At 45.2% G+C, this 72089-nt stretch overlaps 1 protein-coding gene across 1 annotated transcript; it reads left to right on the forward strand.

The window, feature by feature from the left end:
• The first annotated feature begins 25952 nt into the window (after positions 1-25952).
• UBE2S (ubiquitin conjugating enzyme E2 S) lies at positions 25953-54562 on the forward strand. Its single transcript, XM_078654923.1, has 4 exons — positions 25953-26118; positions 36293-36440; positions 41345-41535; positions 54060-54562. Exons 1-4 carry the CDS (start codon positions 26116-26118, stop codon positions 54345-54347), a joined length of 630 nt encoding a protein of 209 aa, XP_078511049.1. The 5' UTR covers positions 25953-26115; the 3' UTR covers positions 54348-54562.
• The last annotated feature ends 17527 nt before the right edge of the window (positions 54563-72089 follow it).

The following is a 72089-nucleotide window of genomic DNA, read 5'->3' on the forward strand; positions in this document are numbered from 1 at the left end:
AAGAATACAAACCGCGCTGCAGGGAAAGGGACATACTGACGCAAAGAGCCACGGGAAGATACAACAAGCGCCCATGAGAGTGGGATCCGGCACCTCACGCGACAAAAGTGCCAATCGTACAGCGACTGGGACTCCAGGCACTGTTAGCAGCACCACCATGGGCAGAACGGATAATCGCCAATCGAAGCTCACCTTTGAGTCCACGTCTGCTAAAAAAGGGCTGAAAACCACGTCAGAAACTGGAGGACCCAGTAGTTCGGTGGTGACAGGAGCTGGAACGAGTCCCTCAGTCATGGATATACAGCAGATAGTACAAGAAATGAGGCAAGGATTTGCCACTGTAGTGGACAAGGTAGACCGTATGTCCTCCAGAATGGACGCCATCGCACATAAACTAGACCTACATGATGAAAGAATCAAGGAGACAGAGAGACGGATCTCGGACAATGATGACACTACAACTTCTCATACGGCACAACTCGCGCGGATGGACAATATTCTTAGAGTGATCGCAACGAAGAACGAAGACTTGGAAGCCCGTAGTCGGCGCAACAACATTCGCGTGAAAGGCGTGCCGGAGTCCACGAACACGGGACGCATGGAGGACTACATAGAAAAACTACTCCTGTCTGCAATTGAGTCGGATGCATTTTCCAAGCAATTCATTGTTGAAAGAGCTCACCGTTCACTGGGACCGAGGCCAAAACCTGGAGCCCCGCCAAGACTCATCATTGGGCGGCTGCTCAACTATCCTGACCGTGATGTGGCTCTGCGAGCTGCACGCAATACGCAAAATCTGTCGTACGAAGGTGTGGCCTTTTCGATCTACCCCGACTTCACACCGATGGTGCAAGAAGAAAGACGTAGGTTTATAGAAGTGAAGAAAAAACTACGAGCAGCACAAATTGATTATGCATTACTATACCCCGCCAGATTGCGAGTAACACACCAGGGGAAACAACGCTTCTTCACGAATCCGCAACAGGTGGACGACTATCTGAAGTCTTTGCGACGAGCACAACGTGGAAATGGCGGCCGAGATGCGGAACAGCAGGAGTAAGAACGAGCAACAGATGAAGAATTATGAACTGTATAACTGGGTGGTAGGGCGCCACTCGCAACATGAGACACTGCATATACGGAACTTAAGGTGATATATACCGAGGCTGGGGACACTACGGGATCGAGATACCATGGACGGGTATAGGACTGTTGGTGGCAACGTATTCCAGGCACCACTTCCCTCCCTTGATTTAAGCCCCAGGGTCGAACAGGTCGAAGGGCTAAAGGTGACGGGAGTGGCTATGTCTATACCTTAGCTATCCCCCTACGGGAGTTCCCCATTGTTGAAGTTTGAGACCATGAGGTTAACGGGGAGATTAACAAATGTTGTGGGAGGGGGGTGGGAGGGATATTCTGGCAAGTTGGGGATGCTTCAGTGGGAGGAGGGTGGAAGAGGGGAAATATGGAGAAGGAGCCTACTGCATAAAGTTGGAGAAAGTTATGAAACTGTCTCAACGGACGACTATGTCCGTAACTACGATGGTCAAGAGTTAGATAGACTGGTTACGAAGAAGGGGTGGGACCTGGTAGGGCATTGCGGTTCAGAGACACACAGTGGAATGGTTCAAATTATAATACTGGCATTAAAGCACAGATGGAATGGCAGGACACGGTACACTTGCTCATGCAGTGTACGGCCCTAATACAAGTAGGGGGAAAAGGTCAAATTCTGAATCCATTCCCTTATGGGCAAGGCATTTGCTGTACCAAATATGTACAATGGCACTGAATAACCTGAATGTTATCACATGGAATGTTAGGGGGTTGGGCGATCCACATAAGAAACGTCAGTTATTGGCTTATCTCGACAGGCACAATATACACGTAGCCCTTCTACAAGAAACCCATATTAATACGCACACTAATAACACATTCGCCTGTAGATGGGCGGAGCGTACGACCTTCTCTTCATACTCTGCCTATGCCAGAGGTGCCACGATATTGATAAAGAAAGGTACGCGATTCAGTGTAATTGGGGCGAAGAGCGTTACACAAGGCAGATATTGTGTGACATGGGGGCGAATGGGGCACGTATCGCTTACTTTGATCTGTTGTTACGGCCCGAATACGGACGACCCACGTTTTTTACCGAACTTTGGGCCACTATTGTGGATATAGGATCAGACCATATCATATGGGGCGGTGACTTTAATGTATCACGTGACCCGACGGTAGACAGATCGCACCCTGCCCCACATCATTATACTCACGCACGCGCCGAGTTACACACAATATTGCAGGAAAATACTTTGATGGATGCCTGGAGACACCTACATCCCAATACACGAGAGGGTACACATTTCACGGCTCATGCTTCGTCGTGGCCCAGTCTGGATTACATATTCTTGTCGGCCGGGCTGTGCCCAGCACTCACAGAAGTCAAACACTCAGCCAGAACATACTCGGATCACGCACCGGTACAGCTCACACTAGCAAGTGATGATGTAGGTCCTCAGAGAGTGAGCTGGAGATTACAACCCACCATGTTGCTAGATACAGTCTTTCAAGAAGAACTAAGGGAGGAAGTGCTAGACTTCTTCGAAAGAAATAAGGGTACCGTAGACAGTGTAGAGACTATATGGGAGGCCTTCAAGGTCACACTGCGAGGGATATGCATAGCAAAAGGATCCGGGGTACTAAAAAGCATCCTACGCACGTTGAATAGATTTGAACAAGAGCTGAAAGCGTTAGAGAACTCCCTGATTGACAGGCCAGTGGGGACGACTCATTCAAAAATAAGAGAGAAAATCACGGAGTACAAAAAAGAGGCGGACAGGGAATCCAAATTCAGAGGGAAGTACTGGATAGCGCCAAGGTATGGAGAAGGTGAAAGGCCTGGGAAGGCACTTGCGGCATCGGTTAGACTAGCACGGTCTACAAATGTGGTGTTGGAAATTGAGGATTGTGAAGGGAGGGTGTACAAAGACACGACACAGATACTAAACGCATTCGCGAAACACTACACTGCCCTCTACACAACTACGAGGACGAACACACCGGACTTCTATGACTACCTGGATGATGTGACGCTGGGATGGTTGAGTGATACCCAGCAGCGATTCTTAAGTGCGCTGTTTGAATTAGACGAAGTGAGAGATGCAATAATGCATATGCAGTCGGGCAAGGCCACTAGCTCAGACGGGATACCGGTTGAATTCTATAAATCCTATATTGAATTTATGGTCCCAATATTACAAGCAGTGTACGAGGATACACTTGAAGTAGGACATCTCCCCCCTTCTATGTGGATGGCCCTCATCACATCGCTGCTGAAACCAGGTAAACCACCACGGAGCTGTGACTCTAACAGACCACTGTCTTTACTTAATTGCGATGTAAAGATATTGGCTAAACTTATAGCGACACGTCTCAATCTCCTTATGGAAAATGTAATACTACCGGGCCAGTCAGGGTTCGTACCTGGTAGGGCAACATCTCATAACTTAAGAACGTTCTTTACGGTACTGAATAATGTCTCTGACGAGTTACCAATGGCGGCCATCTTCCTGGATGCTACGAAAGCATTTGACTCTTTGGAGTGGGACTATTTGCTTGCAGTAATGACACGCATGGGGTTCCCCCCCATTTTCCTGTCCTGGATTAGTTTATTATATGACTCACCCATGGCTAAAGTGGTCCTAAACGGGAAACTGTCCCAGGAAATACCCATCTCGAGAGGCACACGACAAGGCTGCCCGCTTTCACCCCTGCTTTTCGCAATCGCAGTGGAGCCGCTAGCGGCGAAACTGAGGCAACACCATAATGATAAAGTGCTTCAGTGCAACCTGCGACAAATACTAATATCGCTATATGCAGATGACATTACACTTTACATTCGAGACCCCCGGCAAAATCTTAATCCCATACTGAGGGAATTCATAAAATTTGGTAGAATGTCTGGTGTCCAGATAAATTGGGGAAAGTCGTGTTGTTTCCCGCTCACAGTGGCGACGACTACATTCCACATGGACTACCCCATACCCTGGTGTGATTATAATTTCAAATACCTGGGAATTCGCATATCGAAAGACAGGGACGAGTTGATGAGACTAAACTATGGGACAACCATGACCCGGATTTCCGACAAAATCTCACGCTGGATTACGCTACCATTGTCAATGGCAGGGAGGGCATCCCTAATCAAAATGGTTATTCTTTTTTTTATTTTTTATTTTTATTTTATTAAGAGATAAGGCAGTTATTCTTAAAGAAAAACAAAAAAAAAACAATACATATCCAGAAAAAATATTAATACAACATTCATAATATGCAATAAATTAATTATCATTATTCATAGATAATACCATACATATTTAGAAATATAAATATAGAAATTCATAATATGCAATAAAATCAATCAGAGCTGTACAAAAGTTAATAACATACGATCATGGTTTATAAAAATTTCATCCCAGCATGGCTCATGAATCTAAATTCCTCCAGTTCTTCACTGGTGCCCATATATTCCTACCAAACTCCTGCTTCTTTCTTCCCTTAAATTCATATAGGCAGGCTTCCAGATTATGAATACCCAACAACCTAGACAGCCACATCTGAAACGTGGGGACATTAGGATCTTTCCACCCAGCAGATATCAGCATTCGAAGTACTGCAACGGCAATAAATAACAATGCTTGTGTGTGTTTTCCAACCTTAAGTTTAGCGTCCGTCCCTAAAAGGACCAGGGTGGGGGCTAGGTTGATATTATTGCCTAGCAGCCTCCTCAAAAACATTGTTATATCACTACAAATTAGGGCCAGACTGGGACAACCATGAAACATATACACCAAGTCTGCTGGACCTGTGTTACATCTTGGGCACTTATCATCTTCCCTTAACCCCCACCCATACAGTTTCGCGGGTGTATAATAAAGGTTAAACACCGTCTTGTAGTGTTGGGCCCTCAAATTTGAAGCTCGAAATACTTTATTACTTAAGAGTAGGGCAAGGTCTATGTCTACATCCGGGTCCCCCAACTTATGCGACCACGCCATCTCAGTTTTATCTAAATCATCTAGGAGCCCAGACACCAGAAAGTTATAAGCAGTACCGATCTTCCTTCCCCCTCTTTTTAAATAATCAATCAGTTGACTATCTGGTGTCAGCACTAATTTTGGTCTTATTGCAGATATAGTTTGAGCGAGTTGCCAATATAACAGCCAATGATTTCCAGGGATCCCAAACCTCCGCTGTAGTTCGCTGAAGCTGATTATATCCTCGCCAAACATGATATCACCCAAACATCTTATCCCCTGTTCCCTCCATATAGAACAATACTCATTCTGGCCTAGGTGAGCAAATAAGCTCGATTTCCACAGGCTAGTATTAGCATTTATTTTAGGGATTCCCAAGGTTTTGCAAATGGTTTTCCACTTCCCCCAAACCCCTTCAATAATCTTATATCTTGTCCTACTATAGAATCTCCGTTCCACTTCGCACTGCAATAATCCAAATGCCTTTCTACCCAACACTAGCTTGAAAATGGAAGGGGGATCTTCATTCTCATTAGATCCTACCGCTGGCAGGGATTCGGACTGGAACAATATATTCATTTGTGTAAGAAGGCATGCCAGATGGTAACATTGTAGGTTCGGCAGCGACAGACCGCCTCTATCTGCCGGTAGTGATAGATAGTTAATAGAGCGCCTAATTTTACCATACTGCCACACGAACCTAACAAATGTGGATTCTATTTTCTTGATCATTGTTTCCCCTAAAAATAGGGAATAGCCCTGAAAAGATATATTTTGGGAAACATGGTCATTTTTAGGGCATTCACCCTACCTATCAGGGATAAATGCAGCACATCTATTCTTCTTAGCTCTGTTTCGATTGAACCCAGCAGTGGAAGATAATTCTCTTCAACCATCTTCTCGACGTATGAATTAATTTTGACCCCGAGATATAGGGCACACTCTACAAACCTATGATCACTCTTCCTGATGTTTTTTGTACAAATGATCTGGGTTTTCCCCTCATTCAGCTTATACCCGGAGCAGCTGCCAAATTCATTAGCCAATTGTACTATCTCCGACATTGCTTGATGGGGGTCCACAGTTGTTATTGCCAGATCGTCTGCGTAGGCTAACAGTTTAGTGGTGAATCCATTGACCACCACCGGGCTTATTTGTCGTGAGGCCAGGATTCTTTGTATAAAGGGGTCAATGTACATGGAGATCAGAATCGGGGAGCAGGGGCACCCCTGGCGTGTCCCTCTCTTAATTGTTATTTTGTCAGATTGATGCCCCATAACTGAAACTTTAGCCACCGGATTAAGGTACATAGATTTAATTGCCCTCAGAAAATTGCTGCCAAACCCTCTGCCTACCAAAATGCCCCAGAGATAGTCCCAGACCACACGGTCAAAGGCTTTCTCCGCGTCGAGGAGGATCATAGCCATCCCCTCCCCGCGGCACCCTGAGCATCGAACAATGCTGTTGCCCTTCTAATATGGTCCGTGGTGCCCCTCCCTGGCACGAACCCATGCTGCCACAGGGATACGAGCTGGCCAATGATCCCCCCCAACCTACTCGCCCATATCTTTGAATATAGCTTTGTATCTGCATTAATGAGTGATATGGGACGGTATGATCCTGGTAGTTCCTTGGGTTTCCCCTTCTTATGGTAGATAATGATTTTCGTCTCTTTCCAAGATTCTGGTACACTCCCTGTGTGTAGAATCCCGTTAAATAGATCAAGCAAAATAGGGGCAATCTGTTTTTCTAAACACACATATACCTCAAGGGGTATCCCATCGGGACCTGCAGCCTTACCCGCAGCTAACTCATGAAGGGCCTTTGTTACCTCTGTAATCTGTAGATCTTTTTCCAATTCTTCCCGATCCTGCACATTTAATCTAGGACCGCTGTCCGCATAACCCGAGCTTTGCTCGCCGGTCCGCTCCTCTTCGTCGTATAGTTTTTGATAGAAATCATGAAATACTCTCAATATCTCTTTGGGCTCTGTAAACTCGATACCTTCTTCCTGTATGCACGAGATTAGGTTTTTTGTCCTTTCCTGTCTCATCTGCAGGGCCAAGGCTCTTCCTGCCTGCTCCCCTGTTTCGTAACGTCTAGCCCTTGATACCTGATAGCTTCTAGCCTCCTTCTCCATAACTATTTTCTTGAGGTTAGCTTTGATATTTGTAATTCTTGTAAGGCTTCCATGACCCTCCTGCCCTAGACTGATTTCCCTAAAATGCTGTTTTTCTGCCATAGCAAGCCCATCCATCAACTTCTCGACCTCTCTCCTATCCTCCCTCCTAAGCCTAGCTGAGCAACTAATTGTTTCTCCCCTCAGCGAGGCCTTGAAGGCCTCCCACACCAAATTCCTAGATGAGCTATACCGGTTGGCATCATAAAACTCCTCTGCCCATTTTCTGAGGTGTTCTACAAATCTGGTATCTAACAATAACTTGCGCTCAAAAGACCAGCTGGTTTGTTTCCTCTCTATACTGGGTATTTTACAAGTCATAATCAAAGGATTGTGGTCTGAGATTGACTTAGGGAGTTTCCTGATGCCAACCTTATTTGTTTCCGCAGAGGAGATCAAAAAGTAATCTAGCTTGGTGTATCTCACATTAGGGGAAGAAAAATAGGTGTAACCTGGGTCAAGAGGCTCAATATCCCCCCAGACGTCCCTAAGCCCATGGGAATTCCTAAGGGAGTCGAGGGCTCGGAACACCCTTGGTTTCCGCCCAGAGTAGCCCGCCGGATCGTTCCAATCCACCGATACATTTAAGTCCCCACAGACTATTATGGGTGTTGGCCAGTTAGCTAGCTCTCCCTCCAGAAAATCAAAAACTTCTGGGTTGTCTTGGTTTGACCCATAGACCACACAAAGAGTGTACCCTAGGTTGAGTTCTGCTATCGCCCATCTACCGGAACTATCGGCTTTATGTCTTTTAGCCCCCCCAGATAAGGTTTAGCCAATATGGCGACCCCTTTTATGTTTGACGTTTGTGTGGAGCAAGATAGAATTTCTACCCCCTCATTTTCATCATATTTCGTTTAGCCCAAGGGAGATGGGTCTCCTGCATACAGAGGATATCAATGTTATTATACTTTACAAAATACTCCACATTATGTCGATTTCTCAAATCATTCAGGCCGCCTACATTAGCTGTGCAAATATTAATGCTTGCCATGCTTGCTATGTTTACCATGCTTTTGATCTAGTTCTCCCTGTAGAGCCTGGGTTGTGATTATCTTCTGCGAAAAACTACTAGCTCTGATACTTTCTTCTTCAAAACTCCTTATCTCCATTTTTTTTTGCTTTCTCCCCTACCATCCCTCCCCCTCCCCCCCTACCACTTCCCCCCACCCCGACACTCCCCCACCCTTACTCGTGAGGCGCTCAGACCGAGTCTGTGCCTGTGATGGATACCGTGAGAACCGTGAAGCCCTTCCAAAACAATCCTTTGCCAATCATAGCTCCCCTTACCACCCTCTACATTGCTATACCCTACCAACCAGTGACCCTTTGCTTGTACTTATACTTCAAAACTACTACAGTGACCAACCGGCCTTCTTAAGACCCCGAGTCTGCTACTTTACTTCCCGTGAGAGTCCAGAAACTCTTTAGCTTTAATTTCGGATGAGAAATAAATCGTTCTCCCCTCATTGATAATTTTTAGTTGCGCCGGGTTTATCAGGTAGGCCTGCATCTTCTTCTCAATGAACGGTTTAATCAATTGACTAAGTCGCCAGCGTCTCTCCACTGTGGCGTGGCAAAAGTCCGGACGAACAAAGAAACATACCCCGTCCACATTCCTCTTGGCGTCTGGTCTTGCCTTCTCCGAAATTGCCTGCCTAAGCAAAAAGTTATTTACAACAAGGGGTGGTGAGGGACAGAGTCTCTGAATTAAGCAGAATACTCTCACCCAGTCAAGAGATCAGGGCTAGATCCAACACCGTTTTTTAGCTCAATGCACCATCCCAGTTTCAGAACCTGGCTGTATGCAAATTAGTCTGTTCCTGTCCCAGTGCATGATGGGAACAGGGCAAACCAAACTACAAAAGCCAATTCTTACACTGGGAAGGAAACAAGCTTCCGGGGACCGGTTTCTGGCATTACAGCCGTCTTCGGCCCGGCTTGCTTGAATCCTGATGGTGCAATGAGCAAGGGACTCATGTCTGAGTATACCCTTCCACGCTTAGGGTGGACAAAAATATTTACAACAAGGGGTGGTGAGGGACAGAGTCTCTGAATTAAGCAGAATACTGTCACCCAGTCAAGAGATCAGGGCTAGATCCAACACCGTTTTTTAGCTCAATGCACCATCCCAGTTTCAGAACCTGGCTGTATGCAAATTAGTCTGTTCCTGTCCCAGTGCATGATGGGAACAGGGCAAACCAAACTACAAAAGCCAATTCTTACACTGGGAAGGAAACAAGCTTCTGGGGACCGGTTTCTGGCATTACAGCCGTCTTCGGCCCGGCTTGCTTGAATCCTGATGGTGCAATGAGCAAGGGACTCAGTTCTGAGTATACCCTTCCACGCTTAGGGTGGACAAAAATATTTACAACAAGGGGTGGTGAGGGACAAAGTCTCTGAATTAAGCAGAATACTCTCACCCAGTCAAGAGATCAGGGCTAGATCCAACACCGTTTTTTAGCTCAATGCACCATCCCAGTTTCAGAACCTGGCTGTATGCAAATTAGTCTGTTCCTGTCCCAGTGCATGATGGGAACAAGGCAAACCAAACTACAAAAGCCAATTCTTACACTGGGAAGGAAACAAGCTTCCGGGGACCGGTTTCTGGCATTACAGCCGTCTTCGGCCTGGCTTGCTTGAATCCTGATGGTGCAATGAGCAAGGGACTCATGTCTGAGTATACCCTTCCACGCTTAGGGTGGACAAAAATATTTACAACAAGGGGTGGTGAGGGACAGAGTCTCTGAATTAAGCAGAATACTCTCACCCAGTCAAGAGATCAGGGCTAGATCCAACACCGTTTTTTAGCTCAATGCACCATCCCAGTTTCAGAACCTGGCTGTATGCAAATTAGTCTGTTCCTGTCCCAGTGCATGATGGGAACAGGGCAAACCAAACTACAAAAGCCAATTCTTACACTGGGAAGGAAACAAGCTTCCGGGGACCGGTTTCTGGCATTACAGCCGTCTTCGGCCCGGCTTGCTTGAATCCTGATGGTGCAATGAGCAAGGGACTCATGTCTGAGTATACCCTTCCACGCTTAGGGTGGACAAAAATATTTACAACAAGGGGTGGTGAGGGACAGAGTCTCTGAATTAAGCAGAATACTCTCACCCAGTCAAGAGATCAGGGCTAGATCCAACACCGTTTTTTAGCTCAATGCACCATCCCAGTTTCAGAACCTGGCTGTATGCAAATTAGTCTGTTCCTGTCCCAGTGCATGATGGGAACAGGGCAAACCAAACTACAAAAGCCAATTCTTACACTGGGAAGGAAACAAGCTTCCGGGGACCGGTTTCTGGCATTACAGCCGTCTTCGGCCCGGCTTGCTTGAATCCTGATGGTGCAATGACCAAGGGACTCATGTCTGAGTATACCCTTCCACGCTTAGGGTGGACAAAAATATTTACAACAAGGGGTGGTGAGGGACAGAGTCTCTAAATTAAGCAGAATACTCTCACCCAGTCAAGAGATCAGGGCTAGATCCAACACCGTTTTTTAGCTCAATGCACCATCCCAGTTTCAGAACCTGGCTGTATGCAAATTAGTCTGTTCCTGTCCCAGTGCATGATGGGAACAGGGCAAACCAAACTACAAAAGCCAATTCTTACACTGGGAAGGAAACAAGCTTCCGGGGACCGGTTTCTGGCATTACAGCCGTCTTCGGCCCGGCTTGCTTGAATCCTGATGGTGCAATGAGCAAGGGACTCATGTCTGAGTATACCCTTCCACGCTTAGGGTGGACAAAAATATTTACAACAAGGGGTGGTGAGGGACAGAGTCTCTGAATTAAGCAGAATACTCTCACCCAGTCAAGAGATCAGGGCTAGATCCAACACCGTTTTTTAGCTCAATGCACCATCCCAGTTTCAGAACCTGGCTGTATGCAAATTAGTCTGTTCCTGTCCCAGTGCATGATGGGAACAGGGCAAACCAAACTACAAAAGCCAATTCTTACACTGGGAAGGAAACAAGCTTCCGGGGACCGGTTTCTGGCATTACAGCCGTCTTCGGCCCGGCTTACTGAACAAAAATATTTACAACAAGGGCTTGTTTCCTTCCCAGTGTAAGAATTGGCTTTTGTAGTCTGGTCTGCCCTGTTCCCATGATGCACTGGGCCAGGGACAGACTAATTTGCATACAGCCAGGTTCTGAAACTGGGATGGTGCAATGAGCTAAAAAACGGTGTTGGATCTAGCCCTGATCTCTTGACTGAGTGAGAGTACTCTGCTTAATTCAGAGACTCTGTCCATCACCACCCCTTGTTGTAAATAATTTTGTCCAACCTAAGCGTGGAAGGGTATACTCAGATGTGAGTCCCTTGCTCATTGCACCATCAGGATTCAAGCAAGCCGGGCCGAAGACGGCTGTAATGCCAGAAACCGGTCCCCGGAAGCTTGTTTCCTTCCCAGTGTAAGAATTGGCTTTTGTAGTTTGGTCTGCCCTGTTCCCATGATGCACTGGGCCAGGGACAGACTAATTTGCATACAGCCAGGTTCTGAAACTGGGATGGTGCAATGAGCTAAAAAACGTTGTTGGATCTAGCCCTGATCTCTTGACTGGGTGAGAGTACTCTGCTTAATTCAGAGACTCTGTCCATCACCACCCCTTGTTGTAAATAATTTTGTCCACCCTAAGCGTGGAAGGGTATACTCAGATGTGAGTCCCTTGCTCATTGCACCATCAGGATTCAAGCAAGCCGGGCCGAAGACGGCTGTAATGCCAGAAACCGGTCCCCGGAAGCTTGTTTCCTTCCCAGTGTAAGAATTGGCTTTTGTAGTCTGGTCTGCCCTGTTCCCATGATGCACTGGGCCAGGGACAGACTAATTTGCATACAGCCAGGTTCTGAAACTGGCATGGTGCAATGAGCTAAAAAACGGTGTTGGATCTAGCCCTGATCTCTTGACTGGGTGAGAGTACTCTGCTTAATTCAGAGACTCTGTCCATCACCACCCCTTGTTGTAAATAATTTTGTCCACCCTAAGCGTGGAAGGGTATACTCAGATGTGAGTCCCTTGCTCATTGCACCATCAGGATTCAAGCAAGCCGGGCCGAAGACGGCTGTAATGCCAGAAACCGGTCCCCGGAAGCTTGTTTCCTTCCCAGTGTAAGAATTGGCTTTTGTAGTCTGGTCTGCTCTGTTCCCATGATGCACTGGGCCAGGGACAGACTAATTTGCATACAGCCAGGTTCTGAAACTGGGATGGTGCAATGAGCTAAAAAACGGTGTTGGATCTAGCCCCAATCTCTTGACTGGGTGAGAGTACTCTGCTTAATTCAGAGACTCTGTCCATCACCACCCCTTGTTGTAAATAAGCAAAAGGTTACTCACAAAAATAACAATTGCTCTGGGGTTATCATCCCCCTTTGCCCCCCTTTAGATTTTGAACGGGAAGCGGTGTGCTCGTTGAATTTCTGCGGCCCAATCCCAGCTCGAGAGCTCGGGGAATGCCTGCCCGAATAGTTTAATGACATAGGCCCTTGTATCGGACCCTTCCATTACCTCGGGTATCCCAAGAATCCGGAGGTTATTTCGCCTGAGCCGATTTTCCATGTCCTCCAGCTTCCACTGGATGTCTGTTATTTGGGAGCTTTGAGCTTCGACTTTATTGGTTGCCGCTGCAGCCTCCACCTCTGTCGAGACCACTCTGTCTTCGAGATTAGTCACTCGATCCCCCAAGTTGATGCAGACCTTGGATAGCTTCCTTACTACACCCTGCATTTTCCTTACTGCCGCTCTAGACTTTCGACTGTCCTGCCGGGCTTCCTCCCTGTGGGCCAGGATCTCTTTATGGATAGTCTCCAGAAGCGACATCTGGGCCGCCGCTCCCCCGGACTACCCTGCAGGGGCATAGCCGACGAATGGTCCCAGCTTAGCTCGCCTTGAGAGTGCTCTCGAACTTTGTGTGATTTTACTGTCGTCACCGGTAAGTCCAACTCATGATCGCTTTCTGAGTCCAGATCTGATCCCAGGTTGGAGCTGTCCTCCTCTGACCATTCGCCCCCCTCCGACACTGAGAAGAAGCATTCACTCTGGACTTTTTCGTTCTCTTTGCATTTTTTTTCAACTTCAGGGTGACCTCCCGGATGCCCCTGGCATACTTTTGGCGCCTCGGCAGACTCTTGCTCGGCCTGAGCATCTGCTGTGCGCTCAGCCTCGTCCTTATCAGCCCGATTCACTTGACTTATATTGCCTTCTTTGGGGTTTCCTGTATCTGGCCTATCCTGGTCAATTGTGTGACTAAAGCACTGAGGTCCAGCGTTTATATCTGCTACCTCACCTTCAATCATTTCAATCGTTTGTTACTGTTCGTGGCATCACTCTCTGCGCTCTCAAAAACGTTAGACTTTAATGCCTTGGTACTTATTACTTCCCCAGGTTTCACTTGTTCTAGTCTGCCTTGGAGCACAGGGGCCACATCCTGATCGCTTGGTATTAGCGCGGCTACATTCTCAGCTATCGATATGTCATTCCCCCCTCCTTCCATTGCTGACGGTGTATTTTTTACTCCCTTTTCCTTAACCACCTTTGAGAAAAAGTCAGCAATAGGGGCCGTAGGGGCTGCAGCCATGGCTTGTCTTGTCCTAGACGCAATTTGCTTCTTTACCTGAGGGGACTGTGTTTTCGGCTCTGCTTCTGCTGGTGTTGATGCCGTCTCACCCCCTGTCTTCTTTTTCTTTTCTGTGGCAGTTTTGCTTGCAGTGTTCGCTTTAGGTGCCATTGCTTTGGGTTTGCTGTCAGCCCCGTTTTAATATTCTCTGTTACTTCCCCGCTTGCGTTCTGCTCCACTCCCGACTCTCCCGACTCTGCCGATTCTGAGTCAGCTCCTGAGCTAGCCTCTGACTTCCCTCTCGCCGATCTGCTACGCGGAGTTTTACCCTTGCCCCGCCTCCTCCTCCTCCACTGCTGATGCCGGGACACAGCGAGAACCGACCGCGTCGGTCCCAGAGATCTCCTTCCAGTCTGCCCCGGGTCAGCTTTACCGACACTCCGCTTCGCCTCCGACTCCGTACAGCTCCGCAAAACCTCACCGGCAACCTGCTCACAGGCACAGGCACAAACCGCGATTGGGAATCTGATCAGCTCGCGGATCAGCTGCCGCGCCGTGCCGCAGGTAAGCAGGAGTATCATCAGTTTCTCCCAGCCATTCGAGCCGTAGATTATATTTCTCCCGCTATCACCGTTTACTTTCTGCTTATTTTCTGTCTTTCCACCGTCATAGCTACGCCATGAGGAGTTTTAGCAGGGTTCTTCAAGGGCTTCACTGCTCAGCTGCTTTCGCCCTCAACTAAGCGGCCGCCATCTTGCGCCACCTCGTCAAAATGGTTATTCTGCCGCAATTATTATATCTATTCCTGAACATACCCTTTTACCCGGGGAGGTATTTTTTTTCAGCTCTTGAAGTCCGAACTGACCCGTTTAGTATGGGGAGGCAAATGCCCACGGCTTGCGTGGGAAGTACTAACCCGACCGTACAGTCAAGGAGGGTTCCGGATTCCTGACTTTGAAACGTACTATTATAGTGCACAAGCACACTACGCATTTTTCTGGGTGCAACAACCCCGAAACATGCCTCAAGTAGCGGCAGAACACTGGCTGGCATTACCTGTCCCCATAGAAGGTGCGCTATATACTCCAATAATGGGCAGAGATAAGACACCATCCACAGTCTTGAGCACGGTGCATGCATGGTCCCAATTGGGGAAAATGCTGGACACCACTATGCTATATTCCCCACTTTTGCCCCTGGTCTACCACCCGGATATGCCGTTGCTCCAGGAAGGCCTCTTTCACAACCTGAAGGCGCGCATCCAAGTTGTTACCTGGGGGGACCTCTATCATGAGCTATCACCCCAGATTTTCCCAATGAACCTCCCTTATCCGCACCTCTACAGAGGATTTTGCAGGGAGCGCAGGCTGAGAAATTAGTGTCAACGATATATAAGACTGTGCACGGGCTGAGGGACCGGCCAGCTCCGATTGCTCGAGCTAAATGGAACCAGGAGTTGGGAATGACACTAACGGATGAACAGTGGGATTTCTGTGCACAGCAGACAGAACGAATATCAGCAAACAGTAGACTCAGAATTATTCATTATAAGTATTTACATAGGTTATATTTCACGCCTGCACGTATGAATAGACATGGATTGCGAGAAACGGACACTTGCGATAGATGCCATGCTCCGGGAGCTTCTTTTTTACACCTAGCCTGGAACTGCGAGAGCATTAATGCATATTGGACACAAGTATTTAGAGCCTTGTCCACCATGATCAATGCTGAGGTAACACCCTCACCAGTTCTAGCACTTCTGGGGTGTGTTGAGCCGCTACCAGCGGTGAACCGTAAATTTGTTGCATGTGCACTGCTTATGGCTAAAAGAAGAGTATCATGTAGATGGGGTAGAGGGAGAGCACCTACATTTAAAGACTGGCTGAATGATCTTATTTATTGCCAAGAACAATTGCTGACATATGCTGAACTGCTACCTGTGACTTCCAGGCCGACTGACATTTGGGCCCCCTTGAAATGTTACCTGCTGACACAGGATAGCTCCGATACCCAAAGATGATATAATACCTGAGTGTAACACTCCTGCAGGTATGATACTATTCAATCGTGGGGGATGATGACTGGAGTTGAGATTGTTATACTGTAATAGACAAGAAATGTGCTGGGGTGACTTAAGGAAATCCTGTAGACTAGAACGACCGGAATACAAAAAATGCAAACACATTTTGTAGTTCGGACTGGACTGTTCCCATGGGGCACAGGGTCAGCGCTGATTTGCATATCGCCATTGTCTAACCCAGGGTGGTGTGGAGTGGAAAAACGATGGATTTGGGCCCAGATCTTTTGACTGGGGTGAATGTGTGACATTGATCCACATTCTGTCCATCATTGTTGTGTTTGGAATACAAAAAATGGCACCCCTTACAATTATGAGGCCTGGATGTGAATGGGACAAACCTGCTCCACTTCTATTGAATAGAGACATATGTATCTGAACAAGATGGTAAAAAAATGGTAATGTATAAGAGAGGACAATAAAGTGATAAGGCACTGATATACACGATCTGGAAAGTAATGTTTAGGATATGTATCTGTACCTGCCCGTAATAACTATGCCATATTGATTGAGAAATTTGCCTGTTGTGATACTCAAATGCACTGTAGGCTTGGAACCGCTCTCTGTTACTGTGTAACCTGTATAACATTGAAAAATTCCAATAAACAAAGTTTAAAAAAAAAAAGTGAGCACGAGTGACTGAGCGAAAAGTGGTACACTGTTTCCACGATATTGAGGGATCATGGTTGTCATGTTCAATAGTTGCCAAGAACTATTCCTTGGTAAGAGGGGTTTCTAGTGGCACTGTGAGCTAGCTGGTATACAGGCTAATATACTCGGTAGTTGTATGTAGAATCAGTCTGGACAACAATCCTGCAGTGTCTGTTGTCTAAATTCGCAGATCCTATATAGGTTTATAGGAACTACATGACAAGACCTAGAGAAAGGGCCGTAGTGTTCCTGTCCTTAAATCATTTGACTGCACAATCAGCTTTTTCTCCGAAAAGTATAGAGCAATCAAAGAGCATAACCACATGAAGGCATTCCTGAATTAGTCAGGGCCAGCAGACATGATCTTGCTGTCCATGACGCACAGAGCATGTGCATAACGTCTGAGCAAGCAGACAGCGTTCAGGGACCTAAGGGCCTGACTAGTGGAAGAAAAGACTCTTCCTGAATGTGTCAATTTGTTTTGACTCCCTATCCGGTGGCGCAGTAGGGAGTGCATTAGGATTCACCTTTCTAGTAGAGGGTTGAATTACCAAGTTCTTAAGATTCGGGTGGTTGGTCAAAAAGGCTAGGTCCCCCGGGGAGGCCAAAGACAACTAGCTATTGGGCAAATTACTGGGGGAGCTGAACTTGGCTTAGATCACGTCCCCATCAATGTTTCAGTCAGAGCCACATTAAAAGGCTCTTAGTAGCAGGCCCAGGCTGCAAGATTTCGGTCATTAGGTTTGCTTTAGTCTCTATATTGAGAAATAGAGGGGCTAACACCTCTGCTACTCTTAAACTACTACTGCAAAAAAGGTACTCTTCTCAGCAGGGGCTCCAGTGGCGACTCCAACTCCATCTTAGGGGTGAGCGTCCAAGCCACTGGAATTCTGTATACCTAAATATAGGCCAGCATTCAGTGTAATGAAGTAGAAGCAATTGACCACCTTCTTATCATCATAATCATCCTCATAAGATTTTGAAGCCCTTGAACGTCTTGATCCAATCCAAACAATACAAGGCTTAAAGCCTGCAATAATATTGCCATCAAGGGACAGGCTGGGGATTTCCCAAAGTTGGGAGCTGTGCCGCAGTGTTCTCATAATGAAAAACACAAGCCTAGCATGGGCCAACAAGATAAAAAAACTGTTATCATAATAGGATCCGGTGTTGGCACTGCTGGAGCAGGGGCCAGGCTGATCAGAACTGATGAGGCTTCTGGTGCAGGAGTGAGGCATGAGCCGGCAGGATGCCTGGAGGAAGGCTAACAGGGTCAGTGGGCGCCTGGCTGAACCAGTAGGCAAAAGTCCAACTAGGGGGGAGGGGGGCCTCTGGTTCCGTGGGGCCCAAACTTGCTCCATAGGGGTTGGCATCATCATGAAAGGTTGCAACATGGCCTTCTTCAAGGCCTCTTTCAATTGTAGTGTCCACAGGCTTGCAATTGGACAATGTTTGCTGAGTCAGTCACTGGAATGCCAAATGCACAACTTCACCCCAGAGTGGAAGTAGTGAGAAAGGGACGGGTCCGAGTTGGACTTCTTTCATTTGTGGCACGACTTGTGCCTCAACTTTGGCTTTGATATAATTATTCGAAATTACAATTTTTAGGTTTCGCTGATAATAGCGCATAAACAATGTTTGGTAATTGGGTTTCAGCAAAAATATTTAAAATTTGCACATCACCAAATAAAGTGTTCTAATTGCTTTTGATGCTATTAAAATATATTTTTTTTATCACAGAACTACAAAAATGGGTCTTCATACCTAGTGAAATGCATTTGAAATGCTTGAACAGTTCACTTAGCTATTTCAGTATTGGGTTAGAAAAAAAGCCTGGCCTAGTACAGCCTAGCATTTAACATGCTTTGCACAATTCAATTGTCACACAGCTAACTTAACAAAATCCTCTAGCTTTAGTCACAGAAAGAAAACTAAATGTAGGAAGACAAACTGACTTTTGACCTCAGTCTCTGAAAGCCATGAAATTTGACTAGATAAGATTTAAGGCATTTTTTTTGCTTTCCACTTTGTGAGCAATAAAGATGCCTTTAAATCTTGTTATCTTGTCAAATTTGCTCTGCTTTCAGAGACAGAGGTCAAAAGTCGGTTGGTCTTAATACATTTACTTTTTGTTCTGTAACTGATGTTAAAGGACTTTCAACCCAGGGAGTTCCTAAAAATAGCTCGTCCTTATTAAATCTTGGTCAACAATGCCAGTGGGTGAGTGGATTTCTCAAGCCCCAATTAACCTTGGGTTTGTTTGAAGCCCTGGAATTCAGTGCTTTGCTATATCATAAAAAATTGTTTCCATTAATGTAGCCATTGTATCTCTCTTTTCTTTTGTCCATCAAATGTTTTCTAACATCCCCAGCTGCCATACTCCCCTGTCATTCATATGCTCTGCAGAGAATACCTCAGTCTACTTTTTGATGTGTGTTCATTACAAGATTCTAATTTTAAACTCATGGTTCCCAATCAGTCAACTTTAAAAGACGTAAAACATTTTTTAATTACCAAAATATCATTCCAGTACTATCACTGACTAATTTTATGTTTCAAAATTAAATGCATTGGCAAGGAATGCAATAGGGTAGGCCAGGGCTCTATAATTGCAGTCTTAATCAAAAGTTAAAAGCATTTTTAGGGTTAAGACAGAGAGCAGGCTTTAATGCAAGCATTCCGCTTGCGAAACACTGCCGTTAAGACAAGCATTTGCAATGCAATAGGTCTCGCATTAGGAAAGTTTGAGCTATTGGTATTGTAAATGACAATTTTTTTATTTATGGTTGGTTTTAAAAATAGCGAAATTGATAGCTTTGACATTTACAATGCCAATAGTTATAACTTTCACAAATGTGACACCTATAGTATTTGTAATGCAATATGTGTTGTATTTACGTGACTTACATGTATTGATATTACAAATAACAATAGCTTTTAATTTTTTTGAATAATTATTACTTAAATAGAAGTTATTGTAATTTAAAATGGCAATAGCTTAAACTTTTGTAAATAACTTTTGTGAAGATTATGTTCAGTGTATTTTATTGTGACAAAAATCCAAGAACAGAAGTGAAATATTAACATCTTTTTGTGACATTTGTAATAAAGCTTGAAACATTGAGAGAACATATTTGAACCAGTTGTTGTTGAATGGTTGCACAGATTGATACTGTGGTGGCGCTGAGTGATGTTGCGGTGGCGACGAGTGATGCTGGGCGTTCAGTGATGCTGTTGTAGCGCATAGTGATGTTGTGGTGCCCCTGAGTGATGCTGTGGTGGTGCGGAGTGATGCTGTATGCTATGCTATGTTTTGTTTTGCTATCCTATGTTTTGTTTTGTTATGCTATGCTTTGATTTGTGATGCTATGCTGTGTTTTGTTATTTTATGCTGTTTTGCTATGCTATGCTTTGTTATGCTATGTTTTGTTATGCTATGCTATGTTGTTTTATTATGTTATGCTTTGTTTTGCTATGCTATGTTTTGTTATGCTATGCTTTGTTGTGTTTGATATGCTATGCTATGTTTTGCTCTGCTGTGATATGTTGTGTTGTGTTAAGCTATGCTATGTTTTGTTGTGTTTTGCTATGTTGTGTTATGCTATGTGTTGTGTTTTGTTATGCTATGTTTTGTTATGTTATGCTATGTTTTGTTATGCTATGCTATGTTTTGCTATCCTATGTTTTGTTTTGTTATGCTATGCTGTTTTGTTGTGTTTTGTTATGCTATCCTATGTTTTGCTATGCTTTGTTATGCTATGCTATGCTTTGTTATGCTATGTTTTGTTGTGTTTTGTTATGCTATGCTATGTTTTGCTATACTATGCTTTGCTATGCTATGTTTTGTTATGCTATGCTATGTTTCGTTGTGCTTTGTTATGCTATGTTTTGTTGTGTTTTGCTGTTTTGTTATGCTTTGTTTTGTTATGTTTTGTTGTGTTTTGTTATGCTATGCTATGTTTTGCTATGATTTGCTATCCTTTGCTTTGTTTTATTATGCTATGCTCTGCTGTGTTTTGTTATGCTATGCTATGTTTTGTTATGCTATGCTATGTGTTGTTATGCTGTGCTATGTTTTGTTGTGTTATGCTATGCTGTTTTGTTTTGCTATGTTTTTTTTGCTATCCTATGCTTTGTTTTGCTATCCTTTGCTTTGTTTTATTATGCTATGCGGTTTTGTTGTGTTTTGTTATGCTTTGTTATGCTATCCTATGTTTTGCTATGCTTTGTTATGCTATGTTTTGTTGTGTTTTGTTATGCTATGCTTTGCTATGCTATGTTTTGCTATACTATGCTTTGCTATGTTTTGCTATGCTTTGTTATGCTATGCTATGTTTTGCTGTTTTGTTATGCTTTGTTTTGTTATGTTATGCTGTTTTGTTTTGTTATGCTATGTTGTTATGCTATCCTATTTTTTTGTGTTTTGCTATGCTTTGTTATGCTATGCTATGTTTTGTTACGCTATGTTTTGTTGTGTTTTATTATGCTATGCTTTGTTTTGCTATGCTATGTTTTGTTATGCTATGCATGGTTATACTATGCTAAGTTTGTTTTATTATGCTATAGTATGTTTTGTTGTGTTTTTTTATGCTATGCTATGTTTTGCTATGCTGTTTTGCTATACTATGCTTTGCTATGCTACGTTTTGTTATGCTGTGCTATGTTTTGTTGTGTTTTGTTATGCTATGCTATGTTTTGTTTTGCTATCCTATGCTTTGTTTTGCTATGATTTGCTATCCGTTGCTTTGTTTTATTATGCTATGCTCTGCTGTGTTTTGTTATGCTATGCTATGTTTTGCTATGCTATGCTTTGTTATGCTATGCTATGTGTTGTTATGCTGTGCTATGTTTTGTTGTGTTATGCTATGCTATGTTTTGTTTTGCTATGTTTTTTTTGCTATCCTATGCTTTGTTTTGCTATGTTTTGCTATCCTTTGCTTTGTTTTATTATGCTATGCTCTGCTGTGTTTTGTTATGCTATGCTTTGTTATGCTATGCTATGTGTTGTTATGCTATGCTATGTTTTGTTGTGTTTTATTATGCTATGCTTTGTTTTGCTATGCTATGTTTTGTTATGCTATGCTTTCTTATGCTACATTTTGTTATGCTTTGCTTTGTTTTGTTATGCTATGCTAAGTTGTGTGATGCTATGCTATGTTTTGTAGTGTTTTGTTATGCTATGGTATGCTTTGTTATGCTATGTTTTGTTATGCTATGCTGTTTTGTTGTGCTATGCTATGTTGTGTTAGGCTATGTTTTTTGTGTTTTGTTATGCTATACTATGTTTTGTTATGCTATGCTATGTTTTGTTTTGCTATGCTATGTTTTGTTATCCTGGTGTGTGGTTGTGTGTGTGGGGGGGTTGTGTGTGTGGGGGGTTGTGTGTGTAGGAGGTTGTGTGTGTGTGGGGTTGTGTGTGTGTGTGTGTGTGTGTGTGTGGTTATGTGTCTGTTGTTGTGTGTGTGTGTGTGTGGCAAAACCATGTACAAATTGCTTAAACAAAGGTAAGCCGCTCACCTCTGTCTCCTACCTGTAATCCATTCCATGGGACAACATTTCTTTATTTAAAACCACCTTTTAGCATCAGCGCTAAGTAAAATAATTTAATATTGAGAGCCACTGGACATTGCACTATTAATTATCGACCAGGTATTGCTTTATATACATTAGAAGAAGTTGAAACGTGTGAGGAGCCACGGCACATTATTGGCTGCACCCCACAGCTGCCGGAAGGAAGGAAGTAGGGCTTTGGAAATAAACAGATGTGACGAGATTCACTTCGGCAGCTGTCTGTGGACAATTAAAGGAGACCCCGCGGCTTTCACAGAGCGGAAGACTGTCCGGTCTGCAGCACGAGGTTTTACGACAACTTGCCTTCGATCCTGTGGTTTTATCACAGAGGGAGCTGCCGTTGGGACACAACAGGCATGCAGCCATTCAGCGCATGGGCACTGAATGGCAGCAGAGTGGGGCTGCGACATCTGGAGGCCTGCACGAAGCCTCCCACATTGCTGTCCATGTTAAATGCACTCATGGCGGACCGTGAGGCATTTGCTATTGTCCACTTGGGAGGTAGAGGTGACCCCTTTCTCTATGCTGTGCCCCCTCTCTGTCCCAGTAACACTTGTGCAGTGAGCCAACGGGAAGAAGAGAGGCAACCGGCATGTAAAGATGGCCTTGAAAATGTAATAGAATTGTGTGCATGGCTCCCTGTGGCTCTGAAAGCCACTGCAAAGACGGCTCATGCAGTTGGAAAGTATGTGCGTGTGCCCCTGGCTCGCATTTTAGTCAGATGCAGTGAGTGCTCCAGATATTGCTATGAATGAGAGGCTGAAGTCTTTCCAGTTGTGTTGGATGGCCTCGCTGGACGCGCTCCGTGCCCGTTTGTGAAACCTTTGGCTTTCACCGAAAATAAGTTCAAATGACGAAATGGCGTATTAGTGCCATGCCCCTGTCTCTTTGCACTGGCCATATCTAGGGGGACGTGTCGTTCTTGGACTGCGGAATTTGGAGCAGTAAATGAATAGAGGATAGGGTGCGTAATTTGTGCTGACATTCCTTGTCGTCTCGTGCACTGTAACATTTGCGCACATTAAGGGTGGATTCGCTGTTCTCAAACAGGGCTTGCTAGAAATTAGCGTGTAACACACTTAAATCCGACCCTGTAGGATGGACAGTGGCTATGGGCATTTATTTGTAAAGGGCTGCGTGGATGGATGTAAAAATAATGCGATATATTAAAAGGGACAGCGTAACATCAAAGCTACAGCCTTTTTTTTAACATGTGCTGCAACATGCGGAGGAAAGGCAAGTGCCGGTCTGCTCACAGAAGCGTGACGCGTGTGCACCACTTCTGTGCGCGGGTGAGCATCTGTGTGCAAACACATCTCTGGAAGTGTGCGAGGGTGCCCAAGAAAGCTGTTAGCAAACACGGCTCTGGGAGGGTACAGGGCTGACCAAGAAATCTGTGTGCAGACACGGCTCGGGTAGGGTGGAGTGCTGACCAGTAACTTAAACAAGAGACGGCCTGGCGCCGTCAAAGTGAAAGTACGGCTGGCCGTCGGCAGTGAATAAATTAGGGAGGAGAAATGCCTGAGAGTGCGAAATGATCCCTTTGAAGTGAAGCTGCTGGCGGCAGATGGCTGTCTTTCCTGTGCACGCGCTTTTCTATGTCAATGCGCTTGCGCATTGAGCTCCTTTTCACGGGTACTGCATGGAATCGCCCGATCTCGGTAAGCTCTGTTTAAGCTCCTTTATCTCTCGCTCCGCTCAATGCGCATGCGCATTGAGACATGTCGCTCGACCTAAAAAAGGGCTTAGAGCCTGCCCGTTGCTTACCATTTGTTAGCCTGTGTGGAACTCTTCTTTACAGCCTCATACTTCGTCATGACAGGCCTAACATCATTTCCGTTCCCCTCTGTGGAGCAGGGACCAAACACGGATTCATTCAACTTAATTAGTGCCGGTCCGCTGCTCCCAACATGATTGAGGTATTATTTTGCTCTGTTAAACATTTAGTGCCCCGAAAACAGAAGTCGTGTGACTGGCAAAAATGTGCCCAGCAGGACAAACAAAATTGCCAAGATTTATTTTCTATAGTTAACCTTCTTTTATTTTGCCAAGTCTTCTTTTCTTACTTTGCGATCATGTTTTCTTTTGTTTTGACTCTTGGACCCTGTTCCCATAAGGTGAGAATTATCGTATTACAAATTGACAATTTTTCTTTCTTAAGTGTAATTTCTGAAATGATGGTTTAACACATAATCAAGCAGTACACTTCAATCCACGCCACCTCATCTCACACCAATCCACCCCACACAATCCAATCCATCCCAGATCAATCCAATCCCGAGCAGTATTGCCCTCCACTGAACAGAATAGCAAATTTCCAGTCTGAGGTCCACTCCAAACCCCTCACCCCAATCCAATCCACTAAACTCCTATCCGCCCAGCCCACCCCAATATATAAAACAATCTGCCCCACTCCAAAACAATCTTCCCAACTTAAATCAGCATCGCTTCATTCTACCACATTCCAACCCATAACAATCCGCCCCTCTCCAATCCACTCCCCTTTAGTCCACCTCACCCCAATCCACCCCACTCCAAATTCAACTCAATCCACCTCTCTCCAATCCAATCTTCTCCAGTCCAATTCACCCAACTCAATCCAATTGACTTCACTCCAATCCACCCCACCATAATCCAGCCAACTCTAATCCAATCTAATCCGCAGTCCAATAAACCCCATTCGACTTCCACCTCACTCCAATCCATCCCACTGCAATCTTATATATTCCAGTCCAATCCATCCCCCTCCAGTCCAATCCATCCCCCTCCAGTCCAATCCAATCCACTCCAGTCCAATTCACCCCACTACAAACCACTACCCTTGTCTAATCCAATCCACCTCACCCGAAACCAATCTAATCCACCTCACTCCTTTTCAATGCACACCACTCCACCCCAATCTATTCAACCCACTACACTTTAGGACACTGCACTCTACAATACACTCTGCCACTGAACTCCACTCCACTCCATGACACTCTACTCCCCATATTCCACGCCACAACACTACACTCCAACAAAATCGGTCTACGACCCTCTACCCCACGCCACTAAACTTTAGCCATGCTTAACAGCAAGCCACACTGGTGTACAACATAGCAAAAACACATTGACAAAGCCAATAGCTCTTCTATGGGCGCGACTTATTGGCTTTGTCAAAGCTTGTTATAACAGCAATTGCAAAGGGTTGTATAGTAAGCACCATTTACCAGTGCAGACCTACTTCTGAACTCCAGCAACACATAAATTCCTCTGGAGTATGGCTTTACAGTCTATGCCACTGACCATCGCTCACACTGAGCGCCCAGTCAGTCCTGTTGCTAAACCTAACTCACTAGCCCATCTAGAACCTCGTATGACAACAGCCTAATTTCTGGGGACCAAGAAGACACATGTGGCATTGTGGCAATAGGAGCCGACTTTAGAACTGGGGAAGCGGGTTCGAGTCTGAGAGTCGGCTCAACGCCATATGATTCTGGGCAAATCACTTACTCTACCCGCGCCTTAATAAAAAATAAAGCGACCTTGCATAATGTTACTAGCGCTTGTGTAAAGCGCTCTAATACCTTCGGCTCTATTTCGCGCGATATAAAAGAATAATGACGCTATCTTCCTGGTCCATCACTAAACTCACCACAGTAGGACCTATTCCAAACCGAAACAACTACTTTCGGAGGTTGGTTCAGGCAAAGGCACGTGCGTACAACGCAGCCAATTAGCACATGCTAATTAAATGCGGTGTACTAGGATTGGGTGGATGTATCTCAAATGCTCCAATGCTAGGTGATTTTAGACAATAACAGTACCGCCCACTCCCACACGACTTTGTGAATATGTTCCGCTTTGGGATTGGTTGTTGTGTCACCGGAAGTGCAAAAATTATGGTCAAATGATATCCGTTGAGAGATCAGCAACGGACAACGGCCATTAGGCTGAATTCATAGACCGTCCGTTTAAGTCGCGGGTAGTGGTCACCTTCATCACAAAGAAGGCGCCGAACTCCCGCACGGCCAGCGGTGTTCTAGAAGATTCTGCGTCCCGGAGATGGTAAGTTCAGGGAAATGAGGATGCGCGTTGTGAGTGATGATGGTTCATGGTACTCAATTGGGCGATGAGCCTTATTAAGTGTTGTGTCCTAAATAGTCTCAGCTATGTGGTAGAAGGGGTTTGACACACTGGTATTGTAGTTATCACAGGCCGTTGCCCATAGTATGTTCGTTCTGTTGTTTAAGCGTCCAATTGAAGTAGTTTTTGTAACCGGCATGACTTACACAAGTAAGTGTAACGCGAGGTGCGTCATATGCAGTTTTCTTAGAAAGTCCACCGTTTCTAATTGTACCCCATAAGTGCTATTACATTGCCTAGCAGTAAACGTACACTCTTTTGTAAGGGCTATACGCCTCGTGTGTTTTTGTAACATTTTTTTTTATCTATGCCAGAAATACATTTCTATATCTGAGTGCCAGTTGTCATCGATCATGGCCAGAGTTTGAGATTTCCAGAATATCGGTTGGGCAGCACCAGGGTACATACCGTGATGCTCGTTAATGTTACCTTGCAAATCATTTTGTCTGGTCAAGAGGATCCGCAAGTCGCATCACGCCCCAAACAGCAGCTGGTTGGGATGGCCCCAATGATGAAGCATGTCACCTAGGGGCAACTCTGGGTGATTGAGGGGACTAAAGAATTTTTCACACATTAAGCTGAATCCCCATTACCTTGGTTACGCTTTTTCGATCTGACATTTCAATTTTTTTTTGTGAACCAGAGGATAGCCTAATCTATGCAGCTAGGGTTATATCGACTTTAACATTTGACTCTTAACTATTTAACACCTGCTGTAATTACATAAAAATGCTTTTCCTTAATGTTTTTTAAAGTTATTGGAGAGTCCGATGGATTTAAATGAGTGCTCACATTTGCTGGGTCCCACATTCACTGCCTCCTGTATGCCGGCGACAATCAACTATTCGATCATAGGATTGAAGTGATCTTTGGAGTCCCTCACACTCGTGTGCTTAAAACAAACTTAGCCAGAAATGACATGTGGTAAGCCTTAACTATCTGAGCATCTACTTTAAGAAGCTTGGAGTACGTCACACACCATTCCAGACTAAAGGAATCAACCTTGTCTGTGACAATGAGCTTCAAATAATTTGCATCAAGATGAGCGATCTAGCTCTTCCTGGCATCTATGAAGTAATCCAAGTCAGATTCATGCCAACACTCGTGTATGGTTAATTGATTTTTTTAAAGATCCTGTTTCTTCCTGGCTGGGCAAAGCCCAATCAAGATGTTGACGTCTAGTCACTATTCCTGACCCACCATCCTCACAGCTACGACTGGAATTTGGCCTTTATAAACAGTCTAATATGCTGACCTCTTGGTTCTGGGGTATTATGCAAAACTGAAAAATGCCCCTCCCGGGATTCTAAGAATTGATCAGGCATGGCATCTGTTAAAACAAAAAATCCAGTCGGAGCCCTATGTGAGGAATGCAATTGGGTTTGTTGGCGTACAGAACATCTTTAAACAAAATTTAACCCCAAAGCTCACTGCAACATTGTTGACTAAAATGATAAACAAGACCTTTCTCGAAAGGCTTGTGCAAGTGTATGTGAGATTTTGTATCGCAAGCGGGTGAAAATATTATATTGAGCCAATCCCTCAAAAAATCTTTTGAGGTCGAGATACAGCCAAAATCCCCTAAAATGTGGGTGTTTCGCTTGAACTGCGGAACACAACTGCTATCTGTGGGACTGTAAGAAGGAAATCCTATCCCATGTGGTATGCATCTGTCGAGCCTTAAAAAGTTTACACTGATTTAGGCTGAAATTGTTGTTCTGCAAACTGGGCGTAACCTAATGCAACACTGCTAATTTCTGTGTGTCTGAGTGGTGTGGATGTGCAGCTATCAGTTGTTACTTTTCTTAGAGAAGAACATAAGCTATTTAACTCTCCTCTTCCGGGTTGCTAAAATGAGGAATTTCTAGGTCCTCCATCTACTTGAAGTCGTCCCATTTATGGCAATAGAGTACAGAAATTCTTGCTGTGGCAGGGCTTTTTGCAGGCTTATTCCAGGCGGGCTAGTCTTCTGTCTGCCCCTCTCCTCAACTGAATCTGATCATTAGAGCACAGCCAATATGAACTTCTCATCCCGTCGCATGGCACTTTACCGTTAATCAAATTTTACTTGGATATTTAGTTACTGGTTCTGCCGCAGTGATGCTTGCCAGATGTTATTGCACTTGAACAGGTCTTCCTGCCTATCTGCACAAATTTGTTTTAATAGTTTTGAAACGCTAGGCACTTTTTTGCTAATTTGCACGTGATTGAATTGAAGGGCTTTCAGGGAGGTTGAGCAGATAAACTGTCCCCAAATATTTTTTTATTTTTCTGAACACTAAGAGGCCCCATTTTGAGCAGTTTGTGCTCTAGTCCCTATCCATATGTATTTAAGGAGAGGTGCTGTGTGAAGGCGCAATGGGGGTGCTGAAGGCAAGGCTGCCAACGCCAGCTCTTCTGTGAGTTTTGAAACCGAAGGCAGGCCTTGGGTCACCTATGATACTACTACCCTGCGCAGACCTGCCCTAAGTTGTATTGCACGCTCCACATTCCTTCCTACATACTAAATACTGATTTTTGTTTTACACACCGCCATTGAACACCTAAAGTCTCAAACATGAATAAACCTATCACTTATGCACACAGATTTAGGTTAGACATAAGATGTTAGCGGTTCTTCTGAATGTCCGCTCTTTGCAGAAGCATGAAGGACTTATTTTTGAGCTGCTAGATGATGAAAAACCAAATCTCCTGTTAACAGAAACGTGGCCTACAGAATTTTAAAATCTCACCTTAGCTGCAGCCATTCCTCTGGGATATAAAATCCCTATGAAAGACCGCCTAAAGGCGGAGGGGTGGCTATAATTTATAAAGTGAGTTTGGTTGTTTCTATCTCCCTTGGGGGAACTTGATGGATCCAAAAGTCTGGGCTTTTGTTGCTCTCAGTCTTCTCAGCAATCCAGAGGCTCGAATTTTCAGAGCCCTGGTCATGCCTGCCCTTTCCTCAGAGCACTAAATAACGTCCTTGCTACCTTAAATATTCACACATTTTAGTGCAATGTGATTTTAACCTCCATATGGACAAACCTTTAGATTTGGAGGTAGCCTCCTTTACAGATATTTGTCCTCCCTTGGTCTTGCCCTACAGGTTTTCAAATACATCCAGCAGCCTGGACATATTATAGATCAAATCTTCTCTAATGGAAAGACTGTGCTGTTCCGACCAAACTAATGGTAAAGGTTTGATCATTATCTAATCTGGTGCAAATGGTTAAAATCTAACCACAATCCCATTCCCTCCGAAGAAATTAGGACCATTGCTAGAGCATTACACCAAGTTCTCCCGTTAGACCTTTGCAGTGCATTGGAAGTACATTCCACCACATCTAAATAGTTTTGAATGAGTTCTTGTCTTCTGGAACGGTGCCTACCAAATGGAAACATGCCAAATTTCTGCCTCTACTTAAAGCCCACGGCTGATCTTCATGCCCATGCCGATCTACCTTCTTCTGGCATTTGCAAAAGTTTTGGAGGATGTCAATTCTCTTATTTCAAGTTACCTCGAAAGTAACACTCTTTTGCATCCCAGTTAGTCAAGTTTCAGAGCCAACTGTAGTATGGAAATAGCTTTGCTAGAAGTAGTTGATTACATCAAAGGCACTGTAGATAATTGGTCAAAGCAGTCCTATTTAGGTTAGATTTATCGGCAGCATTCGATACGGTCCCCCCTAAAAGATTGTTGGCCTGTCTGCAATCTATTGGGATTGGAGATTTCAACTTGACGTGGTTGGCTTCCTTTTTGAGCAACACAAGTCAAGAAGTGTGGGTTCCCCTGTTTTCTTTCCCGATCCGTGAGTTTGCAGTTGTAGTACCTCATGGCTCGACATTGAGCCCCATCTTATTGAAAGCTACTCTTACACCTCTGGCCATCCTGGCTGAGGCGCTGGGAGTGAAAGTAATATCGTGCGCTGGTGATACTTGGTTGCTTTTCACTTGTGGAAAGGGGCAGAATTTGATGGAGTTATTAAATCCTGCCTCACCAATGTGTTGACCGGATTGTCCACCAACCAATTAAAATTAAATCCAGACAAAACGGAGATTGTTTAAAAAATAAATTAAGCTCCACCCCACTTGATGTTAGGAGGATTTGGTGGCTCCAGGGAGTGCCTTCTCCTTTCAATTTCAGGCTCTGATGGGCTCTTGTTTTGTGCTGCCACGCTCTCGTAAAAAAGGTTTACCTCTTCTATGTGTGGTAACTAGGAAAACTGAGATCCAGGCCCTGATTATTTCCAGGCTTGATTACGGAAATTTTCTTTACTTGGGTATTCCTGAATATCGTCTGTCGTCTTCAAGTGGTCCAGAATGCGGCGGCCAGAAGCATTCTTAATCTTGCTCTAAGAACCCACATGACTCCGCATTTGAAAGCTATGCACTGGCTCCCTATTAAAAAGAGGATTCTTTTTAACACCCTGTTCCTAGCTCATAAAGCCCCTCCTAAGAAAGCAGTGTACCTGAGAAGGGGGAATATGTGCTTTCGGTCCCCTCAGGGTTTTATGGTCCACTCACGGTCATGTAGCCAGCATCCCTAGATTTCACCGGGCATGAATTGAAGGAAGATTCTTTTCTTACCATGTCTCGATGGCCTGGAATAAACTCGCTTTAGAACTTCATGCCATCTGTGAGCTTCCTGTCTTCAGGAAGAAGCTAAAAACTTGGCTTTTCCAACTGTTTAGGACAATCAGCGTTAGTTTGCTGGTTAGCTTGCTTCTAGTGCCAGGACACTTTGTGAGTATGTAGGCCCTTTACAAATGCCTTTTAAATCAACAACTCCATTCTGCACGCTATCCTCTCTTCCTCTACAGGTCCCTTCTGCATACAAGACCCCAGCTCGCCAAAGATGATAACCTTGGGCCCCTGAAACTTTACAAACCTATCTTGCACATGATGATTGCTACTTGCACTTTGTTTATTGGTTATTCCAATTCTAGCACAATTATTTTTGACAATATTGAACTCGCCAGAGCTGCTGAACACAACAGTTTCTTTGCATAATCCACTAACTGACCTCCATATCTGCCTGGTTCAGCTTAGGCTGTCACTTTTGCTCGTCATCAGATCCTTATACAGCACATGCTACTCTTTAGCCCTTGCTAGTCCTGGATTAGAAAATTGACTGGGCCCATGTACGCGGGGAGTGTTCACGGGCAAGGAAGATGGCAAGAGGCACTTTTGCTCATCAAATCTGAGACCCCTTGCATTGACCAGGATGTGGGGCGATGGTGTCACAGGATAAGGCTTGAACAGGGGTGCAAAACAGCCCCATGGATAAGCAGCTGACAGACAGCTTGGATTTAAGTGATTTTTAATTCTACAGGAGTTTAGACTCTGCAACAGGCACTTTATTGAACTTTCCCATTTGTAGTCTGTTTTACATCAGGGCTTCTGTACCTAAATGCCTGGAGGGGGCAACCATTACATTCTGCCTTCAAGTGAGCCGCAGGCCGCTCCGAACATTGGAATCCCCCTGTGAAAAAACTAGATTTTTCCTTTCCATATATTAGATCTGTACTTTCAAGACTTATGAGTTGCCAAATGCACAGCAAGTATGCTTGACAGAACCGAATAAGCCCTATTATGTCCTCTTGCTGTTTTTGTTTTTACATTGCCGTTGTCTTTATATTGTGATGGTTATAAATAACTTGAAACAATAACAATTAATCTATATATCACATCTGCACACCCTCCAGTTAGTCTCCTTCACAATCATGCGTGCAAGCTAAGCCTACACTTGCAACTGACTGGATTTATGAGTACAAGATGGTCACAAAGTGTCCATGTAAATCTTACTTTGATACTATGTTACCACACAATGACAGTGTGGAATTTAATAAAATATCTACTAGTCTATGGGGCAGGTTGCTTCATAAATCTACTTGTCTTCTAACAAAATCAACTTGTCCCTTTGGTGCCATGTAGTGCAGCGACAAATTATGGCAGCAATCTCATTATATAAGAGCTCTGATATAGCCTCTCTGGTTATGCCAGGGCTCATACCATAGTAGTGTTTGAATACTTGAAATTCCCTTATGTTGCCGCAGATCTAAATACTGGGGCTGAAGGTAGTGGTAAGCAATATTTCCAAGGTTAGAATGCTGTTTTGAGTCTGTGCAAACCTAACTTGCATGTTTTAAGGGTTTCCAACAACTATTCACTAATCTTTTTTCATACTGAGAAGGTAGAAATTTACTCCTGACATTGGCAGGCTTAAACCTTCTTCCAGAGTGGGGGGGGGGGGTAGTTGGAGGGAAAGTGAACTTGCAAACACTCAGATTTTCGCAAGAGCAAACCTACACATGCATATTTGGTAATGCTAAAATGCAGTTCACAAATATTTTCTGGGAGTACTATTTCATGTCCTACTTTTGTAAATTGTTGATAATTTACAAAAGCCGGTTAGCTGCACTTAATGCAAAAACATATACCATGGGTGCACTTTGGAGACTTTCTTTAATATTTGGGCCCCTAATTTGGTCTGTCATTGACCGTGACCTTTTGCGTTTATTAAAATTCTGTCTCTCTGTATGTATCGGCTGGCTTCACTGTGAGTGACCACATTCTGTTCTTTCAGAAGGAGCATATCGGCACACAAAGTAGTTTTGTGCAAAATTTATGATAAGTTATCCATGCATGAACAGATCAACCTGGTTACCTCCTCTTGCGTTTACCATCTGAGGACCTTTAAGAAAATCAGGAAATTCTTCACCAGGGAAGCAAGCACCATTATCATGCTGGCCCTGATCATGTCCAGGCTTGATTATGCCAACGCCTTCAACTTGGGGCTTCCTGCTAATCAGACCCATAGGCTGCAGCTAATTCAAAACCAAGCGGCCAGGCTGGTCCATCAGCAACCTAGACACTGTCTCATCAAACCACTTCTGGAGCAATTACATTGGCTTCTGGTGACCCAACAGTCCATGTTTAAGACGGGCTGCATGGTCTTCAACGCACTTAGCGAGAAGGGCCTCAAATTAATATCTGCTAAGATCTCAAGGTGTCTACCCAAACGGAATCTCAGATTGCCCACTATGTTAATGGCGAATATTCCAAGATTCATGCGCATGAGAACTGGTGGATCCCGCTTCTCTGTTCTCGGCCCTACCCTTTGGAACTCCCTGCCAATGGACATTAGACTACATCGGAGTACACCAAATTCAAGAAACAACTGAAACATGGCTGTTCACTCTAGCATACTGTTAGTTGTCCTTAGGAAGCTTCTCCCTCCCCTTATAGTGCCAAGAGACCTTTTGGTATATGTGCACTTAACAAATTCCATAAACATTTGTTCAGTGCCAGGTACTACTGTGGCAGTGTGCTTTTTGAGAAACTTTTTTTTTTAAAACTTTTCCAAGTGTTTGTTATAATGGTGAGGGCCCGGCAGCTCCCACACCAATAAGGTTTAACAAAAACCATGCCAAAACAATTCACAAATTGACAAAACTAAAAAGCTGACCACCAATTTCGGACCTGCTGGCTTAGCCAATGCTTGTTTCCCCCCCCCTATAATCCTATTGAAACTGGTCACACTGATTTTCCAGTATGAATATTTTTGGGAAATACCAGCATGCCTCCACGCATTACTCAATAATGCTGCAAAGAAATGGTACCTGAAATCTTACAGTAGCTTAGCTAAAAAAAATCTGCTTTCATTTTTTTATGAACATTTTTATTTTGAAAGCAAATAATCATCTCTTGCTTTCAAGCTTCTGCAAATATTTGCATCAAATCAGAACATTTTGGTAGCATTATACTAAACTCGTACTACTAAACTTTGAAAACGTTTGAACACATTTTTATACTGGAACCACTGTCAGTAGTGCAGTCAGAGCTTACATTTACTTGGAGCGCTCACCCTAATAATAAAGGCTTTCAATTAATGAACCATAAATTCAAGTTTGAACAGCATTAACATATGGACAAAAATATTGCCTTAACTGCAGACAGTGCCCTTCCCTGATCCATAAAGTAGCACTGCAAATTGGCATCAAATGGGTTTGTGCTGCAGGGAGTTTGGCCTACTTGTCCCAAGGATGAAATACACATGAAAACATGTTGCTCTTGACCCAAAACAATGCCGCGGGTGTCTGGCTATAGGAATTCCACATCCCTGCAATGGGATATCGTTATAGGTGGGTAAATTAAACTTAAGTGTTGGAGAGTGAATAATGTTCAACGCCTATGGCCAGTTTGGTAATGCCTTCAAAGTCATGTTTTTGACTATTCTCCATCTTCTCTTTAAAGAATCCCAACATGGGTATTTGTATCCAGCAAAGGCACCCTATATGCCCATGGAGACCAAGGTAATAAACATGATTAGTTTCAATATACAACAGAAGCCAAATAATTGTCCTATGGGTCTCGTGTATATCAATACCTCGCTTCTTGTTGAGAGCCAATTAAATTGTCTAAGTATTCCAAAGTCTCCATTCATTGTATGCTATAAAATAAAACCAATCCACTTTTCTTGTTTCTGTTTTTTAGTTATGTCAAATCAGATAAAGGTCCAAACGGTGCAGTGAAAATTAGTGCAGATTATGCAGTATTGTAAGAAAGTGAGCATACATACAGAAATTCCAAACGGGCATTGTACAGAACCCAAAATATATAATTATGAACTCTTCTTCGGGGAACTGTACAAGTTCATATGCATTCCCTCCATTTGAAACAATTAAACTTTAGGTTCTGTACAGTCTGTTTGTAATTTCTGTATATATCCTTACTTTCGCTTAGCAGTGCGTTCTTTGCTAGTTTTCACTACACCTACTGCACTTTTGTGATTTGACAAATAACTAATATCTGCAACAAAGGGTGAAAAGCGGATTTGTTTTATTTTTCCCCTGAATACTTATGGCATCCAATGGATTGAGACATAATGGAAATTCTCAAACACAAGTAAATTTAATTACCTTTTAACTAAGCATGGTATTGATCTAAATGAGCCCTGGACAAATTCTTTGACATACTCCAACCTGGAAATGGTCTGGTTGCCCCATGTAAAGGGCGAGTGCATTGGAAGGGGTTCTTCATTGGAGAAAAAATATCCCACCCTCACCTCCATTAGGGAGGTTGGAAGGAGGAGTAGGGGTATTACATTACCCCTAAAAAGGATAGTATTTCTGTAAGAGTGTTTGAACAGCAGTCACACAGCTGGAAAGGCTTATGCAGAGATTCACATTATTTTTTCAAGTACATTTGGAAACCTGTGAAAGGTGCAACTTAGAAGATGCATTTCTGAAGAAAATTTTGTGTGTGTGTATACAAATGCGCCCTGCATGTTCAATCAACTTGTAGTAGACTTAAAGCTTTGGTAGCACTGCACAAATGCTACACTGCCCTTTTCTTAAGATAATTACGTTGGCAGGAGTGACTAAATTATACATCAAAAGGCAAATTATGTTGCATAATACAGCGCACTCTATTATATTCGTTATTTTGTAATTTTAACAAATGGTAATACTATCTGGATTAAGATTTCACCTCATTAGTACCAGTTTAATGACAAAATGCATAAATACGCAACTGAAAGATAACCAGTTAACCTTTGTGATTGGCATTTCGCTGTGTGCAAAAATGTTGCCATGAATTTAGTGTCGATCCATTTGAACACAAAGCAATTTTTTGGGGTAAAATTTGCAGATTGTGCAGCCAATTGTGGGATATGTTTACTGTGGCAAATCCAGAATTGTGTGGGGCAAGAAACCCACACCCGCAGAATCACATAATTCCAGTGGCCCTGCCTATTGGAGAGGCTGATCCCTGAATGGAACTGAGCAGGTAGACCTACCTCCAACCCTATGTCTTTATTGGGTGATGCTCGTCTTCTTGGAGTATTAGTCAGTTTATGGAAATAAATGTCAGTTTATATTCGTATTCCCAAGCGAATGTCTCAACGAGTAGTATCCTCTCTGCTTGTCCCTGCTTCCTAATTTCCAGCTCAGCCCCACAGTGACTCCCCAGCATTCCACGACCTAATTCGTAACGGTGCAGAAAAGGGTATAACAGGGTATAACAACTTTTTGTTGGGAGGACCCTCTGAACAGCAAACGGTATATTGTTTTTAATTGTTGCAGATGCTTTTAAAGTTCATTTAATTTTCTAGAATTCAAACGTTGAGAACCTACCTCCACATATAATCCGCCTGGTGTACAAGGAAGTCTCCACTTTAACATCGGACCCACCAGAGGGAATCAAACTTTTCCCAAATGAGGAGGATATCACAGATGTGCAAGTCACTATTGAAGGCCCAGGTAACAGCGCATATGTTCATTTTGTTTTCTCCATAACTACACATGAGCTCCACTTAGAAATGGGATTAAAGTCTTATTACTATAAATGGATTGTAGGGTAAAATGCATCACATGTATATGCTCTAACAAAGTTGTACTTTCTTGTGCATGCATTGCTAATTGTCAGTGTAATTGTAGTATATTGATCTTCCTTATGCAAACAAATACACTGCTACTGTGTTGCTATTGCCCTGTGAGGCGGCTAACTCCAGAAGAAGCATTAATTAATTGGGGTCTGCATTAGCTTCAAGTGCAAGCTACATTGCACTCGTAGCGCTACAATTACAACTTGAGGCTAGTATAGGTGATTACAGCTGCTTCTTCGGTTGCTCAGTTTCCACCAGTAACCACCGCTTGCTGTCAGGAGTTCATCATATTTTTTTTCACTTGTTCTTTATATCCACGGGTAACATTGTACACATCACCGTTGTGACATATCAGTGTTTTACAGTAACAATACATGTTTTTTGTTTAGATGTAGGCCTCACAAATGGCTACATCACTAACCAGCATTGGCATAGCCAATAGGTCTCGCTTTTGGGACCTTATAAGTATTTAATTATGCAGCACAATATCCTTGGTGCAACATCACCTTTTGGATGGCTAAACATTATAAGGTCCCAAAGGCGAGACCTATTGGCTATGCCACTGCTTGTTACTTACGTTTTACAATAACGATTATCAGGACGCTGAGGAGCGCTAAAAATCCAAATGCTCTTCGAGGCCTTTTTCATGAGAAGTAGGCGCTAGGCAACTGCACATAGCAGAACATGTGCACATATTTCAATAGCAATGCATGCCACGCTTGTTGTATCATTACTCCGTAATGTGCATAGGTCTGCATGCATTAATGTTTACCAGGCTGGGTGTGCGTTCAATCCTTTCAGGAATGTGCACATATATTAAAGATGTATGTCGGCAGCGGGATCGTAGACAGTGGTGTGCAGAGTAATGCAGATGAGTGAGATCTGTTGCCTTTTGTCTGGATGGATATGTGATGTCACCTTAAGGATGGCGCCCTAATAAACACAGGTCAGTGAGTGGTGAAGACATGCAGCCAGAACAAAAATCCCTAACCCAGCCCTAACAGCAACGAAAACAAGCCCCAGAATCCCACACTGCTTGTCCTGGAGGAGGCGCTGTAACAAGCTTAAAAGCACTAGATATATAGGAAAGGGGATGGCGAGCAACACAGTGGAAAGCAGTGGTGGTATGAGTAGTGCTCACATTGGTGCCATCGTAGTCGTGCTGCATTAAACCAGGATCTGACCCCTCAATAACACTGGATATACAAAGCAACGGCCTCACCATCATTATCCCACACAGAAAACACAATGTCTTGACTCTGGCAGAAAATAGGAAGCAAATGAGCATGCGTTCAATGGAGACACATTTTAAGTAATCAATTGCCACATAACTAGTCGAGCGTTGCGCTGATCTTAGGCAACAGTAATGAAGTTGATAAAAAAATAATTACCAGCTTTCTCGTCACATCCTTTTGAAGCTCCAATGGCACAGGAGAAGAATAGGGAGGAGGCAGTTGTGGCCGAGGAGAGGGAGCGAAGAGCAGCTGCTCGGAATGGGAAGCAGTTAACAAGGGAGGAGTTGCAAGACATCGTGCAGAAGTAAAGGCGTGTTAACGAGCAGTGATCAGCTCTGCAAGGGGCACCAATTATGAAAAATAAAGACTGTGTTTTATAATTGTAAAAGAAAACAAGTTAAAAAAAAAAAGTACACTGGGAGGGGGAGGAGAAACACGAGAGGCGGCCGTCAAAGTGAAAGTACGGCCGGCATTGCTGTGGGGAGGGGGGAGGAGAAATGCGACACGGTGGGAGGGGGCGGAGCGGGGAGAGCGGCGATGAGGGTGTGAAGCAGCAGGGGCCTTTGAAGTGAAGCTAAGCTTCACTTCAAAGGTGTGGGAGGAGTGCGGCTGAGGGAACAGATGGCGATTTGATGATGTGCACGCGCATTTTAGGTCAATGCGCTTGCGCATTGACCTAAAAGCGCACGGGCACAGCACCAAATCGCCCAGTTGGGTAAAGTCTGTATAAGTCGCTATAGTCTCGCTCGGCTCAATGCGCATGCGCATTGACAGGTCGCGAGACCTAATAAACGTGCTACTGCAGAAACCATCAATCTTGTTAGGCAGTGGGAATGGCCTTTTATGTATGTTAATCATATTATGATTGGAGTTGGTTTGTGGTTCGTGATGGATTGAACACTGTTTTCAGTCATCCCTGAAAGTTGGAGACTGGGCAGCCTGCATCTCATGCCAGTCTTAATGAAAGTTCGGAATGATGCCCACGTTTTCATATGGTGTCGTGTAATAATGCTGTGAAGTTTTAATTTGCTTAAAATACCATACTTTTGACCACCAAACATGTAATTGGGGGCATAGGCTGTTTCTAAAATTGTGCCAGCATTGAGCTAGCTGCCAGTTGCAAACATGTTATGAGTTTGCCTAAAGGGTTGTCAATGAGTACACTGAGTTTACACCTCGAGCCTCCCTACAAGAGGATCCTTTAAGTCGCACTCTTGATCACCTCCCCACTTTGGACCACCTCCTCCGAATAGGTGCGAGCCATTGGACCACATATTTAGAATGTCTCCTCTTTTCCCCACACCCTATCCAGCACAGGTTAGAACCACCATTAATTGCTTTAATTAGGGTTAGAATTTTATGTGCATTTTCCTTATGTTGCGCACACAGTCGATTTTGTTGCCCTAGTCCACACACACGTCTTCTGATATCTCTTGGTCCAAAACCCTGTTCCATGCGCTAGTATAAGTGAGGGGGTGGTGCCGTATGTGATTTAGTGCTGTGTATTATGAAGAGGCTCTCCTTATTTATTGTGGATGAGGTGCTCAAACTGCCGTATCCCTAAGGGTATTAATTTGTATTTTCTATCCCTCTTCTAGTGTAACAGTTGGGTCAATCTATGTTCATGTGGCTAGTGGATGCCTTTGCAAGCGTCTGCATCTGCTAGTGTCCAATCTGTAAAAATATCCCAATCTTGGAGGGTGATGGAAAGGGGTGTAGTCTACAAGGATTTGTATAGTGGAAGGAGGTATTTGGGCGTGGTCTATTTTTACACAGCAGCCACCATATATGGTGCAAGGAATCTAATGTACTCTTGCGCTAAGTGTAGGGTAGGGAGGCTGATACCAGACTAATGCTGGTTGCAGTTGAGCAGCCAGTGTTTTGGCAGCAATGTTGAGTAACCTCACGCCTCCTTCCACAAGCTTCTTAAACATTGTAAGTCTAGACACCTGTGATGATTTGTTGCCCCAGACCAAATCAAGAAGCTTGTTTTGAGTTTATTTAAATAATGAAGGTGAGCACCAGGATGGATGTGCATGGAGGACTTATAAAAGCTGAGGAGGAAGTTGAATCTTGATGCTAGTCGCACACTCTAGCCAGGATATCTTCATCTCCCCCATCTATAGAAGTTCTCAATCCGGACATCTAGTAATGTCAGATTTTGACCTCGTAAATGTGTTCAGTGTCTTTTGTTAAAGTGATTCCTAGGTTTCGAATGAAGTTATGATTTAAGCAGAATCCCACCTTCTGTTGTTTTGGAGCTGTGCATCCTTTTGCAGAGGGAAATGCAGAAAGCTGGCAAACAGCTTATTTTATCTTGCACCACACCTTAAACGTGTTACATTGCTTTTAGATTACTTTGGTGCCGCTTAGCTCTGCAACATCATAGGCTAAGTAAGTAAATGTATCCATTGTTAACTACCTTTTAGTAGGGTGCAGGAAACTGGCTGTCTCCCTAGATAACTTTTAATGGTTGAGAGTGTAGATCTTATGCTAGACTGCATTTACTAATCTTATTTAAAATGTGTTTCTCTTTAGGTTAGTGCAGCCTTTGATTTGCATGTCGCATTAAGTAGGAATAGCCAAGAAATGACAATTAGTTGTAGTGAGAGCAGAGTGTTTTGTTACGAAAGGCTGGTGGGACTGGGAAAAGTTATTGTCACACTTCGAAATATAAGCGACTTCACAGCTGACTATCTTTCAGGAATCCAAGAAGACAGATTGCATCTTGGAACACCCGCTGCAGTGGTGCCAGTGTACCCTTTGTTTGTTTCAAAAGAACGGTTGACCACACTGTTGTCGGGACAGCAGGACCATCTTGACATTCTTTTCAATCCCATGTCTCACAGCATGGTGTTACTCCTACAACATTTGTTGTCATACGAAATGCTTGTTAGCAAGCCTGCATCTAAAGAACGTTCTAAGTTTGCTCCTTAGGATGAGAAAATGTATCCAGTCCAAGCCCCCCCGTATGTGTTTTGCAGGTTCTTGCAATTTAAGTTAAATAGCTCTTCTTATTGATCTTAGCTGCATTACTTAGCTACTAACAGCAACTTTGTATGTGGCCAATTTGTATGGGTTATTTGCTCTTTAATTGCCGCTAGAACAAATATTTAATAGGAAGTCTGTAGCTCTATATTCCTCTTTCGAAACAAAGTATTTAAAAGAAACCCAAATAGAAATGTGAGAGGATTTAGTGCCATGCTCTTGAATTGGGCATGGAGTAGGTAGATGGGAAATTTTGCCTTCCTTTTGATCACTTGTGTTCTATGTAATGTTCATTTTACTTTTACGTTTGTAAATCACCTAAATAAATAAAAAGCAAATATTTTGGGCTGTATGCAGGTGACATTTTTTAGTTCTGTGAAATTACATATTTCTGGAGATATATGCACTTATTGTAAGGTTTTTGTATTGAATGTGTTAACTTTTCTGTATAACTTGTTTGAAACGTTATAGCAGTGCTTGGAGTTTTTGCTCTGCAGCACCCTTGCACTGTCATTTGTGTTGTGCAGCCTAGTAATGTTCTCTGCTTTCATTGTAGAGGGCACACCTTATGCTGGTGGATTGTTCAGAATGAAACTTATCTTGGGGAAGGATTTTCCTGCTTCTCCACCAAAAGGCTATTTTCTCACAAAGATATTTCACCCCAATGTTGGATCTAATGGAGAAATCTGTGTCAATGTGTTAAAAAAAGACTGGAAAGCAGAACTGGGGATTAGGCACGTCTTGTTGGTGAGTAGCTAGCCTGTATTTCAGTGGCATTGGCTGAGCTCTTAACGTTTAAGAGCATGGCGTTGCATTTGAATGTATGTTTACATAATTTAGCGTTGTATATGGAAATCCTTACTAAAGGTTAGCAGATTAAGATGTGAAAATCCAGAATTAATAATTTTACATCACGCTCTTATCAAAATGCATGTTTACTAAAGCATATAAATTGGAAGAGATGCTCGGGATCAGACCTACTGAGAATATTTTACTGCTCTTGGTGATTTTACTGTACTACTGCATAGGCAGTTGAAGTACTCTAGGCACAACCAACATCCACAATAACGTCTGTTGCATCCACCTAATTAAGGTCGCAAATAACTGGTTTCTAAAACTTGGTCTGATGCCAGAAGAACATTTTGATTTCACTAAAATTGAAATGTAATTGGAGAAGCTTTCAGCTAGCCCTCTTCACCAATTGGTGTATGTCCACATTTTTCTTCCACCCAATAACTACATCCTGCAATGGGTCAGCCCACTGTAGCGATAGGCTATCTTTGCTGTGAGTGACAGCTTTCTGCCCTCTCACAACAAACGCTTCTACTCACAGTTCCTTCTGTGCCAGGGACTACACTGACCATGTATTTTTTTACTTCTTTCGTTAACTTTTTTTTTTTCTTTTCTAAACCAAAAAGTAGTTTTGCTTTTAGATGTGTTTTTTTTTTTTTGTTTTTGTTGTTGTTGGTTTTTTTTCCCCCCTCCAATGACCCATTAAAGCCAAGCTTTTTAGGTCTTGCCTAAAGTTGCAGCGCGCATACGTTGCTCGCTCTGCAAGGGCTTCTTGTGATCGATTTCATTTTAGAAGTGGATTACTTTAAGCCTAGCGCTTGGATGCTGCACGTTCTCCCCCTCCCTCCTCCCGGTGGGTGGCTTCCTGCTATGGAGTGCAGAGATCACCTGCAGGCATTGCGGCCAACAGGAACTCCAATCCACCCAACCAGCCCCAGAATGATGCAAGGCTCAGGCATGCAGACCGGACCGTGCACCCGCTATCCACTGACACACGCAGCTCCCTGACACCTCCCCCTATGCGGGTTGGCGCCAGAACAGCAATCACTTTTTGTTTAGCCTTGAAACGGATTACAGGTGCACAAAGCATTCTCTGTGATTCTTCATTCAGTCTGACAGGCCTGTCTGGGTTGTTTGTTTTGCTAATAAGATAGCAGACTGGGTTAGTGTTCCGGCTGCAGTGATCCCGGAGTCCTGACGTCACAGGTTTCCACCTATCACGCCTCCTCCTGTTCGGCAGGTAGGGAGTAGGTGAGCTCGGAGTGCAGCACACCGAGCCAGATCTTCTCTGGGCGCCTTATAAATGTCACGTGTGGAATCGAGGCTGGTGATGAAAGGGTCAGACTGAAGCGAGAAATGATGCACCGCGGCCAGAGCAGGTGCTTCCCAGCTCTGAAGACTCCTCCAAGACTGATAACTCTGCCAAACACACTGCCCTCCGTGTCGCTTTCTCACACTGCCCTTGGGTGCGAACTCTGCAAACTCCTTGTGTCAGCACTTCCCAGGAGTGCCTGCTCCTCGCACTGCCCTCTGGTGCTCTTGCTCTGACTGCCCACACGTGCCAGCTTCCACTCCACGGATGCCACCCCTCAAATATTTTCACCTGTGCCACCTCCTCACACTACCTGCTGGTGCTAATCTACACTGCCCACTGGTGTGAACTCCTCAAAATATTCACTTGTGCTAGCTGTTCTTCCAATGGTCTACCGGTGCCAGCTGCTCATTATGGCCACGGCCCACTACTATACAGTGCCCACCAGTGCCATCTCCTTACATAAACACTGCTACCGGTACCAGCTCACCACACGGTCCAACCGTGTCTTTTTTTGCACACACCCGCCTATGTCTATTCACACAGCCCAGCCGTGCCATTGGTACCTCTTGTTACTCATCGGATTAGTACCTGAGCTCCCCTCTTCATTGGCAGCAGCCGTGCCAGCGCCACATACGTCGCAATGCCAGCTCCTAGCCATCCACTAGTGACAGCCTCGGCCACACTGCTCACTGGTACAAGAACCAAACCCTGGCCCCCAAGGCTGCCTTCCTACGCTGCCCAATTGGGATAAATTTTTACTCTAACTACCGATTCCGGCATCCTGCTTTTCCCAGGTTTTAAACTTGGAAAAGTTGTAAATCTGTACTATTATCCCAGGTTAGCTGTACTTGTTTTATTTCGAAACAGTGAAAAAGATTAAATCGTCCCTGCTTGACGTGACTCCCCCTGTCTTTCATTTGCACAGAACTCGCTGGTGCATTAACCTACAGTGCTATCTTACCAAGTATCACTTTTATTTATTTGTTTTAACATAAAGTAGTGAGGCCACACAAGCACAACATTCATAAGAGCAATTAATCACAATAAAAACTCGTAGGACATAAAAATACCAATACATAAAAAATGCATAGTATAAAGAACAAACCCTCCCCATAACCGAAGAAGCTGTTATTAAATTGGTCCGTTATCGAGGTCACTGCAAATGCAATAAACTGTGCATGCCAAGTGCTACAGGGAATTATTAAAACTGTACATAGTCCCTGGTTGTAGTTTAAAAAAGGGCACACAACTCTTCAGGCGATATCAAACGTGCAGATGGCGGATTTAACTTCTAAATAACGCTTCCTCATATGTTTTACACAAGTTCATTTTCCATATTTGAGCTATATTTTCATGTCTCGGAGCCTCCTAGCCAGGACTAAGGACTCCATCCTGTATCACAACAAGACAGAATTTACATCTTTTGGGCACTTGTGCTCCTACAACCTACAAGCTTTGCCCAGGTGTAACACCTAATGGAAACAAGCCACATTTTTGCAGCATGAATCTTTCTGGATTCACTATACTGTGCATATTCCGCAATCTGGTGGTTGGGTCCGGAATCGTAGTCTTTTTTTTTTTTTTTTTTTTTTTTTTTTTTTTTCGTAGCCCAGATGGGCGTCGACGTCCAACCATTTGGTGTACCTTCGGTGACGTCGGCGTGCTTCCGGCGGAAGCTACCACCCTTGGGCGCCATCTTCAGATTCTTTTTTTCCACCGTTGGGTCTGGATCGTCGCGTGAAGCTCCAGAAGTTTTGGAGGAGAAAAGGAGGAAATGCAGCATCTCTTCAACGGTGAAGATCAGGAGAAGAGGACCAGTAGAGAAGAGGCGACGAAGAAAGGAGAGAACTTCGAAATCTTCGACGTCCTTGGAGGAATGCGCACACAGGGGGCCCCCTGAGCGCAGGGATGTACAAGACGCCCTTTAAATTCTGCAAGAACTGCCACCACAAGTTCGCACAGAAGACCAGCACCCGGTCTGCAACCTCTGCCTGCCAATCGACCACGAGAGCAGAGACTGCAACGCCTGCTCCGTCTTCAAGCCGAAGACGCTCCGAGTTCGAGAGAGACAGAGGACAGCTCACCGCACGATGCAGGGCAAGGGCCAAGCCCTGACGCTTTATGAACTTGGCCTCTCCACCGACGACGAGGACAACATCGCCGAAGGCCCAGATGACTTCACGGTCGCTGGGACCGATAAGAAAACGCCTGACAAGGTAGGAGAGTCTACGACCCCGAAAACTCCCACAGGGCCTCGAAAGCCAGAGGCAGACTCCCGAAAGTCTGAGCCCAGAGCCTCGAAAGGAGCACCGGCGCCCAACAAATCGACGACCAAAAGCTGCATCCTCCGAAAAAGAGCCCAGCGGATCCTCAGAAGGACTCCCGGAGGCCGAAGACCAGCGGAAAGCAACGGTCATCGAAGCAAGCCCCCGAAAAAGGGCCCTCGACTTAGACTTCGAAAGAAAAGGAGCCGAAGAAAGTTTCGTCGACGCCGCCGAAAAGAGCGGCCGAAACGCTCGACGACTAGCAGGCCGCTGAGATGCAGAGAAAGAGAAGAAGGCTCGAGGCCGAAATGGAGAACATCCTTCAGAGAAAGAGACTTCGATTGGAAAAAATGAGAAGTTACAAGATCCCCCTCGAAGCCGGCACCGACCGTCGCAGAGGTACAGGAGCTCGAGGAGTTCGACGTCGAAGAGACGCCGAAAACTCCGGAACCCTCTGAGCACGAAGAGGAGGAAGACCTCTACTACACAGAAGGGGATTACGGGGAGCAGCAGTCAAGCTACGGCTCAGGTTCCTCGACGGCCCAAGACCAGGAATGGCAGGACATCGAGGCCGAAAACCCGGAGGAGGCGGTGGAAACATACCCCCTCGAGGCCTTCGCCACCGGATGACATTGGGGCATACAATGAGGTGGTCAGGAAGGCGGCAGCAGCTTATGGAGTTAAGCTGGAAGAGGAGAAGCCAAAAGCAGACTTCCTGCTCGAGACATTGCTCCCCATACAGACAAGAAGCCAGTTCTTGCCCATGCTCAAGAGTATCACAGACCAGGGGAAGGAAGCCTTCAAGGACCCGGCTACATGCAGATCAGTAACGCCGAGGACGGAGAAGTACAAATTCTCCTCCCAAAACCCAGCTTACATCAAGGGATCCGTCACAGCAGATTCAATAATCGCTGCAATGGCCAGGAAAAGGGCAAACGTCCCAACAACGTCTGGACCTCCACATGACATGGAAAGCAGAAGGATGGATCTAACTGGCAGGAAAATTGAGAGGAATGCCGCAATGCACTGGCGGATGGCGAACTCCCAACGCCCTCCTGAATAGACATCAATACTAGCACTGGCATGAGATGGGACAACTGCTCAAGCACCTCCCGGAACAATACCGTGAGAGGGCATCACACCTTGTGGAAGAGGGGGAAAAACATTGCCAACTCGTGCCTGAAGACGGCCTTGGATGGGGCAGAAACATCCAGCGGACTGATGGCTATAGGCATCTGAGAGAAGGCAAGCCTGGCTCAGGATCTCAGGATTCAAGGCTGAGGTTCAGAACAACATCCTGAACACACCCTTCAACGGTGAAACACTGTTCGGAGCCCCAGTTGATGAGAAACTCACCAACTGAATGACAACGATGCGGCAAGGTCCATGGGGGCCCTGCAGTTCAGGGGGATGAGAAGGGGCACTCCTACACGGAGGCCCAACGGCAGGGGTGGAAGTCAGCGAGGAGATTCTCACGAGTTTCCTCCAGGGGCAACAGAGTGACAACCAAGGCCACCAGGGCCAGCAGAGGCAAAGCTGGAACTACCAAAGCAGGGGCCAATCCTTTCGGTCAAGAGGAAATGGACGGGGCCAGAGAAGGAGAGGCGGTGAACAACCCCCCTCTAAGTGACTTCACACGGAAGAAGGTGCTCCCCCACCCAAACCCTCCGGGGAGGAGCACGGGAAAACAAAGAGGAGAGGGCTACACTGACAAGACACATGGGAACATGTGACGCCGGTAGGAGGAAGATTGAGATTCTTTCTCCAGGAGTGGCAAAAAATAACAGACAAGTGGATACTCAACATTATGCAGTTCGGATACTGCATAGAGTTGGAAAAGAGACCACCAAACAGAAAACCAAAGAAAAGACCGCACTCGCGAAGAGAGCTGTAACTACTGCAAGAGGAAGCTCAAGAACTCCTCCTCGAAGCGGCCATGGAACGTGTTCCTTTCAAAGAACTGAACAAGGTAGTGTACTCAAACTACTTCCTGGTGCCAAAAGTGGAGAAAGTCTAAGACCCATCCTGGACCTACTGTTCCTAAACAAATACTTCAAAAATTCAAAATGACGTCCCTACAAGAGGTCCTCCCACAGATGAAGGCCGGGGACTTCTTGTCCACCATAGACCTCAAAGATGCGTACTTGCACATCCCCATGAACAGGCAGCACAAGCACATGCTAAGGTTCACAGTAAAGAAGGATCACTACCAATTCACGACCCTGGCATTCGGCCTAAAGTCCGCAATAAGGGTCTTCACCAAATGCCTCGCGGCAGTGACCGCACATCTAAGAAGAAAGGGGATACACGTGTACCCCTACCTCGACGACTGGCTAGTAAAGGTAAGCTCTTACAGGACATGCAAAGATCATGCGGAACAGGTGACAAGAACGCTAGCAAGCCTGGGTTTCTCCATACACTGGGGCAAATGCTCGATGGAATCGGAGCAAGTAAAGATCTTCCTGGGAGCCCAGATCGACACTGTCCAATGCAGGGTCTTACCGAGCGAAAAGCGAACCCTCAGCCTACTGAGGGAGAAACGTCACTACCAGAAGGGGCGAGCTCTGACAGTGAGGACTGTGAGCAAGATCTTGGGGATGATGGCATCATGCATACACCTGGTCCCCAATGTACGCCTACAAATGAGACCACTCCAAGAGTGGCTGCAACAGCAATGGTCACAAGCTACAGGAAGTTGGGAGGATCTAGTGGTTGTAACGCACAGGGTGCAGGAAGAGAAGGTGGTGGACCAAGGAGAGAATAACAGAAGGGAAACCTCTAACACCACTGGACCCAACAGTGACCATCACCACAGATGCATCCCAGAAGGGGTGGGGTGCACACATGAACAGGCTCAGAGTGAGGGGTCTGTGGAGCCCTACAGATGCAGTCAGACACATCAATTACCTGGAACTGAAAACTGTGTTGCTAGCCCTCAAGGCTTTTCAGAAACACCTGTACAACCAGAAGGTCCTAATACAAACAGACAACACGACAACGATGTTTTACATAAACAAACAAGGGGGAACTCAATCGTTCCCTCTGTCAAGCTTGGCACAGGAAATCTGGAAATGGGCTATACCACTAAAAATAGACCTGCTAGCCATACACCTGCCAGGGAAGGACAATGTAGAAGCGGATTGGCTCAGCAGGCAGACTTCAGTGTCCCACGAGTGGGAACTCAACAGTCAGGAAACAGAGAGACTATTCAGGAAATGGGGTACGCCAACAATAGACCTGTTTGCAACACACCGGAATGCAAAATAACAATACTTTGCATCCAGGCAACCAGAGGCGAGGCACTGTCCCAGGGGAATGCCCTATGGATAAGCTGGTCAAAAACATTTGCCTACGCTTTTCCCCCGATACCACTGATCCCCCAGGGTTCTCAACACATGCATGAAGAGCAACATGACGCTCATCCTTGTGGCACCACAATGGGCCAGACAGACCTGGTATTCTCAGATAATGGAGATGGCGCAGGGGCCACCCCACAAGTTCTCAAAAAGAAGAGACCTACTCTCCATGGAAAACGGAGAAGTTCTACACCCAGAGCCGGAGAGCCTCAACCTCTCAGCCTGGCTCCTGAGGACTTAGAGTTCGCACACCTAAAACTACCAGAGAGCACCCTGTGGGTGCTGCGAGAGACAAGAAGGCCCAGCACACGCAAGTGCTATGGGGAAAAATGGAAAAGATTCACTCAATGGTGTTGCAAGAAACAACTCCATAGGAAACTGACCAAGGAATCCACGGTGCTAAGATACCTCACGCACCTAATTAAGGCTAAGCTCATTCTCGCTGAGGGTGCACCTGGCTGTGATCGTGGCATACACAAGAGGAGAAACGGGGAGAAGCTTCTTTACATCCCAAGTCGTAAGATTCCTAGAAGGGGCTAAAAGAATAGCGCCGCCAAAGAGAATGCCGCCACCGGCCTGGAACCTAAATGTGGTACTGACGGAGCTCATGAAAGCACCTTTCAAACCCATCCACGAAGCATCACTGCAAATGTTAACGATGAAGACGTCCTTTCTGGTAGCAATCACCTCGCTACGAAGGGTGAGTGAACTGCAGGAACCCTACATCCAGATACAGTGACAGGGTCGTGATGAGAACAGACCCACACTTCATGCCAAAGGTAGTGTCAAGGTTCCACATGAATCAGAGTATTCAGATTCCTAGCTTCTTCCAAAACCCCACTACAAGCGCTGAGAGGTTGCTCCACACCCTAGACGCAAGAAGGGCTGTGATGCACTACATTGAAAGGACGAAGGAACACAGGAAAACAAAACAGTTCTTCGTATCCTTCGCAAACAGTTACATGGGCAAACCAGTGACTAAAAACACCGTAGCTCGATGGATCGCACAGACAATACAATTCTGCCACAAACAAGCTGGCCAGGAGCTAACAGGAGGGGCACAGGCCCACTCCACCAGGAAGAAAGGAGCAACAATTGCCTTTCTGGCCAACACACCAATTCAGGACATATGCCTGGCGGCAACATGGGCTTCAATGCACACTTTCACTAAGCACTATTTCGTGGATGTACAAATGAACAAAGAAGCACAAGTAGGACAAAAGGTGCTTCAACATATATTCTACAACCAACGCTCATCTTCCACCCAACCGCCACAAAAGTAACGAAAACCGCTACAAAATCTATGCACAGCATAGTGAATCCAGAAAGATTCACGCTGCAAAACTAATAGTTTCTTACCTGTCGGTGTAGTTTTGCAGCTTGAAGATCTTTCTGGATTCACTAGCGAACCCACCCGCCTCTGCCAGAAAGATGAGGCTGGAGAAGAGGGTGTAAACACATAGAAAAGAAAGCAAGTTGAAGCTTACAAGATGCGTGAAAAGAATTACGTTGAAAAAAAAAACGATTAACAAACATAGCCATGGATTCACTACAAAGACAAAAGAAAAAAGACAGAAAAAAGAATCTGAAGATGGCGCCCAAGGGTGGTAGCTTCCGCCGGAAGCACGCCGACGTCACCGAAGGTACACCAAATGGTGGGACGTCGACGCCCACCTGGGCTACGACAAAAAAAGAGAGAAAACACTACGATTCCGGACCCAACCACCAGATTGCGGAATATGCACAGCATAGTGAATCCAGAAAGATCTTCAAGCTGCAAAACTACACCGACAGGTAAACTATTCGTTAAACTTCATATAGATGTTCTGAACCAAGGTTCTTAAACTGCTTTTTAAGTAAAATTGCACCAGGCCTTAAATAAGCTGAGATCTGTCTGCAGTGCTCAATCTACATAACTGATATGTTTCCGATTCCAATATCTGATTGCTCTTGTGCCTCGCGTTTCTTTGTTTCTTCCTGATGAGCACACCACTTGTCCACAGTCCCGCAACAAGCACCCCAGTTCTTTCGTGGTCAAGCAAACCACACCCAGGTCATCAGGGGCATAGCACTTCCCAGTCCTCCACCTCTGCTGCTGCATCCTTCAAGCTGCTTTAATTTGCCTTTACTAGCACATAAACTACCATGTGAGAGGCAGGATGAGACCTTTCCTCAAAGCATTTAAAAAAATATCTGACAGACGGGTGCTGTTGATTAATGAGGCTGTGCTTTGCCATTCCCCTGCTACAGGTCCCACTCGCTCGTCTTTTGGATGAGGCCCACCTGTCCATTTTGCTACAGGAAATGTAGGTTCTCTTGGCTAATGGACCCTGAATCTTTTTGTGCAGTGAGTTTGATAATAAATACCAGCAATAACCCTTTAGAAAGGTGCCTATGTAAGACCGACTTTTGCGATCCACCTAGCTTGAATGGACATGAGGCACACTATTTTACTTAAATAATGTGATCAATCGTGTGGTAGTGCAGTATTTGCAGACAGTGACCGTTTTAATGGAAAATGCACTAAGTTTGTACATGTCGACAGTTATAGATAAAACTATTGAACACGTGGAAATCTGGTTTAATTGGATACTTATTATTTGTACTTCATCCAGTGTCTTGTTCTAAAATCTGAAAAGTTCCAACACACGTCAGAATTAAAAAATGTACTTCATTTTACTTTCCTAACTGCTGAATGCATACTCATTTATTTACAGGCATTTGCATTTTGTTGGGGGGGAAGAAATGACATCCTCCGTCTTTTCTTTCGTACAACTGGATTATCACATTCTTTACTTTTTCTGACTGCAGAGTGACAACAGATCCTAAAAAATAATAATCAGTCCCTATGTTAAAAAGCAGCCCAAGACATATCCTTACATTTGACCCCTGTCTTTGAAACTCAGCAAATGTGACCAGGTAAATACAGAATTTAAAGGCATCTTTATTTTCTGGACTTTAGCGACTAATCAGAAATGGACTTTCGACCCACAGTTGGGGGGGGGGGGAACGCTGCCATAAGGTGTTTCTAGAATCACTACTGCCTGGGGTCTGGAGACCTCAATCACCACATTAAATATTGAGAAAAGACCGAACAAGTATATATTGTTGCACTGTAGCCAGGAGAATTAACACCCCCCCCCCCCCCCCCCCCCCCCCCGGTCTCTAAATTAGATTGGTGCCCACCATGGGTTTACAATGCGGTACCGGATTATGGCTACCTGCAGTTGTACTATGATGCACAACATGTTTGTCAAAAACGGATATTAGCTGATAACCAGGATGGTGGTATTTATATCTATATCATCTTTTAAATGAATGAGACTACCCAACCAAGAGCTTTAATTTGGCCAGAAGTGTATTAGAAAATCGCGGGAAAAGAAATCTCAAATGGCAGGTCCCTAATCGGCCTTCTCTGTTGGTACTTAAAGATGTACATAAACGTTTGCCCACAGACGACTTTAAGCTTAAGAAGACCTTTAAGGGGGACTGTTCCTTCAAGGAAATGTATAAGAAACTCTTAGGAAACATTTACTGAGTTTTTTTTGGTGCTCAATTACAGGCATTTATTCACACTAGGCTGGTAAATGTTGTGTGGGGCTTTTTTCCCTTCTAGAGGGTTATATTTGTCTTCTGTAAGGATTAGGTGGGACTACGTTGTCTATGTATTTCACAAAAAACAAGAGAATGCAAGAGGCCTAAGAAGGACAAACCATTTGACGTAACTGCCAGCGTCGCTCTACCATTTACTTAACAGAAATAAAATAAAAAATGCAAGCTTCTCTACTGTACCAGGATTTGCCATGTATTTTAATTGAAAAATGCATATTGGATTATATGGATAATTAAGACCTACAATAATAGCACCAATAATATCCGAATTGCATAAAAGCAAAACATTGAGCTAAAGGTTCAAGTGAAAGTATAAATGTTTAGATGTATAAAGCCATCGAAAGACTCTAACACAAATTCTCAGTGGTAACCGGCAGTAGTGGACAGGCCTTCCGAGCAAGAGGTAAGCTACCTACTTTAAACCAGCTCTGGCCAAACTAATTAGGAAAAATATTTGGTAGAATATCGTTGAGGGGGCAAGTATTGACGTGGCTCAGGGTTTCTTCCATAGTTGGAGGGGGTGGGGGGGGGGGTGGGGGTGGGGGGATTGTAGGTACTAAACTTTATACAACACTTAACGGGGGGGGGTCATTAGGATGGCAGGCCGTCTTTGTCTGCCCGCCAATGGGACGGCCTGCCATAAGGGCGGGGTCTCATGTGGGCCATTAGGATGCGCCCGACAGTGGCGGGCGCATCTTGCATACCCGACATTGTGGTGGGCGGTGCATTTAGCACTTCCCGTCACAATGCCAGGAAGGCATGTCTTGCACTGCCATGTTGTGCATAGAACTTCAGGGGGGGTGTACCTATGGTACCATAGGTACGTCCCCCCCCCCACCCCCGAGTCCCTGGGGGCGTGCAACAGGCCCCCACAAGCAATTCCCACATGCCTTTCTGTCGGCAATGCCGCAACTGAAAGGCATGTTTCCGCCCCCATGATGTGGCTGGGGGTGTCTTACAAACAACGCCACCATATTAAACTTTTCTGCCTGGTCGACTTGTTGACCGGGCGGAAAAGCGGTGGACGGTCTTTCTGTCTGCCGCAGTCCCCTCTGCCATAGTAATATGGCGGGGACGGATATTGGGCGGATCGCCACCGACATGCGGCCGGTGGCGATCCGCCAGAGATCCTAATGGGCTCCTTGGTGTTTAAAAATTGGAAAAAAATGGCACCAAAGAAAAAATCATCTCATTCTGCATAAAGTAGGCAGACTCCTTAATTAGAGCGGAAATAGAGTGCCAAAAATCAGAGCAAACGCAAATATACGGGTTCCTGATCTCATGACTTAGCTTTGTTATTTAATAGCCAATAATACATGAGAAATAAAGCGAGAGGAGACACTAGAAAAGAGAGAGGAACTGTAATACCACGAGTCTAAACGTTTCCCTTAGTTGCATTTATGCAGCTCCAACATGTCCTATAAGCCACACATTTGCTAAGCATTACTAAGACCTTGTCACAAAGAATCTCTAGGAAGTCGCAGTATTAAAACATTTCTTTGGTACTATTCTCAACCCCTCTACCACGGTAGGGAAATATTGGTTTGTAACCACTGTAGAACATCTGAATCTAAATTCCGTTCACATTGCAAAATAAACCAGTTATCTGTAACCAAAGTGGTCGTGATTGAAACCATTTAAGATTCACATGTGACCCACTCATCTCCCTGCGATGAAGGGTGTCTTTGAAATTAAACATATTATGGCACAGCCACTCGTTACCAGAATGACTAATGCATTTAAAGATACTCGTACAGAGGCATACGTGGTTCATGTTTTAGTGAGCCTTCATGGCCCAACTTATAAGTGCTGGCAAACGGTTGGCTGAATAATGCAGAGCAATTAAGCATTTGTTAATGAGTATGTTTGCATCATTACAGACGTGGCAAATAAATAACATCTCCCCCCCCCCCCCTTTTTTTTTTCTTCAAGACCATAAAGTGTTTGTTGATTCACCCAAACCCAGAGTCTGCATTAAACGAGGAGGCTGGGCGCCTCCTGCTTGAGAACTATGAAGAATATGCCAGCCGTGCCCGTCTTCTTACAGAAATCCATGCGCAGGTAACCAGCCTACGTTGCAAGGACCAAACTGACCCATGCTCCTCTTCTGGAGCGATCAATGGGGACGGGCCCATGGCCAAGAAGCATGCAGGTGAAAGGGACAAGAAGCTAGCGGCCAAAAAGAAAACTGACAAAAAAAGGGCTCTGAGGAGGCTTTAGGTTTGATCGCACATAATGGTTTCCAGATCATGGAGTGAACTCAGTGTGTCAACTTTGGGTTCAAGGCGGGATGGGAGGAAGGACTTGAGGCAACACAATAAAACGTATCTTTTACATTTTCCACACATGTTTTTAAAAAATTTTGTCATAGTTCTTTTTGGAATATTAAGTTATTTAAATTATAAAATCTATTAAAGTCCTTTTTTTCTAAAGTCTGGTCTTGGTTTTTATTGTCTTTAAGCAATGATTGTTGAACATGGGAATAATGTATATACAATTTGTTTTTTCACAAATGATGCAAATCGCTAGTTTGTCCTCAAAGTAGAATATAGCTGGAAAAAGTGCTCGTCAAACATGTATTCTGGTCATGGAGTGCACTGAAAAAATATTGAATGTTGCATTGCAGACGGTATGACAGATGCATTTCAAAACCGAATTTAAACTAAATTGAAACTTTGTTATCTTTCTCCACAGTCTCCCATAAGGCTTTGTCGGTTTGCCTGCTGGAACCTGTCAAGCTAGGGATTCAACGATCCGCAGTGTCAATTAATTCATTTACGTTTTTTAAACATACTATCCACATTGCACAAACCATCCGGCAGCCAGTGAGATGAGGAGACTTTGAGCTCTCATCCCGTGCGTAGTAAATTACTCCAGTTTACTGATGCCAAGGAAGTATTGCCAGACGTGTGTAGTGGTGGGAAGTAAAGTTTTTTTTTTTGCGTATCACAGTAAGTGCATTTCTTACCTGGAGCCTGCTTATGTGGGACACTCAACACTGTCAGTGCAGACTTGGGAACTTTAAAAATAATGCTTGTATTTGATCTCCAAGAATCATGTTCTGTAGGTAATGTCAGTGTTTGCCCAATATGATAGTGAACTTCTTAGCAAGAAAAGAACAGAAGTGTTATTGGATAGATTGAAACAGTAATAAAAAGTAAATACCTCAAAACCAAACCAGGATCCTCTTTAGTAATTCTACCTTTTTGGAGGACAGAATCTCTACAATGGTTCCTCGTTAGTTCATATCCAGAAATGGGCAATTTGAAAATGAGAATTTCTGATATATAGACTCAATATTGCAGTTCATTGACCCCCTGCGCCTCTGCCTATTACTGGAATGGTCTAAGTGGCGTTTGACTTCCAGCACTCCTTTGAGAACATGATGATGGCTGCAGGAGTACATTGCCTTTACTATCCTAAAGGGACTTCTATTGTAGAAGTGAGGTTTGTATCTGTCTCACTGGTGCAGGGACACCCTTAGTCTACGGGTTCACAAAATGAGGATCAAAACTGGAGGGGAAACCAAATACAAGTTTATTACATCTCATGAGCGGGCTCTGTCTGAGAGGGAACTGACTAGCATGGTTTCAAACCTGGTATTTATACAAATTTGCAACAGTAAGGCAGCACTAAAACCCCTTTGTTACATAATGCTTACACAACCGCTTTATATAGTGCTTAGATGCTGAACTGTTTAATCCTGATCGCCCCGCCGTCACATTCATAGATGGGCAGGGGTGGGTACAGGCATTGGTGGGCTCATAGATTAGAATTCTACGTGTTCAGGCCTTTCGACTGGCAGGGCCTCTACTCTGGCTTGTAAGCATTATCAACACAACCAGCTTTCAGTGACCACGTAACTTCTGACTTTGCAAAAAGCCCCAGCAGAAACACAAAATGGGGGCTGGTAGACCGAATGGAAGAGAAGTAGAGGCTAACTTAACATAATACATTTTTCACAGTTTAACAGTCCCTCCTTTTAGACTCTACTAAACACATTTTGTCTGATTAAATAATAAAAGATATATTCCAGATACATAAAACTTCATGAATACTGAAAGCATAAGAGGACAAATTAACATACTCGGTGATATAATCACCATGCCCACCATATTCCTCCACTTCTAAATTTGATCATGTTGGTTGCCATCATCATCTGGATAACATGCTATGTTTATTTCTTTATTAAGACCTCCTATATGAAAGCTAAAAATCTTATTAGCATGTACTGGCCACAAGACTCCAAACCAAGCTGCACAGGAACCATTATGGGAGAATGGGGGTGGTATGAGGCGCCTCCCCTCCTCCTGATGTGCAGGCAACAATCCACAAACCCAACAATCAGAAATATTAGCAATACTACGTGTATAATGCAACATTCAAACAAATTAATTGTTCTGGTAGGAAAACCTATGTTTCTCATTTAACAGTGAAAGAGTAAAATAAAGTTCAGGCAGGGTAGGTGTTGGGCATATAAGTGTATGCAGAGGAAATTTCACATGTAAAAACCTATCGCAGAAATACTTAGGACACGAAATAGACTTGCTGTCAGACAAATTAATGTCCATTTATGCTTGGTTTCTCTTGATGTAGGATGTTGAATATACGGGCGTTCTTACTCCATATTTGGCATCCACAAAAATCAACAATGACTTTAACTGTATTGTTTCTTATGACATTGCCAGCTCTAGTTCATAAATATTCCTTTTCAGAATGTTTGTTTGTCCAATGCATATTTCAGTCAGTGGGGGAGATTTTAGAAAGAAAACCAGCGTTTAGGACAATCAAACAACATTTTCACCTCAACAGACTCAGTCAAACAAAATGGATCATCTTGCTATCAGGGTGGCTTAAACCGTTCAAGCCTTGCATTACACAGTTCATCCAATGTGGCATTCTGTATTTTTTCCATGCAATTTGACCACTCGCGTGCTGAGAAACTGACAGAGCACCATCAATCCGTTGCACGTTTTCAGTCCAAGCCTTTCACTTTGATCAGTTTCAGACGTTTCAGCTATGGGTGCAAATCATTTTTCAAGGGAACACTGCACACATTTTGGATACCCTTTCAGCCAGCTTTTTTCTACCTCCACTCGTAGGCATGCAGCACTAATTAGCCCTTCAGAGGCTGCACTTGACTCATTCATCCCTTTGAGTCGGTTTTCACTCTTTGCTTTTCCAGTGCAGTTTACTTTAGTGCTGCTTCAGAATGTGTTTTCCCCTTCAGCTTAACTCTTCTGTTGGCTTTTGACCACTGCTGGCTTCTTTTCTTGAAGAGGAGCTGTCTTATCAGGGGGACACTGGACCATGTGTGAGAGGCATACACCCAGTTTGGAAGGCCACCGCATTTCACAACAGTCTTTGCCAGGATACTTTGGAACAGGCCTTTCCATTTCACAGTATCTCTCAGATCAAAGTTTTGGCACCAACCATTATGCAGATCTTATGTAGCTGCTGTAATCTGGTGAGAAACTGCGCACTCCACATCAGCCAGACCGTCACAGCAATGGCTAGTCTTCATCAGTTTTTTATTTTACAAGTGCATTTGCATGTACATATTCAAGCCACTTCAGTGATGCTGAAACAATCTTTTGCCCAGTGTAACTCTGTGCTGTCTTTGTTCTGCTTTTATTGTGCTTGAAACTTCAGGCAGATAGCTACAATCCAATCTGTGGTTCTGCACACATCTTTGAGACCTCATTATGATCTGATTTCAGAGAAACTTGCAAGCTATACCTGGGCATCAGTTTTTGCAATAACACATTTGCTACTATACAGTTGTCATTTTTCTCATTCTGTTACAACCTTGTTCTGCTTCTCAAACATTTTCTTGTAACTTTAGTTCTTTACAAGTGTCCACATTAAATAAACAGTATCTTTTTCAGATCCACCTGTGAAAATTCTATTGAATATATATTCTAATAGGACACAGTATATTGTACAACTGAATTAATATTTGTCCATCCCACACAATTACTCCCATTTGAGCAGTTATACTGCATGTTATGGTAAGGGCAATCCATTTCAAAATTTTGGCTGAGGTATCTACTAAAAGCCAAGAAGCTTTGACAACAATGTACAGGGAGCACAGCATGTGCTGCTCCTAATCTGTCATTGTTATCTTTCAAACCTGGGCAATCTACAAAATTGACATTGTTGGGCTCAATCAGACGTTCATCCTTACTGTCTAACCATGGCTTTATGCATAGGTTCATGGCACCTAGAGGTTCATTTTCATCAAACTATTTTATTTGTTGGCTGTAAGCTCAATACATTTGAATTCAGACACTTCTTGGTCACCGTATTTTTCCAAAACAACTTCACAGAGGAAGGAACCTTTTCAGCAATTGGACATTTTATCATTATTTTCTCACTCTTTTTTGTGACTGACATTTACAATAGCTTCTAAATTTAAGGCAGCTGGGCATTTCTGTGACGTTTGGGGAATAGGTCATTGGGAAATACGTCACAGACCTTTGAACCCATTAAGGTTTTTGAACAGGCACTGAGAGAGTGCAGCCCTCCCTCTCACTGTAAATTGGTGTAATTTCTTTTTAAATAAACGTGCACTACTAGGGCCGGGGTGTGACACTTATTCTCTTGCCCCTCTAGGAATGCTTTTGTGCAATTGTCCAATGGAAGCAGATCAGACCCAGCCTTGTGTGTCAGCCTCAGTAAAGGGTTAGCTACTAGGAAAAACAAGCATTTACAATGCAATGGTTTCGCCTTTGGAAAAGTTTGAGCTATTGGCATTGTAAATGACAAAATTTGTATTTATGTGTTGGTTTTGAAAACAGATAAATAAATGGCATTGTCATTTACATTGCCATTAGCTTAATCTCTCGCAAATGTGAGACCTATTGTACCCTACGGACGAGCTCAGCAGACAGCAATTACTACCACACACCCAGAGCCACACAAACACACCCAGAGCCAGCCACACACACACATACACCCAGAGCCAGCCACACACACCCCCAGAGCCACACACCCCCAGAGCCACACACCCCCAGAGCCACACACCCCCAGAGCCACACACCCCCAGAGCCACACACCCCCAGAGCCACACACCCCCAGAGCCACACACCCCCAGAGCCACACACCCCCAGAGCCACACACCCCCAGAGCCACACACCCCCAGAGCCACACACCCCCAGAGCCCCCACACACCCCCAGAGCCCCCACACACCCCCAGAGGCCCCCCACACCCCCAGAGCCCCCCACACCCCCAGAGCCCCCCAGAGCCCCCCACACACCCAGAGCCCCCCCACACACCCAGAGCCCCCCCCACACACCCAGAGCCCCCCACACACCCAGAGCCCCCCACACACACCCAGAGCCCCCCACACGCACCCAGAGCCCCCACACGCACCCAGAGCCCCCCACACACACCCAGAGCCCCCCACGCACACCCAGAGCCCCCCACACACCCAGAGCCCCCCACACACGCACCCAGAGCCCCCCACACACGCACCCAGAGCCCCCCACACACGCACCCAGAGCCCCCCACACACGCACCCAGAGCCCCCCACACACGCACCCAGAGCCCCCCACACACGCACCCAGAGCCCCCCACACACGCACCCAGAGCCCCCCACACACACACCCAGAGCCCCCCACACACACACCCAGAGCCCCCCACACACACCCAGAGCCCCCCACACACACCCAGAGCCCCCCACACACACCCAGAGCCCCCCACACACACCCAGAGCCCCCCACACACACCCAGAGCCCCCCACACACACCCAGAGCCCCCCACACACACCCAGAGCCCCCCACACACACCCAGAGCCCCACACACCCACCCAGAGCCCCACACACACATCCAGAGCCCCACACACATCCAGAGCCCCACACACACACACACACACACCCAGAGCCCCACACACACACACCCAGAGCCCCACACACCCAGAGCCCCACACACACACCCAGAGCCCCACACACACACCCAGAGCCCCACACACACCCAGAGCCCCACACACCCCCAGAGCCCCACACACCCCCAGAGCCCCACACACCCCCAGAGCCCCACACACCCCCAGAGCCCCACACACCCCCAGAGCCCCACACACCCCCAGAGCCCCACACACCCCCAGAGCCCCACACACCCAGAGCCCCACACACCCAGAGCCCACACACCCAGAGCCCACACACCCAGAGCCCACACACCCAGAGCCCCACACACACCCAGAGCCCCACACACACCCAGAGCCCCACACACACCCAGAGCCCCACACACCCAGAGCCCCACACACACCCAGAGCCCCACACACACACCCAGAGCCCCACACACACACCCAGAGCCCCACACACACCCAGAGCCCCACACACACCCAGAGCCCCACACACACACCCAGAGCCCCACACACACACCCAGAGCCCCACACACACCCAGAGCCCCACACACACCCAGAGCCCCACACACACCCAGAGCCCCACACACACCCAGAGCCCCACACACACCCAGAGCCCCACACACACCCAGAGCCCCACACACACCCAGAGCCCCACACACACCCAGAGCCCCACACACACCCAGAGCCCCACACACACCCAGAGCCCCACACACACCCAGAGCCCCACACACACCCAGAGCCCCACACACACCCAGAGCCCCACACACACCCCCAGAGCCCCACACACACCCCCAGAGCCCCACACACCCCCAGAGCCCCACACACCCCCAGAGCCCCACACACACCCAGAGCCCCACACACACCCAGAGCCCCACACACACACCCAGAGCCCCACACACACACCCAGAGCCCCACACACACACCCAGAGCCCCACACACACACACCCAGAGCCCCACACACACACACCCAGAGCCCCACACACACACCCAGAGCCCCACACACACACCCAGAGCCCCACACACACACCCAGAGCCCCACACACACACCCAGAGCCCCACACACACACCCAGAGCCCCACACACACACCCAGAGCCCCACACACACCCAGAGCCCCACACACACCCAGAGCCCCACACACACACACCCAGAGCCCCACACACACACACCCAGAGCCCCACACACACACACCCAGAGCCCCACACACACACACCCAGAGCCCCACACACACACACCCAGAGCCCCACACACACACACCCAGAGCCCCACACACACACACCCAGAGCCCCACACACACACACCCAGAGCCCCACACACACACACCCAGAGCCCCACACACACACACCCAGAGCCCCACACACACACACACACCCAGAGCCCCACACACACACACACACCCAGAGCCCCACACACACACACACACCCAGAGCCCCACACACACACACACACCCAGAGCCCCACACACACACACACACACACACCCAGAGCCCCACACACACACCCAGAGCCCCACACACACACACACACCCAGAGCCCCACACACACCCAGAGCAATCCTAACTGAAACAAAAATCTTAATCCGTCTGCCAACCAGGAAAAGCAGTTCCGTGTGTGCGAGTATTGCTATCAATCCTGAACACAATAGGTGCAAGAGGGCCCGTACTTTCTTTTCAGAGCACTGCGCTTTGGACAGAGGGCAGGCCTGGAAACCAACACCTTATGACTCAATCCAGAGGAGGAGAGTATACCTCAGGCCAGGGGTCAGGAAACAGAATCAAATCCTACAAAAGGTCGGCCCTTCCCAGGTAGGAAACCGCAGCCAGCATGCGATCCTACACGCAGAACCCCCAACAGCACAATTTACAAACTACAAGCATTGGCATTGAATTTAAAGCATATTTAATTATATATGATGACAAAAAAATAATTTTTAAAAAGCGTTGGCCAATCCTACGAGTCGAAATGCACATGACATCTCTTATGACCAAGTAAATTCCAGCAGCAAAAGTCCCATAAACCAACACATACCATAAACACAGCACCTCAACACACAAGTAGCGTTTCAAGGCACTGCCGCCCCTCTCTAATCACATGCTGATGGATGTACCCCGTCCTAAGATTAATTCACACTTCTTTCGCAAAGTTTCAACCTCAGACCCTGCTCTCAGTCACCCTAGTGGCCCTCTCCAACTCATGCGCTGAACTGCTCCTTCCTCTTGAGAATTTTGCAAATGTATTAGTGATGCTTTACAGTTTTTACTACCTACCAAAGTATGTGTAGTTACAACCTTGGGCATGAAAAGCATACCCTCAACTACACCCATTAGTACATTAAGTAGGCAAGGCAGCGATGCCTTAACAATGCATGCCTTTTTCAGACAACCTTTACAGAAACATGCACAAGTCCGACAACGACACACGCTCACCACACTGGTATGGATGGCAAAGGGTTGTCAGGCTAACAGCACACCCTACTCACACAACTGCATCTCAACCGACCCATAAGAAGACAGCAGCTAAAATATATCCATGGCCACTGAAATTATGCGGAAGGGAGCATCAAATTATGCATCAAGTAAATGCAAATTATGTGACAAAATGCGGCACATCGTTTGATAATACTACTTCATTATTTAGACATTTTTAAACATGGGAATACTGTCGGGAATTTTTTTAACCTGATTAATACCTGTTTAACAATGAAATAGCAAAATAAGCAACTGAAAGATGGCTAGTTAACCTTGGAAAATGGCATTCCACTGCTCGTAAACGCATTACAACGTTTTAGTAACTTTTTGTCCATTTGTTCTAAAAACAATTGTTTTTTTTGTTAAAATCTGCAGATCACGCAGCACACGGTGGAGTATGTAGCAAACCAGCAAGTCTATTATTATGCAGAAAAAGCAGCGGCCGAGGCATTGCATAATTCCAGTGGCCCTGAATATCTCTCACACTCTCGTGCAACACAGTTTTGTAGCTACAGAGACTGCAAACAGTATTCAACAGCACTAACATTTCCTGCCGGAGAGAAGACTTAACCTCATGGCACGAATGGAGGGGCAAGGTCCTATGCAGACACACGCATATAGGCACAGTCACATAGGTCACCATCGCTAAACAACAGATAGTTTGATACTCACACAATATGCAGACCTCAACTAGTGCGATATTTTTCATTAGTGGTTTGGTTTCATGACGTCCTTGCAAACACAGTTAACACAGTTTAAACTAATCTACGTCCACTACCTCTCGACACCACAACCGACAAAGTTTTGCATTATCCGCACCGTGAGCCCCTGCAACTCGCTTCAGCATATATACGGTGACCGAAAATCAGAGCGTTTAATTATTGAGCTATAGCCCCAGTCTAGTGGAGTAAGGCTGTTATTGACACGAAAATCACAGTATCGCAGTACACACTGAGAGCAGGGAGGGGAGGGGGGGCAGGGGCGGGAACGGGCACACTGGCCTAGGTAGATCTATTTTGTCATGTCTGTGAGCTACCCACCCTTCTGAACAGCGCCTATACAGGCACAGCACCGCTAGTTAGACACCTAAAGCCAGCTTTTACCCCTACTGGGCTCACGTCTCAGGCTGTATTAACTCTTCTCAGAGGCTTTAGCAACTGGTTATTAGTATACCCGGTCAATGGCTCTAGTTACTGACGTTGCAAGTGTATGGCCGATTGCCCTACCGATGAATACAGTATGTTCCAAAGTGCCCAGAGGCCACCACGAGGTTGTTAGTAGCGCTTTCCAAAAACCCTAAGTTAAAGTCGGAACCTTGTACCAAAGGCGCACACCTTAATCGGACATTACACACTACTTACCTATAAATATATGTGTAGAATGTAGCAGGAGGGGAAACTGCTAAAACCCTATAGACACGCTTAGTATTCATATTTGATAAGGACAAACCAGAAGCACGTGAGTATCACTAAGATCAAATGGCCCTGCAGTGTATCGCCCTCCCTCTCCCACAGTCGAATCTAGCAGTCATCCCAGAATGAATACTAAAACACACAATGCACCCTGGTTTACTCGTGCATGAACTCACCTTGTAGCGCAGCGCCTGGTGGATGTCCTCAGCCAGCTGCCCCTTCCACCATTGCCCCTCCAACTCCATGGCATGGGAGAGGCGCAGCTCCGGGGCACCCGTGCACCGCTCCGACCTGTGGTTTCAAGAAAGACAACGGAGAGTGAAAGGGGAGGGGGGCGGGAACGGGCACACGGGGAGGGGGGCGGAACGGACACACGGACAGGAGGGGGGGGGACGGCGGACAAAATACGTAAACTTACCTGATTGCCTCGTGGGAGACAGCTGCCCCTTCCACCATTGTCCCTCCAACTCCATGGCATGGGAGAGGCTCAGCTCCGGGACACCTGTGCACCGCTCCGACCTGTGGTTTCAAGAAAGACAACGGAGAGTGAAAGGGGAGGGGGGGCGGGAACGGGCACACGGGGAGGGGGGGCGGGAACGGCTGACAAAATACGTAAACTTACCTGATTGCCTCGTGGGAGCCAGCTGCCCCTTCCACCATTGCCCAATTCCATGGCATGGGAGAGGCGCAGCTCCGGGACACCCGTGCACCGCTCCGACCTGTGGTTTCAAGAAAGACAACGGAGAGTGAAAGGCGAGGGGGGGCGGGAGCGGGCACACGGGGAGGGGGGTGGATCGGACACACGGACGGGGAGGGGGGGACGGCGGACAAAATACGTAAACTTACCTGATTGCCTCGTGGGAGCCAGCTGCCCCTTCCACCATTGCCCCTCCAACTCCATGGCATGGGAGAAGCGCAGCTCCGGGACACCCGTGCACCGCTCCGACCTGTGGTTTCAAGAAAGACAACGGAGAGTGAAAGGGGAGGGGGGCGGGAACGGGCACACGGGGAGGGGGGGCGGGAACGGCGGACAAAATACGTAAACTTACAAAATGAAAACACATTTATAAACAAAATGCTCCTTACCTGATTGCCTTGTGGGAACTCGAATCTTGCAGCCAACTACAACAACAAACACTTTTAAAATGAAGAAAACAGGCCGACTAAAAAAAAAAAATAACACACACCCACTGCCGCAATGACGATCCGAAGTGGGTGGAGAGGGAAAAAATCGCGGGAACGCCCCTGAATCTGGTCCGGCCTTGACGGACAGATCCGGCTCCCAATGGCTAGCCTCCATTTATGGAGCTAGCCAATGGGAGCCGGGGGACGTTCCCGAAGTCCTTATTGTAAGCAAAGAATTTCGCCTGCGCCGAAAAGCTGCGCAGAGCGCAGCCTTCGGCAGGCGAAACCCAAAAAGGTAACCACTCACTACAGCGGTCATCCATTCCCAAAAACATCCTGAATTCTTTCTGAATTTTAGGTGGATTCCTCTGGTGAATTATTTCTACCCTCTGGTGACACCTTTCTAGCTCCTTTTACTATTGTGTCCCACACATTCATCTTTTTGACAGTATTCCTGACTATTCTCATGCAATAGCACTGTGACATGAATTGGATAAAAACCCAATAACAGTAAGCCATTCTTCAGCACATGGAATGTGAAAGAAAAAATATATATATTGGCTGGATTCGGTACCATAGGACAACCTAGAAAAGTTATACTACTACACTCCTGTATTCTGTTTTCATTTAGTTTCTGTGAACCTGTGATCAGAAAGTTACATAAACTTCCAATCAATTCCATCAAAAATCCTTTACTCAGTTCATCTCTTATTAGTAACATTTCTGCAACTGATGGTGTTCTTGAACACGTCATCTGGTAATGTTAATGCAGTCATCACATTTTGAACTAACACGCCATGCTGTCGCCACAATTGTATGCAGTGTAGTAATAGGCATAAGCTGCAGTTGTGGTGCCGTCGGTTAGCTTAAAGTCCATCTACATACAATTCACCCTGAGCATGATGCAGGGGCATTTCAGTCGGGTCCACTCGACCCTTTTTGTTCTTCAGTGGCAAAAATACTATCGTGTATAATCACTGGACTGCTCAGAGGGCAATGGCAACAAGGTGGCTGGATTCAAGGTCAGGAAGCATTTAAGTGTAAATTAGAACATTGGAATGTTGGGAGCTCCATTGCAGACAATGGAGTGCTCCCTGCTTCTACGGGCCGGTAAAGGCCCGCAGAGCAACATTCCAATGTTCTACAAAGGTTTCTCGAAGTTCGAGGGGATTTATATCCCCTTGAGCTTCGAGAACCCTTTGTTTAATTTGTTAGAACATTCTGCCCTCTAGTGGCAGAATGTTCTAATAACCTTATAGCCCTTCGTAGCAGGGCTATACGGCTATTAAAGTCCCGCTGTTTTCTTCAAGTCCCTCGCCTTCGGCTCGGGCCTTTAACGATTCAGCGGGCCTTTAATAGCCTGTATAGCCAGCTACGGTGGGCTATAAGGCTATAGTGTGGTGCTAACAAAGAGCTTAGTCCGATTCAATAATACATCAACTGAATGGAGAACACAAAATGTCAATTTATGATCAAGTACAAGTCCTGCCAATTGTCTGATTGAAATGGCAGTTACTGCCACAGCCTTCAGTGGCAGTAACTGCCATTGGAGTGCCCTGGCCACATATACTCTTTGCATTTAAAATGTAACCCTTCTCTCATCACTTTCTACACTCTTCTTGTGCTTTTAATTCTCTGTACAATAGTCTATTTCTGTTTAATTATTTTTCTCCATAACTCTACGGCATCAATCATACTCTGCCTGCTTTTTTTTTCTTCCTCTTAAAGAGCTGCTCTTCTACATATTGCAGTCTGTTTGATTCAAAGGTACCATTAAGTGGACACTGTAAACTGGCATCTGCGTTCATATGTGTTCCACAATGTGCTAAACCGTATGGAAGAAATACCGTATTCAATTCAAAGTGCCTTCTAGAGGCGCTGGCTCTTTCTTACAAAATTAAAATTTTGTTGCAACAACATAATGCACGAAGTGTGCTCAAAAGAGGCATGTTTACCAACTTTCTTCTTAATGTTGTCAAGAGACTTTAATACCAAAAACCCGAGAAATTCTTACATTACCTTTCTAAAACATTTGCAAATGTTTTATCACACCAACAAAGACAGCCATTTCGATCCTACCTGATTGCGATTTGCCAACTCCTGCCTGCTGATCCTCAGATCAATAGATTACCTCCAAAATGCCAACCGAAGAGCCCCAGTTGAGACACCGCTGCCATGAAGGTCAGATCGATTAACTGAAAGTCACGTCTGCGGGGTGCCCTTTGGTGTTTTTTCTCATCGAAGTGACCGTCTTCTAGTCCAGCTGCGCTCTTCAATGGGCCCACCACGTTGCTGGCGCCAATTGTAGAAGTGAGATTTGTATCTTTCTCACTGGTGCAGGGACACCCTTTGTCTACGGGTTCACAAAATGAGGATCTACACTGGAGTGGAAACAAATACAAGTTTATTACATCGCATGAGTGGGCTCCGTCATAGAGACAGTGCAAGTATCTGAGAGGGAACTGACTAGCATGGTTTCAAACCTTGTATTTATACAAATTGGGTACAGTAAGAACAGCACTAAAACCCCTTTTTGGGTTTTGGCCCAGGTCCTTTGGGAACTGTGGACTTAAAACGCATCTCCCTTCAGTTCTGAAGGGAATCCATCTGGAGGAGATAGTGTTAAACAGTAAAACATGTATTTTGTTAAGGTAGCCTCTACTCTTCCATTTTGTCTACCATGCCCCATTTTGTGTTTCTGCTGGGACTTCTTGTAGTCAGAAGTTGTTTTAACTGAAAGCTGGTTGTGCTGATAATACTCGTGTGCCCGAGTAGGGGCCTAGCGCAGCCCTTCCGAAAGGCCTGAGCACACAGATGTCTAATCTATGAGCCTACCAATGCCCGTACCCACCCCTGCCTATCTGTGAAAGTGACGTGGGAGGAGGTTTATCAGGATTCTGCATGTCAGCATTTTACAAAGGGTTTGTGTAAGCATTATGTAACAATGATTAACCCCAAAGGTATAGATGAGGACATTGCAATTGACAAAAACATTGCGGTTTGATTATTATTCCAATTGAACATTAATTAGATGGATTCTGTGAGTGCCTTCCAACCACCTTCATTTAGCTTCCCATAAAAGGTTTTATTAAATATAACCTAATTGTATCTCCTAGAGAACAGATGCCTACTCTTTAATATTTAGGGAAACGTTGGTGTCATTCACAGTCGTAGATTTGCTTTTTTAGCAGTGACTAGTAAATGATACAATTACATTCCGCTAATGTGGTGTAAGGAACGTCTCTCCCCAGTGTAAAAATGCCTGAGATTTCCTTACCAAGCACAAAGGTTAAAAGTATAAATACCATATTTTAGAAGTCAGAAACTACCACAAGGTATGTCAAAGAAAAACACATCCCATGTAAAGACAACACTTTTTTCTGACCTGTAACTTCTGAACTTGAAGGCTAATAAAGGATTTGTAAGCATACATGACCAATCTGAATTTGTAGGAGCAAGCACCTAAAGCATCAGACGAGCTGCATGAAGTGAGAGTGACTGATTTTCTTTTCTACATGGAGTAAATTTAAAACCGAAACAACCATACCTTTAAAAAGTGGGGAAGTTGTTAGTGCGTTTGTACTTTTGTGATGCCAGGCAATTGTAAATGTACCTATAGTCTCATAGCTGACAGAGTTGGGCAAATTGGATGTTAGTAAAAGTGAATGAAGTATAACCTAGATCTTATCAGCAAAAATGTAATTGCATATATGCCTCTGTTCACCAAGGGTTTCCAGTAGTGCAAGGGTTATACTGCAAAGAAGATTCAGGGAATGATTAAACATAGCCCATCGATCTCGCAACCTTTCTTCGTTCTTTAAAGAATGAATAGAACATGGAATGAAAAAGGCAGATTTCCACTTTTTGCCTTTGAAATGGGATACTGAAGTGCGAGCAAGCATGTTCATTTAGTGTTCCAACTGTTCATTTTTTTGGGCAAACCACAGAGAAAGTGGAGTGGTCCCAAGACTGGCTTTGGAATCCAAAGCCGCCTTTCTTAGGATCCAACTTCAATCAATTCTAGAAGTATAGGTTTTTTCCCATTCCCATTTCCTATATGAAGTCACAGAAAACTAAATATTGGCTATATGTAATATGCAATAAGGTAAACAAGAAATACCAGTTCTTGATAGCTAAATCTCAGTGAAAGATAACAAGTTAAACCTTCAAGGCCAACCCACTGGAATTATGCGACCTGAGAGGGCCAAAGTATGCGTCGGGATAATTAAATTATGCAGCAAGAAAAGGCAAATGATGCAGCATATTTTGTAATAGTATTACTTTATTATTCCGTCATGGATGTTGGTTGCACCGTAATTAGTACCAGTTAAACACCCAAATGTAGTAATAAGAATTGTGACCAGTCCAGCTTTGCAAAGAGCCTTCCACCATGCAACGCATGTCACTTTTTTTATTAACTTTTGAACCGTGAGCTAAAATCAAAAGTTTTTTTTGTTAGAATCTTTGCAATATGCGGCACCTGATGGATTATGTTGCAAATGCGGCAAATCTATAATTATGCAAAATTCGCTGCAACCGCACAATCACATGATTCTAGTGGCCCTGCTTATAGGACACAAAGATTTGACGGGCAATGATGGATGTTAACCTAGCAGTTGCCTACTTCAACTTTGTCAGACCCTGTATGAGAGTGCAGGAACTCTGCTGCAAGGGCTTAGTTTTTTTGCCTTGGTGTCCAACAGTTTATGGCACTGCAAAGCTGGACCAAGTACAATCCCATCAGCACTTGACTCTGTAGTAGTGATCGCCGCTTACGTAGGTAGTGTGGCTTTGTCTTGCTTCTGGGAGAACATGTTTGCTATACAGACTGCCTTTGATCTGGAGTAGGGCCACAGCAGGGGTTGCTGTCTGACATCCTTGCAGGCAAGCGGACGTCTCCAGCTGTTTCAACAAGGTCTCAAGAGGTGCAGCATATGGGCCGTCACTGGCCCAAAGGCAGGTGCGGTCTTTGGTTGTAGTGGCATAATTTGCCTCTTGTGCCGTTTGGGATGGGGCCAGCATGGTGTCTGCCTTTGGCAGTTTCCTTGTGACAGCACATTGCTACTCCAGCATATTTTGGTGTGGAGACAGTCTCTCTGGCACAATTTTTGTTCACAGTGACGCCCACTTCGGTCTGTAGTTACGACGAAGCGCTAGAATATAGAGCATGCACCCATGCTCCTCAGGGCATACACATTTGATTCCACATCCCCTTGCTGATCCACACACCATCCTGGTCCAGCTGCTTCTGGCACTCCGTGGTTAGTCACACTACCTGCAGGTAGGCAGGATTCTAGGTACTTAAGGTTAAAGAAACTGCTTTTTTATCTTGAGTCACGACTTCAGGTGACCTCCCCCTTCTGGAATGTTGGGCCAACACACGCTTTTGTTGCAGATTGGTCCACTCTGTAGGTGAACTTCCTCAAAGACAACTTGAAACTGAAACGATTGGGTGGATGGTTCTTTCAGGTGTCCTTTCCAGGCACTGCTTTGGTGTAGTGATACTTCCCAAAGCAGCGTAGTCTCCAGCCATGAACACCAACAATAAAAGCACACAGATGTGAGCCTTCTGAACCTAGCGGTCAACAGCCAAAGTTAACAGTGAAATGGAAAGAAGCAAAAGACTTACTTTACTTAAAAGGTGTGCCTTTCACCTTAATACAGACTTTAGTCTAACCCCTGACATATGTTAAATAGCAGTGCTAGCGAAAGAATCAGCAGTTGCTCACTGCAAAAGGCGTAATTCAGTTTCTATAGGGTTTTTTTAATATTAAAACTCTGTTCTCACTTTAGTGACTAGTTTGCCTCTATGAATGTCGGCAATACACTCCCGGTGCCTGGGAAAACAACCTCACCTCCATTCTGTGCACAGGAGCAGGCCAAGGGCTTCCAAAAGGAAACCTATCTGGCTCCATTACTCTGGTTGACCTATTCACGCAATGTATGTATGATGTAGACCGCATACAAGTACGACATGCTCTTGGGATGTTAGCATTAGGTTCATAGAAGTGAGATTGAGTTGTGCCGGCACAGATATGGCACTATTACTATGGCTTCTGAAAATATGGAACATTGCTTCCACTGCTATAGAAACCATGTCTGAGACAGTAGTAGTGTCTGTAAAATGAGTACACACCTGATGTGCGCCTCAGTGTCAAAGGACCGGTCCAGGCCTAACTCTTGTCCAGGGACAGGCTTAGACCAGTGTGCGGTCGGGGCACAAATCAAAAGCCAGGGCACCAGATACTCTTCCAAACAAACTTAAGTTGTGAAAAACGTGTTCTTACTGATTTAGTTTACTTTTTACTCCTAGATCAACACCAGTATCAACATTTGTTATTTAAACTTACCATGTGAAGAGTTCTACCATCCAATCGTAAGCTCAATATTTGCATCATCTTTAGACTGTTAGAGATGTCTATCCCAGGGGTGTTCATTATAAGGCCAGATATGTAATCTCTAAGGTTTCATCCCAAGTGGCACAAGAATTGCCTTGTGACTGCCTAGGCTTTCATTTACAATTGTGATCCTCCATATTGCAAGTAAGGTTCTTTCTTTGTGATTACTGTTTTGAGGTGCACTTTCAGGCTAAAGTAACACTTTCCTGGCAGGTGTAACTGGATTGTCAAGGTAAATGGTAGTTTGCTGCATTGCAAATGCAGAAGTGCTATCCTCTCTGAACTACTTTGACTCTCAAATCAAAGAGCAATAGGGATGGAGTCTCAATGTGGGTGAATATGAAATATCCAAAACCTTTTTTTCTTATCAAAGAAAACATTCCATGATCAATATGTAGATAGTCCTGAACTTCAAAGTAACTGGCATAGATTGTATGGGTAGAGAACGTTTTTTATGGACTCCGCTATTGCAATCAGTGAGGCAAAATTAATAGTAGGGAGCCTAGAGGATAAATGAATCACCTTTCTGAAACAGCCAGCATTACACCAACAAGGCTTTGCAAGGTATCAGATGAATGGGTTTGTAGACTAGATTAGGAGGGCCCAATTCATTTCTGGTGTAAAGGTTTGGAGGTCTAAGTTTCAGTGTTGATACATACACATTATGAATATGTATGTCCCAATATGTGAAAATGT

Source organism: Lissotriton helveticus, chromosome 7 (genome assembly GCF_964261635.1).
Source record: "Lissotriton helveticus chromosome 7, aLisHel1.1, whole genome shotgun sequence".
In the NCBI taxonomy this organism is placed as follows: Eukaryota; Metazoa; Chordata; class Amphibia; order Caudata; family Salamandridae; genus Lissotriton; species Lissotriton helveticus.

What these genes read in the sequence shown, in the direction of transcription:
- UBE2S (XM_078654923.1), top strand. An exon ending in AGTCACTATTGAAGGCCCAG is followed by an intron (nt 36,441 to 41,344) that starts GTAACAGCGCAT and finishes CTTTCATTGTAG; the next exon opens with AGGGCACACCTTATGCTGGT. An exon ending in GGATTAGGCACGTCTTGTTG is followed by an intron (nt 41,536 to 54,059) that starts GTGAGTAGCTAG and finishes TTTTTCTTCAAG; the next exon opens with ACCATAAAGTGTTTGTTGAT.